This window comes from Passer montanus, unplaced genomic scaffold, assembly GCF_014805655.1.
Source record: "Passer montanus isolate IOZ18808 unplaced genomic scaffold, ASM1480565v1 scaffold5, whole genome shotgun sequence".
In the NCBI taxonomy this organism is placed as follows: domain Eukaryota; kingdom Metazoa; phylum Chordata; class Aves; order Passeriformes; family Passeridae; genus Passer; species Passer montanus.
This window is the reverse complement of record NW_024369929.1, coordinates 10,436,355-10,503,968: the sequence shown is the minus strand read 5'-3', so window position 1 is coordinate 10,503,968 and position 67,614 is coordinate 10,436,355. Positions and strand designations below refer to the sequence as shown.

General features: G+C 53.2%; 3 protein-coding genes, 1 long non-coding RNA gene and 1 other non-coding gene across 7 annotated transcripts in view; 3 read left to right on the top strand and 2 right to left on the bottom strand.

Moving 5' to 3' along the window:
* RLBP1 (retinaldehyde binding protein 1) overlaps positions 1-4,109 on the bottom strand; it is a 4,131-nt gene extending 22 nt beyond the window's left edge. The window contains exons 1-7 of the mRNA XM_039723019.1: positions 4,098-4,109; positions 3,666-3,872; positions 3,218-3,419; positions 1,948-2,126; positions 1,217-1,375; positions 492-602; positions 1-381 (exon numbers count right to left, since the gene is read on the bottom strand). The exon at positions 1-381 is cut by the window's left edge and continues 22 nt beyond it. Coding sequence (XP_039578953.1) covers positions 223-381; positions 492-602; positions 1,217-1,375; positions 1,948-2,126; positions 3,218-3,419; positions 3,666-3,872; positions 4,098-4,109 — 1,029 coding nt within the window. The 3' untranslated portion in view covers positions 1-222. The remainder of the gene's footprint in view (positions 382-491; positions 603-1,216; positions 1,376-1,947; positions 2,127-3,217; positions 3,420-3,665; positions 3,873-4,097) is intronic.
* A 3,005-nt stretch (positions 4,110-7,114) lies between these two features.
* Positions 7,115-30,516, top strand: FANCI (FA complementation group I). 2 transcript variants are annotated; one of them, XM_039723257.1, is made up of 37 exons: positions 7,115-7,244; positions 7,322-7,394; positions 7,904-8,034; positions 8,440-8,596; positions 8,676-8,733; positions 9,168-9,209; positions 9,460-9,583; positions 10,469-10,554; positions 10,731-10,863; positions 11,091-11,183; positions 11,679-11,815; positions 12,599-12,779; positions 13,366-13,453; positions 14,607-14,737; positions 15,387-15,457; positions 16,355-16,469; positions 16,857-16,979; positions 18,049-18,117; positions 19,168-19,269; positions 20,072-20,254; positions 20,349-20,470; positions 20,846-21,010; positions 21,263-21,442; positions 22,703-22,866; positions 23,278-23,354; positions 23,793-23,909; positions 24,600-24,651; positions 25,203-25,330; positions 25,455-25,523; positions 25,649-25,736; positions 26,018-26,199; positions 26,829-26,885; positions 26,969-27,028; positions 27,754-27,840; positions 28,878-28,973; positions 29,501-29,626; positions 30,382-30,516. In XM_039723257.1, exons 1-37 carry the CDS (start codon positions 7,161-7,163, stop codon positions 30,445-30,447), a joined length of 4,017 nt encoding a protein of 1,338 aa, XP_039579191.1. In that variant the 5' UTR covers positions 7,115-7,160; the 3' UTR covers positions 30,448-30,516. The 2 variants fall into 2 exon arrangements, with proteins under 2 accessions (XP_039579191.1, XP_039579190.1); XM_039723256.1 differs by having other exon boundaries at positions 26,015-26,199.
* On the bottom strand, positions 30,064-41,749 carry POLG (DNA polymerase gamma, catalytic subunit). 2 transcript variants are annotated; one of them, XM_039723258.1, is made up of 23 exons: positions 41,666-41,749; positions 40,585-41,207; positions 39,719-39,914; positions 39,177-39,344; positions 38,813-38,959; positions 38,534-38,613; positions 37,558-37,740; positions 37,283-37,443; positions 36,956-37,079; positions 36,662-36,886; positions 36,402-36,522; positions 36,141-36,212; positions 35,909-36,028; positions 35,574-35,734; positions 35,408-35,461; positions 35,204-35,321; positions 34,644-34,779; positions 34,319-34,565; positions 34,109-34,231; positions 33,651-33,822; positions 33,179-33,387; positions 31,964-32,121; positions 30,064-30,876 (listed from the first exon to the last, which is right to left on the bottom strand). In XM_039723258.1, the coding sequence occupies exons 2-23, from the start codon at positions 41,163-41,165 to the stop codon at positions 30,815-30,817; spliced, it is 3,618 nt and encodes a 1,205-aa protein (XP_039579192.1). In that variant the 5' UTR covers positions 41,166-41,207; positions 41,666-41,749; the 3' UTR covers positions 30,064-30,814. The 2 variants fall into 2 exon arrangements, with proteins under 2 accessions (XP_039579192.1, XP_039579193.1); XM_039723259.1 differs by having other exon boundaries at positions 36,147-36,212.
* Positions 41,750-41,837: 88 nt separating this feature from the next.
* Positions 41,838-41,910, top strand: TRNAR-UCG. The gene has a single exon. It is a non-coding gene; the product is annotated as a tRNA-Arg (tRNA).
* Positions 41,911-51,635: 9,725 nt separating this feature from the next.
* Positions 51,636-67,614, top strand: part of LOC120509051 — a 35,569-nt gene continuing 19,590 nt past the window's right edge. The window contains exons 1-3 of the long non-coding RNA XR_005629147.1: positions 51,636-51,696; positions 51,951-52,205; positions 61,875-61,944. This is a non-coding gene — a long non-coding RNA (uncharacterized LOC120509051). The remainder of the gene's footprint in view (positions 51,697-51,950; positions 52,206-61,874; positions 61,945-67,614) is intronic.

Here is a 67,614-nt window from a genome sequence, read left to right as displayed (position 1 = left end):
GGCTGCTGGCCCCCTTTCTCCATGGCTCCGGAGGGAAGGATGCTGTGCCTGGGAGGGACAGCCCTCTGCCTGGAGTGGGGACAGGAGGGACAGGCGTGGGGCAGCACCCCCAGGGTGCTTCAGCACGAGCAGTCACTCAACCAACGCTACAGGAGGGAGGTGGCTGGGGTTAGAGGGCCACCTCTGGTGCTGTGGCACAGGGGAGGGCAGCAGGCTGCTGCTTTAGAGAGCCGTGTCCTCAGACTCGATGCGAGGCCCAAAGAGCTTCTCTGCAGTGGCTTTGCCGTCGTACTTGGGCAGGTTGCCACCAAAGTCTGCTGGCAAGATGTCAGCGTCGATCTCCTGGTAGAAGGATTCCAGCTCCTCACCGTGCACAAACACCTGGGGGCAGATGGCAGTGACCCTCAGCAGAGAACCGGGACGGCTCTTCCCAACTGTTCTGTTTCACCCAAGGACGTGCCCTTGCCTGCAGGTCCCTTTCCCACACTCACCCTCTCCAGCAGTTTGCTCTTCAGGAACGGCTTGACCACGTTGTAGGTGGTGGTGAAGTACCAAGGCTGGTGGATGAAGTGGACGGCCTTGAACCGCGCTGGGAAGGAGTCCTAGGATCCCAAACCCAGACACAGATGGTTACAGATGGTTACAGATGGTGCTGTCCACCCAGTTCTGAGCAGGCAGCAATGGATACACCAGCACTGCCATGGCTCTCCTTGCTCCATGTCCCCTTCTCTGTTCTGACCCAGAGGATCAACCATCCCAGCCTCAGGAGTACCAGGGAGCTGAAGCACCTCCCAGACAGCTCACTGCTCCCACCCCATGAGAAGGACCTTTCCTGGGAAGAGCCAAGTGCCTTTGGCATTTGGTCCGAGGGCAGAAATCCCGGAGTGCCTGTGAGTCTCCATCCAGCATGGACCAGGCTGGGCTGAGGGGCTCATGAGGAAAGACCTCCAGGCCATGCTCTAGGATGCTGCAAGGAGTGGTAATACTGCTTCTGTCAGGCATTTGAGAAGGCAGGGAGATGGGGTGGGGAAAATTTCACAGGATTAAGCCAATTAGCTGGCAGGGCAGGGAGAGGGTGATGGGGAACAGCCTCTCATTATGCTTTCTCATTGTTCCAGCATGGTGACAATCCCAAACCCTGCTAGCCCTGCCTCTGAGCTCCCTGCTTGCCCAGGGTCCCCTCTGCCCCTGCTGGGTGCAGACTTTGCCACCTCACCTGCAGCATGTCCACCATCTTCTTGAGCTCGGAGGGTTTGATCCCTGACGCCTGCTGCATGGTGAAGCCCTTGAAGTTCTCAATGATGCAGAACCCATTGATCTGGGTCTCTTCATTCTCCAGCAGCTTCTCCAAGATAATGCAATAGGCACGAAGGATCTAAAGGAGAGGAGAGACCGCAGGGTCTTGTATGAGGTCTCACCTCCCATAGACCCTAGGGGGTACTCAGGAAGAGTCCCATGGAGTTATCCAGATCTGTTGGACTCCAGCCAGCTTGTCACAGCCAGCGCCTCCAGATTTCAGAGCAGGGAGGGGGTGACCATATTCTCTTTTCAAGTCGTGAGCATCAGATCTGGATCAGTGATACACTGAGCCCAGATTTAGAGCTGAGCAGAAAAGGAAACTGGGAGAAGATTTGAGTTACATGCCTGAAGAGCTCTTCGCCAAGAAGCCCTTCCTATGCCCTAGGCCTCAGTTTCCTCCTCTGCCCTTGATTTAATTGTGTGGTGTCTTTCTTCAGCCCATGTTACGTGGGCTGGGGGATGCACACCCTGAATTTGCCATCTTGCACTGCATCCTTTGGGGTGGACCATGCTTTCCCAGGCTCCCTCAAAGGATAAATGCAAAGGGTACAGATTTACTTCCCCCTGTGTGGCTGGATGGATGCACGTCTGTCAGGAGGCTGTGCTCAGATGTGCTGAGCGGGACAAGCCCAAAAGCTCCGGGCTCACCTCGTCGAAGGTGATCTCCTCGTAGTCCCAGTTCTCGATGTTGAACAGCATCACCACCCGGCCGTACTTGTCCCTGCTGGCCAGGATGCCGGGGTAGCCGGCCTCGATGGTGCTGCGCACGGCCTCGGGGCTCAGGTTGTCAAACAGCTCGGGGTACTGCTGGCGGAAGTTCACGTAGCCTGGAGAGAGGCAAAAACTGGCAAAACTGGCTGCTTGCCCAGCCTCAGGAAGCTGGGGGAGCTGCCAGAGATGGGATGGTGAGATGTCAGAGCCCCAGAGCTGTGGAAAGCTCTGCCTGTGGCCCACATGGGTCAGGTCTCCTCCAGCAAGGGGGGAAAGAGAAGCTCAGCAGCAGACCAGCCCCAGCATGCTCGCTGTTATCCCTCCCCTTGCCAGGAGCTTCCCACACCTGCTTTCTCTTCAACACCTTAAAAAGTAGATGAAGTAATTTCCCCCTTAATTTCCCTTCTCCCCTTCCTCCCTGTTTGGGTGAAAACCCCCATCTACCCTCTCTTGGCACCCTGCAGGCACAAAGTAAGGAATTTCATCCTGGGAAAATACAGGCAAACAAAACAGCTCGTCTGAGAGCCAACACTGATAATTACAACTCATTATCCCCCAAGCTGACACAAAGCAGAGCAGAGCTGGAGCCAGGCAGGTTCCAGTCAGCAGCCCCCCTCTGCGGTGCCCTTCTGCTCCCCCTCCATCCCCTATGGGTCACTCTCAGTGTGAGGAGAGGGTGCCACAAGCACCCCAACCTGTCCCCAGGCCTAGAGGGGCCCCAGGGGTGCAGAGCCCCCCAGGCACAGTGCACAGAAGGGTGGGGAGGTGCAGAACTGGCTCCTTACAGGGGTACAGAGCGGGGAGTGTAGGGCATGGGGGTCTCAAGGGGATGCAGCCCAAGCCATCTGGGTTGGCTGCATGAACCAAACCATCAACAAATGTGAGGGTTTTTTCCATTTTGGGGGGTAAACTTGTAAGGAATGGGACTGTCCTGGTGCTGCAGGATGCCTGGTGTCACCCTCATTTATTTCCTTCTGCATCCCAGCTCCTTCCAAGCCCCTCAACCCTGACTTTTTCTATTCACCCCCTCTCTTCAAACCCTGACTTTTTCTATTTACCCCCTCCCTTCAATCCCTTCCCATGTCAGGGTCCTGCTCTGCCAGCACAGCCCAGTCTGGGCTAGGGAGCACCAGCACAGGGCTAGGAGCTGCTGGGGGATGTGTACCCTCGTCCTCACCCAGCACCACAGCCCAGGAGCCCTCCCCACCTTTCAGCAGGTCGTAGGCTCTGTGGACATCGAACTTGCGAGCGCGGATGAAGCGGAGCAAGAAGGAGTCGTCCCTCTCCTGCACCTTCTCGGCCACCTTCTGGCACACGTCCTCGCCGCCCGCCCGCTCCTGCACCAGCTCCCGCAGCGCCTTCACCGCCACCTCCCTCTTCTCCTCCGTCTCGTTCAGCTCATCCTTTGCCTGGGGGGAGCAGAGAGGGGACCCAGTGATGGGCGTGCTAAAACACCCCGGGGGTCGTGGAGGCACCCAAAAACTGGGGAGGACAGTACAGCTGCTTGCAGCATCCCAGCATAGGGAGGGCAGGGTCACTCAATCCCCAGTTGTAGATATTTTGGTAAGCGCATCCCCCCCAGTGCAAGAGACAGTCGAGAGTCTCCCCTGAGGAGCAGGAGCCTCGGGCTGCTCCTTCCCCCACAGCTGCCTCACCTTCTGCAGGGTGTGTGGGGGGATCTTCTCGCACCTCCCAAAGACGGGGCCGTGGTCCTTGGTGGTGAGGCGCTCCAGCTTGGAGCGCAGCGCCTGCTCCTCCTCCGACACGATCCGGAACGTGCCCGTCTGCGGGGAGGACAGCGTGTGGGGGCTGCCCACACTGCCCCCCAGCTCCCTGCCCCACCGCAAGTCTCTTTGGGGGATCTGGGGAAGGGGAGAGGCTCCACACGTGCACCCAAGGGGGTGCAGCGGGATAGGGATGGGCTGTGTGCTGCTCGGACTAAGGTGCACGCTGTGCACCCCAGCCAGCACTGCAGGGAGGGCACTCAGGGCCCAGAGGAGCTCCATGAAGGGCAGTCAGGGCCCAGAGGAGCTCCATGGAGGGCACTCAGGGCCCAGAGGATGGGGCAGCGTGGGGACAGTACTCACAACTGCAGACATGCTGTCCTCTGTCTTCTGTCAGCAGCAGGACACTGGCAGAGGGAAGGAGGAATCAGCACAGATCCAAATGGTCTCCACGGCCCCCCTTATGCCCCATTTTCTGCACAGCTTGCACAGATGGGGGCAGAAGTGGGTGTCCAGAGGACATCCCCAATGCTCGTCAGCTCCATCACCTACTGCCTGCATCTCTGCCTGCCCGAGGAGGCTGAGCAGCCTGGAGAAACACCAGGGATGTTTGCAAAAGCAGCTTAAAAATCTGTGTATTGATCATCTGATACCTTCATATGTTATTCTCCCTCTGCCTTTCCTCTTTGGGCTGGGGCATCTCAGCCTGCCCTCACCAGGTGGTCTCAGACCACTGGCAGAGGCGAGCAATCCAACTTTGGCCAGGCAGCCAGCTCATCCTTTTATTTCTACTACCAAAATAAATAATATTACCAAAATAAATACTCATCCCCAAAATATTTCCCAAACTGTCAAGTCTCACTGCTCCACCAACTGCAAGGCTGGACTGTAAACCTCTCAGCATCTTTCCAAGGCAGTCTGGATGAAACACCTTGTTCCCATCCACGAGGAGGAGGGCTGCCTTCATCCTGCCTCCAGCATCTACCCCTGCCTGGCTGTAGCAGCAGCTCCAAGCCCAGGCTGTGTGAGGGATGCTTGGCTCCAGCTCACCCATTCCCCAGGGGCATCCTCTTTCCCTCCACCTCCTGGGAAAGTCATAGGCATCCCCTTGTTCCAGGCATCAAAACCAATTCAAGCCCTGGAGGTGCCAGATCGAGTGAGGTTGATGGTCTTCAACGCAGTTCTTCCAGCTGAAAAATGTCCTGGATACTCACCAGGAGGAGGAAGAGCTGAAGTGTCCTCAGCAGGCGAGTGCACGGAGCTGAGAGGGAAGCAGGGCTGGCGAGGCCGGAGTGGAGCAGCAAGGAAGCTGGGCAAAGCTTTGTAGAGTCACCGGGTTGGGATTAGACCGTCACAAGGCATCAACTCACTGCAGCTTTGTAATTAAGTCAGCCCAGCTCAGGAAAGAAACCCCATTAAAACATTACAAAAGGCAGCTGAGGAGAGGGAAGGAGGGAGCTGGGGCTCCACCAGCAGCCGGGGCGTGCGTGGAGAGGTGGGCTGGATGCCGGACCCGATTAACAAAGTATAAAAGCTCCTTGTTGTGTAACTCGCTCATTAGCACGGGGCAGGGGCAGAGGCAGGTGGTGGGCAGCCTGCCATCCCAGCAGGCTCCCTGGGGTGAGCAGGACAGGTCTCTTCCCCAGCTTCTGCCCCAAAAACCCTGCCAAGATGCTGCTGTGAATCCAGCCGTGTGGGCAGGGTCTGTGGCAGAGGATGCTCCTGGGGCTCTCCAGTTCCTCCCCTATGAGGCCTCCCAAACCAGCAAACATACAAGGCCCCTTTCAGCTTTTATAAAAAAAAAAGACACAAGCAAAATTTCTACAATGCCCTCAAGTGATGATTGACTGCTTGGAGCTCTGGGAACTGGAACCCATTCCAGCCCCAGGGAGATGCCCCAGGATGTGGCAGAAACAAAGTTCAGTCCACATGTGGGTGCAGCAGGATGGCAAAATGGGTTTTCTTTGATGCCCCAGCATGCTGAAGCTACATAGGGCAGGAGAGCCCTTGCAGCCTTAATTCTTTGGGTTAAGGGTTGTGGGAGCTGTGTGAAGATGTGGAGAGGATGGAGCTGTGCTCAAGCCCAGGAGAGGAGCTTGGCCAGGCTCTTACCATGATGAGGATTTTGGGGAGGTGGCAGGGCCGGGCTAAGCACCAGAGCAGGGCTGAAGGGGCTTACACAAGGCATGTTTTGTAATGCCTCTGGGATTTACGGATTTGGTTTCCACACAGGGCTGTCCTGCAAGTGCAGCTGAGACCCCGATGTGAGGGAGAGAGGAGAAAGGCACGAGACTCCAGATGAAAGGCTGGGGTGCTGCTGAGGGAAAACTCGGACTGTGCCAAAACCCTGAGCAATGCCAATGTGGCCTGAGGCAGTGCACTGCTCTTCAGAGGAGACCCCCAACCCTGCCATCCCCTTGCCACAGCCCTGGTGCAAGGCTCAGCTCCCTCCTACAGCACGTTGGACATTTGTGCACAGCTCAGCACAAAACAGTGCCTAACAGGGGTACATCATCAGCAAGGGGTTTTCCAGATAGGCCCAATCATGCTCTGTTGGGGTGCCAGAGAGAACCTGCGATCCCTGAGGCACCTGGGCATCCTGGCCAGCGTGGTCATCGCAGGTGACACAGCTTTGCAGACACATGTACCACGCCGGCATCACCAAGCAGTGTTTTGTCCGGGGTGAGCGGGTCTCAAGGGGACCCACCCCGATGTGCTGTGACAGATCCCTAGGCACAGCTCTGCTCCAGCTGTGGTTATCCCCCTGCCCACAGCCCATGTCCAACCCGCTCCCCTCGCCCAGCAGCTCCAGCTCCCGCTCCACGTGAGCGGGCGCTTGCGAAAGCTCCCACGCCGTGCTGGCACCGGACCCTTGGCCAAATCCCGCTGCTTAAAGGCGGGCTCCAGCTCCTGGTACGCCAAGGGCGCACCTCGTGTCCCCCGGAATTAAGGGGTTTACTCCAATGCCCCTGAACCCCACGTGGGCGGCACTCGCTGGCGATGCGGGCTGGCGCTGAATGGGCACTTTGTGCAGGATGCCCCGGCACCCCGGGCAGTGCACCCCACGTCCCTGCACCCCACCCCGGGAACATTTCCACCGCGCACCGCATCAGGCTGCCCAGAGAGGCCGCGGAGCGTCCCTCACTGGCGATATTCCAGCACCCTCGGGCTGCAGGGCTGTGCCAGGTGCTCGAGCAGGGAGGCCGGAGCAGGTGGCACACCGCGGTCCCTTCCAGCCTGACCCACTCCGTGACTCCGTGACACCGCCGCGCACGCTGCCTCCCCGCGCGGGACTCGAACCCGCGGCCCCGCGGGCAGCGCGCTGCGGGGGCGGGCGCTGTTCCCCGGGTGACGCGCGGGCACTTCCGGGCGGGAATTTCGGAGCTCGGAGCCGCGGCCCGGCGCTGCCGGGCGCTCCCCGGCCCCATGGCACAGCGCATCCTGTCGCTGGCGGCCGAGCAGGGCCCCGAGCGGCTGCAGGAGGCCCTGCAGAGCCTGACGGAGGGCGAGGTGCGCGGGGAGCGGGGCCGGGCGGGAGCGGCGGTGCCAAATGCTGCCAGACGGCAATGCCTGCCCTTCTCTTGCAGCTGGGCGACATGGTGACCAGGCAGGCCCTGAAGGGCAGGGAGACGGCGGCTCTGCTGAGGGGCATTTTCAAAGGTGGGTGATGTGTTCGCTGCGCTCGGGGGGCCCAGCCCGTGCTCGGCAGCACAGGGAAGTGTCACCTGTGGCCAGAAACTGCTCGTCAGGGCTGCCACAGGGAAACACGACAGCCTGAATACCTGCGGGGAGATGGCAAACTGGACTAGGATTGGGTACAGCCCGTGGTAAGTGTGATTTGCCCTTGAGAGCCCTTAGTGGCTTGCAGCAGCGCTGAGCTGGCCAGGTGAGAGCCAATTGCCAAGCTGGTTCTTCTCCCAGCTGTGACACTTCCTCATCTCTGGCTGCAGGCTGAGTGAACCACAGGATGTGTTAACAAGGTGCCCGACTGTTTTATCCAAGTATTTCCTTTCCTGTTCTCTGGGTTTTTTTATTTATTTTGTCAGATAGGTAAAATGGGAAGTTGCAGCCAGGTGACAGTTTGTCCCTCCTGATTTCCTGTTGTTTAGCAACATGTTGCTTGCATAACTTTTCTCCCCACCTGTGTCCCTCTGTTTGCTTGCTGCAAGGCTCCCCCTGTTCCCAGAGAAGCGGTGTTCTCAGGAGACTCCAGGTGTACAAGCACTGCGTCCCACTAGTGGAGTCAGGGGACCTGCATCTGGGCAAGGTGTCTGAAATCATAGGACTGCTGATGCTGGAGGTAAAGCTCCTTTGGGCTGGCTGTCCTGGGCTCTGCTGGGTATAATTTCACATGTAAATTGAGATACTTCACTGAGCCACTGAGGAAAATTAGTTGTATCCTTTCCATGGATCTTTCCTAGACTAAATTAGCTGGTATCGGAATTGGCTCTGTGTGTGAACTTGATTATCTTTAGATATTTAATCTTAGGCTCAAAACTCTAAACCTATAATCACATAATCTTGATTTATTGCTGTGTTCTGTAAAGAGCAGTGCAAAACAGAGATCTCAGGGCTGAATTTTTCCTTTAAGGGAGGGTTTCCCTGTAAGAAATTCTGTCTTCTGCCGGGTTTTGGTGACAGTTTGGATGTGCACGTGGAATTCTGTGCACTGCCTCAGGCACTCTCCTGTTGTATGTTCTCCCAGGCCCGCCAGCTGCCAGGCCACGCCTTGGCAGAGCTTGCCAGCCTGTTTGTGGATGTCATTAAAGGGGGCAGCCTGACCAACGGGAAATCCTTGGAGCTGTTTTCCACTGTTCTCACGGCCCTGGCCAGTTCAAAGGAAAACCTGGCTTATGGGAAAGGTAACCCCCTATCAGCTCCTTCTCTGCAGCTTGTCCTCCCTTCCTCTGGAATCAGCTCCTAAGACTTTTGCTTTTTCAGGTGAACTGAATGGGGAAGAGTTTAAGAAACAGCTGATAAATACCCTCTGCTCCAGCAAGTATGTATGTCTGGCAGGTCTTGGTTAGTGGCAAAACATTGTGTTTCACATTGTGCTTGGAAAAAGGCATCACTGTGGGCTGTGTGTCCTGTCATCCTTGAATCTGTGCCCCCTGTGGCAGTGTCTTCTCCAGCTGGGAAAGCAAGGGAGCAGCCTGCTCCCAGATCTTGTGAGACTGTTGCATGAACTGGTCTCAGGAAGTGCTTGTTTTTATTCATTTTCTGGCATCTATTATTAAAGGGGCCAGGCACTTCAGAAGTATGGAAATGTGGGTGGTTAGATTGGTGGTGATGGTTTCTGGTGGAAATCTGGCTTCTAATTTTAGTATCAGAATGTGACAGGGAAATGGTGACATTGAATAATTGTGTAGGAGGGAAGAGCTCAATGATAATCCAGCTTGCTCTCAAGCTTCCAACATATCTTTTTTTTACCAGGTGGGATCCTCGGTGTGTAATACATCTTGCCAACATGTTCAGGTAATTATTTTTCTCTTCAACATCCACTTGTGCCATGGTTCTGTCTGTGTCCTATTTCATAACCAGTCTGGGGCAAATACAAATAGGAGGTCTGACTATACCAGGCAAAGCACCATGGGTAGTTGGTCAGTGAGCATCCACACCAGATTTGGATGCAAAACACATCTGGCCATGGTGGTGTTGTTTTTATTCCATGTGTGAGTGAGCTGTGGCAGATAAATTTATGAAAAAAAACTCTTTGATTCGACAGGGATATTCCACTATCAGGAGAGGAGCTGCAGTTTGTGGTGGAAAAGGTCCTTAGGATGTTTTCCAAATTAGACCTGCAGGAAATCCCCCCTTTGGTCTATCAGCTGCTGCTGCTTTCTGCAAAGGTAAAAGCTCATGGGAGCTGGATTTCTCCCAGGTTTAGTCCAACAGAAAGAAAATGTCCAGAGTGATCTGTAGTCTGGATTTTGGCAGGGATTCTGATTGCTCCCAAACCACGCTGTAGGGGCACAACAGAACATCACTTTCTCTAACTCCCTCTAGCCTGAACAAGCTGATTGCTCAGAGAAAGATGGGAACTTGGTTTTCCTTGTGGGAAGAGAAGCAAACCTTTGGGAAATAAGGGATGAGCACAGAGCTAGCAGACAGCAGAGAGGATTGGGGTTTTTTTCAGTGTGGTTTTGCTCACTCTCTGTGATCTGCATGCTACAATAATAGCTCATGCACTGTGATTGTCTACTGGGGCTGTAGTCTGACTTGTACTGGGGATGTGTCATCTCCTGTGCTCTTCTCCAGAGCAGAGACTGCCAGGAACGGCTCTGCCCTTTGACAGGATGATCTGGCTCTTTTCCTTGCTTCATCTGTGACCAAGTCAATGCCAAAATGATCCAAAGACAAATTATATGTGTGTTATAGAGGGTCGTTTGGGTCCACTGGCCAAAATGTATTGTTGGATTTAAGGTTAGAAATTTGAAAGCCTTCCCAATTGATTAAAACATAAAGGATCCTTTCTAATTAATAACAACTAAAAAAAAAAAGACAATCAGAACACTTGAGAGCTTGAGTTTCTTCCAGTTATTCTATAATGCAGTCAAAAGAAATATGAAAACTGGAAATCTGGAAATGGGCCATAGAGGAGTGCTCACCTGCCTTAGCAATTTATGGAGGGAAATGAAGGATACCCTGAGATTTGTGATAGGTGTGGGAATTGAGTATTGTTGTCTGGGACACTGCAGGCCTGCAATGGCTTAATATAATGTCCTGCCTTGCAGGGCAGTAAGAAGACTGTTCTGGAAGGAATCATCAGTTTTTTCAATCAGCTGGATAAGAGACAGAAGGAAGAACAGAGGGTTCCAGAGTAAGTTCTTGCTCTCTCACCCCTCTCTTTACCACCTGGGTATTTATAGTCACAGTGCTCCTGCCCAGGGCTCCTTGGATTAGAACAGCTAAACTTTGTACAAGAACATCCTTCTTGATCCATAAGGAATGATTTCTGGCTCGGGATGGCTTTTTATTTCCTGGTAAAACTTACAGGTCAGTGGACCTTGAGGTGGCCACAATGCCCCTGGACCAGCTCCGCCACGTGGAAGGCACCGTTATCCTCCACATTGTGTCTGTCATCAACCTGGACCAGGACCTGGGCGAGGAGCTCATTAGACATCTGAAGGTATGGCAGAGATGGAGCAGCCACTGCTCTTGAAATACTGAAGTAAAGTTTAAAAACTTAATTTATTATCTGGCCAAGGGATTTAATAATTTTTATGATTGCAGTCATGTTCTCTTAAGCGAGTGCTGTGATATGCTTGAAGAGACATGTGCTTGATGGCTGCCTGAATTTCCAGGGTGTTTCAGTAAAGATAACAAGTTTTCTCACTGCTCCTTGCTGTTTCCTAGACTGAGCAACAGAAGGACCCTGGTAGAGCCCTGTGTCCCTTCAGTGTGGCTCTTCTGCTGTCAGTTGCTGTAAAACACAGACTGCAAGAGCAGGTATGTGCTTGATAAGCTTGCTGAAAGCTTCCATGGGGATGCACTCTGCACTCCCTGTAAAGGAAAGGAAGCAGGGTTAGGTCAGAGTCCCATCAGAATTAGGCTCAAAATGGTTTCAGGATGCTCATGGGTAGGCAGTTAGATCATTGGTATGCTGTACTTTACTGAACACTGTAAAAGACCCCAGAGCAATATCACAATTTTCCAGAGCAGTGATTCCTGTGGGTTGGTATTGTAGGATGAGAAGAAAAGCAGTCTATTTTTCTAATGTTTTGGCTCTGTGGTGGCCACATGAAGAGCATCTGGCAGCAAGTCACCCTCCTTGAGGCACTTAATGAGACTGGTGTATTTGTCCTGACAAAGAAGTGAGTTAAGATTTTTGGCAGGCTGTAGTGGAACTTGTGTCTGGCTGGTGCTCCTACTGGAACGTACCCAAGATTATACAGGTCCCATTTCAAAGATCATTTCCTCACACGTAATGATTTTATGTTCCAGATATTTGATTTCTTGAAAACATCAATCACAAGAAGCTGCAAGGACCTGCAGTTCCTCCAGGCCTCCAAGTTTCTGCAGGATTTGTTTCCTCAACAATATGATATAACCGCTGTCATTCTGGAAGTGGTGAAAAATAGGTGAGTTGCAGCCACGTGCTGCAGAACATTCAATGGGCTTTAGAAATGGGGAGAGTTTCAGCTTTGTTAAAACACTCTGGGATGCTAAATACTTCTGACCATGTGCTGGCAGGGATCAGTGTCAAAATCCAAAGGTTTTATCCTAGTTTTATATTAGCGAATTAAAAAAAAACAACAACGTGGCTGTATAAATCTGCTCCTTCTACCTCAAATCTCAGGCTCTGGTGGTACAAAGGACTAAACTGATCAGGGCCTAATCTGCAATGTGAGTCATGCTGCTGGCTGTAGTTTGTGTTCTGATCAAGGGATGAGGAGTAGGTTCACTGTTTAATCTGGTTCACTGGTTAGTCCTTTAAACATCCTGTGGGATAGCTCTGGTCTGTCACCAGCTGTCCTTTAGTTTGATGGGAGGCATTCCTCTTCTCTTTTTCTCCAACCTGAAGATCTTGCCATCAGTAGGGTACCTGTGCATCCCAGCTGTAGCCTGCTGTTATGCTGAGGTCAGACCTGAGGGAATGTCATTCCCAATGGAGAGAAAACCTTTGGGCTGGAAGGGAATTCTGATGGAGAACTGGGACTGCAGAGATGTGCTGAGCATCTGTCCCTGAGCCTAAGGACAGTCACAGGCTTGTGAGGGCTGTCATCTTCCCTGCTGTCATCAAGTGTCTCTCTCACTGCTGCTTTGGACCCTGGAATGACTGCAGAAGATTGTACCTCAGCTCTAATCCAAACTTTCCTATGACTAAGTTGTTTCTTTCCTCATATATTTAATGTTTTCCCCAGTGCATTTGGTTGGGACCATGTTACTCAGGGCCTGGTGGATCTTGGCTTCAGCCTAATGGAATCCTATGAACCAAAAAAGCCCTTTGGAGGAAAAGCTGCTGATAACAGTTATGGCCTTTCAAAAATGCCAGCCCAGCAGGCTTGCAGACTGGGAGCAAGTATCCTGCTGGAAACGTTCAAGGTAATGTAGGTTTTGGAGAAGTTTTTTTTTGGTGGGGGGAGAACAATTCTGTTCTTATTCTATCCTGGTAAACGGTGTCAAAACCTTGCCTGCTATATCCATTGTGAGTGTTCAGCAAACAATACTTGATTTTGTCTCCTATTTGACCCTTTCCAGCTGGAAGAGGCCATCCTCATGAAGATCTAATTTTAATCTGTTACAGCTGTCATGATACTTGTGTAATCCCTATTATTATAAACTGTATTACAGTTTCCAAGAAACTGCAGAGGTAGAGAAATTCAGAGGTACAAATAAAATCTGACAAGGTGGGATTGAAACCCATTCAACTTCACCAAACTGGTAAATTTTGATCCCACAGATGATTGGAACCATTATGTTCTGAGTGTATTCTGTGTGCCTTGATGGGCTGGTTCTGATTTTGCTGGGATGAAATTTGAATCACTCTGTGTGGATTTAGCTGAAAGGGGACTTCTGGTGACCATCCTTGCTTATGTGTCAGATCTGGATTTGCTTTGTACAATGCCTGTGCTGTGAAGTACAGGAATATCTTAAAGGTTTTGATTTTTATTTATTCTTCCTCATTCAGGTTCATGAGCCCATCAGAAGTGATATTCTTGAGCAGGTCCTGAACAGAGTCCTCACAAAAGCAGCATCTCCTGTCAGCCACTTCATAGGTAACAGAAAAGAGAGAGAAATGTGCTCTGCTCTGTGGACAGTCACAACACAGCTCCTCAAAACTCATTTAGAATCACAGAATTTGGTTTGGGTTGGATGGGACCTTTGAAGGTCATCTAGTCCACTGCCTTGGAATGAGCATGGAGATCTTCCACTAGACCAGGTTGCTCAGAGCCTCATCCAACCTGACCTTGAATGTTTCCAGGGATGGGGCATCCACCACCTCTCTGGGCAACCTGTGCCAACGTTTCACCACCCTCACTGTAAAAAATTTCTTCTTTATATCCACTTTGAATCTACCTTATTTTAGTTTAAAACTATTAGCCCTACTCTTATCACAACAACTACTGATAAAAAGTCTGTCCCCATGTTATAAACCCCATTTGAGTACCAAAAAGCTACAACAAGGTCTCCCCAAAGTTGGCTTCTCCAGGCTGACCAGCCCCAACTGTGTCAGGCCATCTCCATAGCAGAGGAGCTCCAGCCCTCTGAGCATTTTTATGCCCCTCTGGACCTGCTCCAAAGGTCTCTGTCCTGCTTGTGCTGAGGGCCCCAGAGCTGGACACAGTACGCCAAGGGGGCTCTCACCAAAGTGGAGTAGAGGGGGAGAATTCCCTCCCTCAACCTGCTGGCCAAGCTGCTTTTGATGCAGCCCAGGAGGGGATTTGGTTTCTGAAGTGCCTGCTGAAGTGACCTGAAGCCAAGAAAATCAGTTGTTCCTTCTCCTCTGACTGAGGTATCAGCTGCATCAGATTGTCTTGTATTCATCACAGGTGAAAAATATGTTTGCAGGCAGTTGCCATGGAACAGCTGACGCACAGAAAATCAGAATCATCAGTCAGTTGCCTTTTCCACATTCCCAGCCTTGCCTTCTCCTCGTCCTTGGGCTTGGGAGCCACTGGGGCTGCTGGGATGTCAGTGCTGCAGCCTCTTCCCTTGCATCTCAGTGCCCTCTGGTGGGGTGAGGCCCTTCAGCTGGGCTGGGAGCATTTTTAGTGCTTGGTGTCTGCAGCAGACTCAGTTTGTCAATGACCTCTCTGTGTCATGGAAGGTGTTTGATTAGTCTGTAATTGTTAGCTCTACAGACATCTTCTGCTGAGGCTTTTCTGGCCCCTTGGCATCAGCTGTTCTTTTTGTCCTTTTATTTTTCAGACTTGCTGTCCAATATTGTTGTGTCTGCTCCTCTTGTGCTTCAGACTTCATCCTCCAAAGTCACAGAGACCTTTGACAATTTGTCCTTTCTGCCCATTGACACAGTGCAAGGGCTTCTCCGGGCAGTACAGGTAAAGCTTTGCATTTCTCCATGGATCTTGCTACTTTTGTTGCAGTGACAGCTCTGGGCCACAATTATATGCATGATCTGATAACCCTCCTCATGAAATAAGCCTTCATCCTCTGCTGTGGGTTGTTTGGTGTAGCATGGAACTGTTCTTCAAGCATGGATTTGCATGTGCCCTCTAGGAAAAAGCATATGGTGTGGTGTGGCACAGGACCAAAACTGCTCTGTGCTGACCTTTCATCTGGAAGATCCCCAGATGCTGCACCCTGTAGAAAATTAAATCTACAGTGTTTAGCTGAACAGCTGTAGCTGTCACGTTGATTTTTCTCCTTCCAAGCTCCATGTCAGTATTCCTCTTTGCCTGGGCTGAGATACTGCCCTGGTGTTTTAGCTTTCACCTGCTTTGTCCAACCTGGGGATAACAGTTATTTTCCTAAGCCCTTACACTGTGTCCTCAGTAACCTTCTGAGGTGTCTCACTGCCACAGCTCTATGGGTTTTCTTGTCTATTTTAAAATGTTTTGGTCTTCCTACTGTACTGATGACAGTACTGGAAATGCAGGGCCAGATGGGCCTGAGGAAGATGAGCTCATATGCCCCAAGGGCTTGGCATGCCTTAGTGCTTTTCTCTCCAAAGGTTATTTTCCTTTCCAGCCTCTGCTAAAAGTCAGCATGTCAGTGAGGGACTCCCTGATACTTGTTCTCCAAAAAGCTATCTTTTCCAGGTAAGGTGGGGAGAGGATTCTTTGAAAAAATTTCTACAACTCATTTATGGTTTTGGAGCAGAAGTATTTTTTATTTTGGGCTAAATGTCTTCTTACAGTGTTCTTCCCATAACTGGATAGTGACATCTCCTGTCCCTTTAGCCTGGAATTGTGGTACAGTCACAGCTCCACTGAACTGAGACACAAATTCCAACTCCATCTGAATGAATGGGCTTTGCAAGTTCAGAAAGCTGTTGGAAACTCCAAATACATAGGCAAAATTAAAACCAATTCCAACATGTGTCTAGCACAGCTGAATATATCCAGGGAGGGTCTGGGAGGAACCACTGATCAGAATGTTGAGCTGCCACATTCCTTCTGATCCCTTACAAGGTGTTGTCTTGGTCATGCTTTGAGCAAACCAGCAAATCCTGCTGTGATTGTAGACTGGATTTTGTTGGCCAGTGGCTGCCTGGTTATGAATATAGAATTCCAAATTTAAGATTATTTTTCAAAGCAAGGGACTTGGTCTTGGGAAAGACTTGTCGTTTCTATGAGTAAAGCAAAACACCAGGTTTTTATTAGGAATTTTCCAATTCTGAGGTCTGTGACACTCTCCTAGCTTTCAAGGGATATTTAATACTTGGGACTTGGCCTGGGCTCTTTCTGAGTGCAAGCATTGTAGGACAGAAAGGAGATGGAATATTGTGAGTGTGTAGAGCAGGGGAGTTTCCAGCAAACTGCCCAGCTCGTGACTGCTTGGGACTGTACTGCCCTTTTGGGAAATACAGTTGTACAGGGCCCAGTCACTCTGTATTTGTGGCCCTTTTTTCATTTCTGAGTTGATATTTGATGTGCTTCTGAGCTTCTTGCTTCCACGTTTCCTTACATAACCCTCTTTCCTGTCCCAATTCCCAGGCAGCTCGATGCTCGTAAAGCTGCAGTCGCTGGCTTTTTGCTCCTGTTAAGAAATTTTAAGGTTCTGGGCAGCTTGTCCTCTTCCCAGTGCAGCCAGGCCATTGGTGCCACTCAGGTGAGTGCTGTTCTGTGGCCATGTGAGACAGTCTGGTGTCTAAAACTCACTGTTTGAAACAACTCAAAAGGGAAGTGTTCCCCCAGAATGGAAATACAGCTTTAGTAAGGATTAGTGCTGGAAATCCAGCGAGGATTTCCTTCATGTAAGGAGAGCTTTAGGAAGTGCAATGTGCAAAAAGAAGCTGGCCTAGAGATGTTGCTTCTCAGAGCCATTCTCTCTCACAGCACCAGTGCTCTGGGGAGCATTCCCACTGCTCCATGACAATGATGAGGATCCTGGCAGCACCGGGACTACCTCAGTGATTGTTCAGGGGCCAGACCCTTACCACCTTGCTCCTGTGTTGTGACATTGTAACCAGTATAACTGACTAATGTTCCTTCTCAGGTCCAGGCAGATGTTCATGCCTGCTATAATTCTGCAGCTAATGAGGCCTTCTGCCTGGAAATCCTGGGCAGCCTGAGGCGGTGTTTGAGCCAGCAAGCAGACGTTCGGCTCATGTTATATGAGGTAAACATGGTTTCTTCTGTCTCTTAAACAGCCACAAGCTCTTCTGTGGTCTGATTCTTCTCTAGCCTCAGGTAAATAACAGTCATGTTATTGTGAAAAACAGCCTTTCAGCTCAGTTTTGTTCTTCATGGGACATGTGTAACACGTTTTCACTCCTTCTGTTGCTGTTTTTTTTAACCCTTATACACCCAAAGACACGTTGATGTATCTTCTTCAGCTCATGCATTGTTTAAGAGCAAAAATGTGTCAAAGTCTGTCTTGCTGTGGTAGGGCCTAGGGAATGGGAAGGATGTTTGATGCCCTGTGAGGAGGAGTGGTATAACAGGCATTGGGTAGATGTGGAGCTGTTGAAAGTTAATTATGGGCTCCAAAGAAAACCCTGTCTGGGGAGTATGGAGAAACTTCTTTTCTGTCTTTTCTCATTTTCCTTTCCAAGTTTCTGTAAAACTTGGCTGTCCTTAGGTCTGTTGTGATAGGTCTGTTATAAAGGGCCATTTTTGGGTGCATATCTTAGATTGTGTTATAACCATGGGGTACCACCTGGAGAAAAAACAAACCTGTACCAGTCAGAGAGGTTTTGTTTCCTTATCTTGGGTTAGATTGACCTTTGATGAGCTGTAAGTTCTGGGTGTATTCGTCACTGTTGCTAGAAAACTTGTGTTGCTTTATCCATCCTCTGAGTTTTCTCAGTCTGCAGGATCTGTTGCCTCCTACAGTTTCCCCACTGGCTTGTTTTGCCTTTGAAGCAGGGTTTCACAGTTTGAAGTTGGATTTGTGATTGTGTTAAATAGCAGTGAAAGTCACTCTGGGCTTGCTGCCACCGCTGCTAGGGAGATACAGCTTGTGAGAGGGCCCCTGTGAGGAAATTCATACTTTTTCTGATTCATACCTTCTTTCTGTGGTGCCTTTGCTTTGCCAGGTATGGAGTTTTACACTGAGTACATTGTTACTTCCTCATGGTTCCTTGTGGTGCCAAAGTGTCTTTGCAATCTTATGACGCCAACTTCTTATGCCTGTGGTTCATTTTCTCTGCTGTGTCAGCCAACTTGTCCTTCCTTCCTGTCTCCAGGGTTTTTATGATGTCCTTCGCAGGAACTCCCAGCTGGCCAGCTCCATCATGGAAACACTGCTATCCCAGGTAAAGTCCTGCTCCATGGGGCTGCAGAATTCTGCACTTCAACCAGTATGGCAAACAATTCAGGTTAAATATTGGGGAAATCATTTTCCCTCACACTGGAAACATGTTTGGGTGCTGTGACATTTCCCTAAGCAGGCATTCAAACCCCTGCTATGCTGAGAGAGCAGACTGGGTAAATGTCTGGAGATGGGTTCATTTCTGCCACAGGGTGGAAGAGGAAGGATCTCTTGGAGCTCTTTCCAGCCCTTCAGTTCTTAGGTGCTGTGGAAAGTGTGAGCCCAGAGAAGTTCTTTGTGCTCTCCCTGTTCCTTAGCAGTGCACAGCAGTTACCCTCCCATAGTTCCCCAAGGATATGTGCTGACACAGTAATTATTGTTGCTGTCTTCCCATCGGGAGAATACCCAAGTCCATGTGGGATCTGGGAGGATTAACTCATCCCCCAGCAGTGTTGCTCATGGCAACAAGACAATCACATTTCCTCAATCCATTGGACAGGCTGTGCTTTCTTTGAGACAAGTAATTTTCTTCCCTTTAATCATCCAAAGAGTTCATGCTGACTAATTCCAGCTTTCCCATGACAGTATAGGGTCTGAGAAAGGAACATGAACAGAGCCAAGACAGCTTTTGGGTAACAGAGGGCACTTAATAGTAAGTTGGTGTAAAGGTGTAAAATTTTATAGCATCATTATGTATCTATAACTTTCTATAGCAGCAGCAGCTATTGATCCTCACTGTTTAAAGGAGGGGTAACACTGCAGGTGGGGTACAAGTGATGTGACTTGTTGAGGCAACACAACAGCAAGTGGTCAGCTAATCTTATTTTAGGGCACTGACGTGTCCTGGCTGAGGTACAGGAGCAACTCAAGAAGGGATTTTAATCACCAGTAGAGCAAATGACGTGCCTCATGTACTTGTACAGTCCCCTTATCACAGTGCCAGGTTTTGCTCTCTAGAATGGGGTACAAAGATGATTGTACGCTGTTTTCAAACATCCTAAGAGGCTCAGTTACCAAGTAACTGGTTATTTTTGTTTCTTGTTTTCTGTGACAGATAAAGCAATATTACCTGCCCCAGCCAGACCTCCTGCCTCCACTCAAACTGGAGGGATGTATTATGGCTCAGGGAGATCAAATCTTTCTGCAAGAACCACTGGTAAGAGCTATTGGTTGGCCACAGCTGCAAACTCATCTGTTACTAGCATTTTAGTTGTCCTACATGAGCTGAATACCATGTGCTTCTTCAGCCTCTTCTAGCCTGGAGAAATTCTTTTAATAGCAACCGAGCTGGGCAGCTCACCCCTGCCTCAGGCTATTTATTTGAGCTCCCCAAGCATAGTGGTTGTGGGGACCTGTGTGAAAAATGCTCTAGGAATAGTGTTCTTCTGTTATCCTCTATTGAGTTCACCCTATGGGGTTTTTTCCCCTCCTTTAACTTCATTCCACATAAAATAGCTGTGCTCTGTGTGTGTGTAGCAGGGGGAAGAATTTGTCCTTTGGTTTTTCTCCTTTGAAATTGCTTGAGATGAGACCTCAATGATTTGTTGGAATTCCAAGGGAACAAATTCAAATTAATCATTTTGTTTTCCCCTAAGGAAGCTTGTGTGCAGCAGCACACCCAGGAAGGGTGCAGACACTTGAGCTAGAATGAGGTTCCCTTTGGAAATTCCCTTTCCATCTCCTTCAGTACCTGAGGTGGCTGGGTGGAGGGAGCAGTGGGAGTTAAGTCATCTAGAAAAGCTCAGGCACAGAGCACTGTCTGAAGCTGGAACTGAGTAGCTTTGTGTGAGATTTCTGATCCCCTCAATTTGGGAATGAGGCATATCCTCAAGACTGAAGGCAGTTCCAAAGGCAGCCACAGCTCTTTACATCCCACCAGAACAGTCTGGCCCGTGTCCACTGCTGCCAGTGACCTCCAGCTCAGAGGCTGAGTGTGACTGTGTGGCTGCTTCCTCCAGGCCCACCTGCTCTGCTGCATCCAGCACTGCCTTGCCTGGTACAGGAGCACTGTGCGTCTGTGCCAAGGAGCTGAAGATGACGAGGAGGAGGAGGAGGGTGTGGGATTTGAGCAGAACTTTGAAGAGATGTTAGAATCTGTCACACGACGAATGATCAAGAGCGAGTTGGAAGACTTTGAACTGGTAAATCAGATTTTCAGTTTGACTCAGTGGGAGAAGATGCCGAGTTCTTGTCAGTTTTTGAAAAGATTTTTCACTTGTTTTCTTTACCTCTCAGGATAAATCAGCAGATTTTTCACTGTCTTCTGGTGTCGGTGTGAAAAACAACATCTATGCCATTCAGGTGATGGGAATTTGTGAGGTTCTGATTGAATACAATTTCAACACTGGGAATTTCAGGTAAAATATTAAATCTTACCCTCTAGCACTAACTGTACTATTATTTGCCCAGCTCTTTGGAGTACAGCCTCATTGCAGGCACAGGATGGTAGTGCCAACACACAGTCAGTGATCTGAGCGTTGCACAGCCACTCACAGAGCCTTGGGGAGTGTTTTCCTTTGGAATGTCATGTGTTGTGGGAGAGGGGATCTGACATTTTGTAGAAGAGCAGGTTGAGGAGGATTGGATGAGGTATACACTGTTAGGGAGGCAGGGAGATGTAACAGGTTTCATCATTTAGGCAGCATCATTGTGTAATTTGGCAGCTGAAGCTTCAAATGGGAAACTCCAAGAATGTATTTTCTCTATTAATGCTTTCTACTATTTTATTGCAGTAAGAACAAATTTGAGGATGTCCTAGGCCTGTTTACATGTTACAACAAACTCTCTGAAATCCTGAAGGAGAAAGCTGGAAAGAACAAATCTGCCTTGAGCAACAAAACTGCACGGAGCTTCCTGTCCATGGGTTTTGTATCTACTCTGCTCACAGCTCTGTTCAGGTGAGAAGGTGTCCAATCCTCTGTGGAGCAGAGCCAGACATCAATTCAAAGCGTGTGTTAGTGTGCTTGGAAAGGCTGGTGCAGCTCTAATTCTCTGAGTGTTCACTACAAGCTACCAAAACAACAGGTCTTTTCCACCCTCAGTTCAACCAGAGATTTTATTTGCAAATGCATATTAAATTTTGGATCTCACAGTCCATGTCTGAGCTTCCTCTGTGCGTCCCCAGTTCTCTGACAGTTCTGATCCTGCAGGGACAATGCCCAGAGCCACGAGGAGAGCCTGGCAGTGCTGCGCTCCAGCACGGAGTTCCTGCGCTACGCTGTCAGCGTCGCTCTGCAGAAGGTGCAGCAGCTGGAGGAGACGGGACAGACGGACGGGCCAGACGGACAAAATCCTGAGAAGATGTTCCAGAACCTCTGCAAAATCACGCAGTGAGTCCGTGTGGCATGTGGAGACATCAGCAATGCATTTGGGGGATTTTTTGATCTCAGGTAGGGTTTTGAAAGAAGAATGCACTGTTCAAACTGTTGTTGCTGGGCTGAGGGCAGTGCCTTTCTGTGCTCCTGAGAAATCAAGTGGAGGCACTACAGTTTCTGTGCCACAGTGAGTGATGCAGCTTTAATAACTCGGCCTGGAAGAACCAAATGCCATCAAACATTTTCAGCTTCTTTCTGACTTCTTGTTCATCACTCATTGTCACAGAGAAGGTAAGATGATTACAGGCTGGATTCTTGAGGCCTCTGGAATGCAGCAAAGTTAAAATTCACTTGGGGCTACAGAACAAAACAGATATATGAGGGACACAAGCTTTAGAAATCATTTGTTTAGGACTTCTGCAAGATGCTTGAAGACATTCATGCATCTAATCCTTTGGAAATCCAAGAATGTGAACCATGTAAATGTCTTTTGGAATCTAGGTCATATCTGCATGGGGTCTTTTCAGAGCCCAGTCAGCAGAGAGCACAAAATGCAAATTACCCCTGCCATGCATAATGCCGGTTTTGTGTCTCACCCCAAATAATAGAGGCTATTTTTGTTGTAGTCATTAGGACTACATGTGAGCTACATGTTTTGCGTGATTGGACATTGAAACAGAATAAGATCATCTGTGCAGGCAACAGAACTAATGAGAAGAAAGGAGAGGGAACAAAAAGGGGAAGAAGTGGGGTTAGGGAAGCAGGAAAAAAATGTTTGCCTACAAACAGAAGTCTTCTTTGGTCCAAACAATTTTGCTTTCTTCACAGCTTTTTACTTTGTTTTGCCTGCCTTTACCTTTCTGATTTTATTTATAGAGAGCCCTGTAGTGAATTCTGACATTTCACAGAATCAAACTGCCACAAGTAAAGCTCTTTCTGTCACTGGTAGATTTGACACCAGTGGTCAGGGTAGCCTGAGAAAGAGGGAAAAACAGGGTGGAAGAAATGAGTGTAAAAAGATGGACTTGAAATGGGATTGGAAGGTCCCTTGGCACCTGGAAAGAATTAAATTATTTAGCTGTGCAGGAAGAATGCAGTAGCTGTTTTGCTGACTTTGAAATAAAATCTTCTTAAAAAAGATCTGTTCCCCACCATTTTCTGTAGGTAAAAGACCTTCCAGTTTAGTTATATTAAAAATGGGATCCTAAGAGTGGATCTAGTTCTTGCCCTGTGCAGCCTGCTTTACTGGAGTTAATCTCATCTCCCATCCCACAGGGTTCTGCTTTGGAGGTACACTTCCATTCCCACCGTTGTTGAAGAATCAGGGAAGAAGAAAGGCAAAAGCATTTCACTTCTGTGCTTGGAAGGTTTGCTGCGGATCTTCAACACGGTGCAGCAGCTGTACCCTGCCAAGATCCCCCAGTTTCTGCAAGCCCTGGGTAGGCACATGGTACCATTCTGCCCTGGTTTCTACCCTCCAGGTTCCAGCCCATGTGTGGGCAGGTAGGGACCCAGCACCCTTTATCCATAACTAGGGAGAGATGGGTCTGGATCTTGTTTCTCAGCAACAAGGTGGGCTTAGTAGCATAGATTTTCACACCAGAGACAGGTTCTAGAGATATATTTTACCTGCCTTTATAGAGCTCTCAGCCTGTCAGCAGAGGATAGCTGGGGTCTGACACAGCATTCATCTATTTGAAGTTTGCCTTTAACATGTTTTTCGGCTCACCGTGGTTCTGCAGTCTGTATTCCTCCTCTAGCTGTGAGCAGTCTTTCCCACTTTTGGAAATAAATCCTGTATTCTGCTCTTGGCATTTAGCTTTTTTTCTGCACCTTTCTGTCTCTGCCAGATATTACTGATGGTGACGCAGAAGAAGCGGATATTAATGTCACAGAGAAAGCTGCCTTCCAGATCCGACAGTTTCAGGTGAGTACCACTGTGTGCTGCAAGTGTTCCAAAGCATTTGGGATTCTGGCAGCAAACACTGCTAGCTCTCTGTTGCTTGACCACGGGGTTGAGTATGTGATAGCAACTGTGGCACTGATTCACTAGCAGTTCAGAAAAGTTTCTGATCCCTGAGGAAAGCTTCTTTGGGGTGGGTGGATGTGCATGTGTGTTTACAGAACTCTGGGTTCTTCAGTGCAGCATAAACTTACCTGAGTACTCTAAAAGTCACACTGACCATATGCAGGATGTATGTAAGCACTCCTATCAAAAATCAGCACTTGTTCTTGAGAAGAGTCCTGTTTTTGTACTCTTTGTCATTCTCCTTGCTGCTGATCCCTTTATCTGCTTGCAGCTTCTGGTTATTTGCTTATGCAACACATATTCACACTCAGGGAGTGTTTTCCTTCCCCTCACCAGAGGTCCCTGGTGAACCAGCTCAGCAGTGCTGAAGATGACTTCAATGCCAAGGAAATGCAGTCACTTATCACTGTTCTCTCCACATTGTCCAAGCTCCTGGACCCAGGCTCACAGCAGGTACTCCTCAGCCTTCACCTGGTGGCTGGGTGTCATAGCCATGGCTGTGGGAAGGAGATTGTCAGATGGGGTTGGCATCTGTGGGCTCTGGCATGTTTGTCCTGCCTCCTCCCACAGACCAGGTCAAAGGAACTGTTCTGTTGCACTGTGAAGGGCTCTCCTGTCACACACCTGCAAGGACACTTCAGAGAAAGTTGTCTTGCTGTCCCACTCCTGCCTTTGGGCACCTGAATGATTTGTTTGCCTGAGCAAGGACTCCTAACATAGCCTAGCTGTGGTGTGGCCTCCAGCTGGGAGTAGAGGCAAAAAAGGCCAGCAGACTTGTGTCCAGTCCAAACTGGCTGAGTGCCTAATCCCTTCCATGCAAGGAGTCATTTTCTAAAGTGCCCCAATTTTACAAGCTAGGAACTGCACTAACTGTGCCAGAAGTCTGGAGTCATCATTTACCTTAAATTAAATGGAGCTGTTACTCTGTCCAAGGGGATGTATAGCCATTACCCTGGGTCCTGGGTCTCAGTTTTTTACTTGTTAGTAGGCTAAGTGTCCCTTGTGAAACTTGACAGAGCACAGCTGGGTTCCCTACTCCTCTTCCTCTGCTATGATTCATTGTCTTGGATTTGTATTACTAGTAGTAGTTTTGTGGTTTGAATTCTGTTTCAAAGTCATGGTACCTTTTCTCCTCTTAAATAGTTCCTTCAGTTCCTGACTTGGACAGTCAAAGTTTGCAAAGAAAATGCTCTTGGTAAGTAAGCTTTGAGGAGCATGTTTAGATGTGATGTGTCAGGTCTGACATTAGACCCTTACAAGGTCTGTCCTGGTTTTACCTCTTTGTCGAGATACATTCAGGTCCCATTCTGTGGCAGATTGCCACAACATTATGATATAAGTACAGTATTAGAGAGGGAGCTCCATCCCTAAAACTATTAGCATTTCTGAAGGAAAAGAAGCCACTCACATACTTGACTTTTCTCCCTTGTTATATAGGCTCAAATCAGGATTTATACTCTGGAAAGACAGTACTCTTGCCAGGGTTTGTATTGCACTTCCTCGGTGCTTTTTGTCACCATTTTCCTATGACCCAACAGCTCCAGTGGGCCATAGCTCCCCTTGCACTAATTCAAAAGTTGCCTGATGTTTTAAACCCTGCTTTTGTAGCTGGAGCATTTTGATAGGATTTTCACCCACTGCTGAATCCATACTGAATCTGAGACTTCAGCTCACTGGATGTCTGATGTTCCTAAGTAGCTAGGCAAGCTCTGCACCTGGCACTGTGTCACTTTCTCTTCCCCACAGAGGATATTTCTTGCTGCAAGGGTTTGCTGTCTCTGCTCTTCAGTGTCCACGTTCTCTACAAGAGCCCTGTTGGTCTCCTGCGGGAGCTTGCACAAGACATCCACGCCTGCCTGGGAGATATAGATCAGGTATGGTGCAGGAGCAGCTGAGCTCTTCCTCTCATAGTGCTGTCAGAATTGAGTGCATCTCTAGTGCAAACTATGTGACAGCAGTTCAAGTCTTACCAGAATTATTTTTCTCTCCTCTGGCCAGGACATAGAAGTGGAGGGTCGGTGCCATTTTGCCGTGGTGAATGCCAAGACTGCAGCCCCCACTGTCTGTGTGAGTCAGAGCAGCGTGTGTGTGACACCTGCAGTGTCCAGGGCTACTGTGCTTGGAGCAGCTTGCAGGTTCCCGTTGTGCCAAACTCCTCCAAAAACCTGTTTTGTTATTGGTTTCTGTCTCAGCTGCTGGTTCTGGGTCAGGTGGAGAAGGTCCTTGAAGAGGTGGATTGGCTTATCAAGAAACTCACCAGTCTGGGGTCAGACACATCAGGTAATGAAAGTGGTCCAGTTCTTACTGTTACAGCTTTGTCAAAAACAGGTAAAGACAGAGAGCAAAAAGATATTTGAGGATTTTGAGACAGCATCATCTGAGGTCAGGTTAAACTCTCCCTTGAGCTGGTTCCACATGAGCAAAGTAAGATAGGGGTGTTTCCCCTTACCCCACTGGGGCTTTATGCATCAGACACAAGGATGGTCTTTTGTGCCTCCCACCTGCACAACTGGATTCATTGTATATATATTCACCAGATATTAATCTCTTTCTTCTAGAAGACCTCTCTCAGGCATCAAACCAAACTCAGGCTCTGGAGAAAGGTGTAATTCTGCAGCTGGGAACTCTTGTGACAGTCTATCATGAGCTGGTGCAGACTGCACTCCCAGCAGGGAGCTGTGTGGACACACTGCTGAGAAGCCTCAGCAAGACATACACAATTCTCACCTCCCTCATCAAACACGTGAGTGTGCTCTGCTGACAGTGGGCTGCCTCTGAGCTAAAAACCTTCTCCCCATCTGCTGCAGCAAGCTCACAGTGACCCCTGGCAGCAGCTATGCTCAGGACTGGGCTGTTGATCTTTTGAAGGAGTTGAGCCCTTGTTCTGCTGGCTTTCATGCCCTCAATTTTGTGAGTTTTCTGAGCAGTGATAGTTGTACCAGTGGAGATAAAAGGAAAGCTTCTCTCCAGCTGAATTTGGCTTTGCATGGCTTGGAGTTGCTGTTTCCAGTGTGTGCTGTGTGTTCCTCTACACAACTGTGTGCACATTGGAGGGCACTCACAGTGTTCTCACAGTGCTCACCAGCCCTGCCCTTGCCACTCATTCCCATTCCCTGAAGCAGGACCTGGGGGAACTGGGCCATGAAGCTCCACAGGCCTGTGGAGCTCCTTTGAACAAGGTGGTGACTGCCCCAGAGCTCTCCTCACAGCTCTGGAATGTAGACATGGCATTTGGGATATAACAAGCCACTGGGGATGATATGTGTGCAAATCCTGCCCTCCCCACTGTGCCATTGTGTGAGCTGCTTTGAGCTCCAGCTGGACACAGGATGGGAGCAGCACACCTAGAAGAAACTCCTGTTTTCCTTGCAGTATATCCAGGCTTGCCGCAGCAGCTCAAATGCCATCCCAGGAAGGCTGGAAAAGCTGGTGAGTGTGAGCAAATTTCTGGGGAAATGGCTCATTGCCTTGAGTTAGGAGTAACACCAGCCTCTCTGTCTGCTCCTTTCCAGGTGAAGCTCTCAGGCTCCCATCTGACCCCACAGTGTTACTCATTCATTACTTACGTGCAGGTAAGGCCTAAATTAACTGGCAGAATCACAGCCAGTCTATCTGATGCTGAGTGGTGTATCAGCTTCAGTACACAGGCACCCTTGGGGATTATTAATCTTCTTGACATGACCTGAGTTTCTCACAGTTCAAGCTTTACTTTGTCAAATATAGCATAAGACATTTCAGCACCATTGGGACTGAACATGCTGATTTCTGCTTGAGCAGGGAAGGAGCTGGGTTTTAGCTGGGTTTTTTTCCCCTCTGTTCATGTGGGGTTTTTAGGATGAGATTAATACTGCTGTTAACCACAATGGCAAATAAAGGTCAACAACACTGCAGTCATCACAGTGTGGAGTAATGTGGGTGCCAAAGACTGCGGTGCTGGGGCTGGGATTTATCTGCCTGGAGAGGAGCTGGGTACTTGTGTGGGGACCACAGGAATCTTACAACATATTGGGGAAGGTGTCGTGGTGTGCAGAGCTATCACTGCTGGAGATTTCAGACATGCATATTTCTGAATGTATAAATTACGAAATTAGTTTCTTTCGAGGGTTTTTTGGTTTTGGTTTTGTTTTTGTTTTTTTTTTTGAGATCACACCTAATTCTACCCTTATATTGCTACCTTTCTGTTATCTAGCTGGTAATGCTGTTAGCTGGCTAGAGCAAGGACTTCTCTGGCCTTTCTTGGCTGGCCTTTCTTCCCTGCTTACCCTCTAATGACACATCTTTTGGCATTCTCCTTCAGAACATCCACAGTGAGAGCTTAAGCTTTGTAGAAGAGAAGAAAAAGAAGAAGAAAGAGGACGAAGCTGCAGCAGTCTCCACAGTAATGGTAAGACTGACTCACTCCATGAGAACATGGGCTGTAGTTGCAGGATCATGTACCTCAAGGTTTGTGGTACCCGGTGGCTTCTTACAGATCACCAGACAATTTGTCATTTGGGCCTTTAAGTAAAAATGAAATTTAATATACTGTAATTTCAGAGAAAAGTCTAAAAAAGCAAAACCAAACAAAACACAACCAAAAAAAGAAAACACAACAAAAAACCTATATTCACTAAATGCAGCTTAAAATCTCACGGACATGAAACCAAGGTCAATCTGGATAATCTGCCTTGTCTGGTATTTTCACCATTTGGGGTAAGCTGTGAAATTAGAGATATGGGCTAATTTGTTGGAACTGATGTTGCATCCTCTTTAAGCGTTTCTTAATTTTATCAGTACATTTAAAGATGAAGGAAGGCATGGATTCCACCAAAGTAAAGCAGTTGAAAATGACTGGATTATTTGTTTGGGAGCAAGTGAAGAGGCTGGCAGGTTCCTGGTCCTTGATGTCCTTTGTTTGTGCTCCCAGACAGCATTTCTTCCGTCTCGTCAGCTGTCCCAGACATTCCTGTGATGTTAAGAGTTTAAAAAAGCCACAAGTATGATCTTGCTAGCTTTTCCCTGAGTGTATGGAAATGGGCTGAAATGCTGCATGTCCTTCACCACTCTGTCACCATGGGGAACAAACACCAGTGGTGGTGAATAAGCAGGACAACAATGTGGTGAAACGTCAGGGTGCTCCTTGCTCGGATGGCTCGTGCTTGTGATGCCTTGGGAGAGCTGGAGAGAGGAGCTGCTGACAGGGATGTTGGCTGCAGGCAGAGCACAAAACAATGCACAGGAGAGCCTCACTGCAGAACCATCCTGGGAGTCAATTTCAAGCTAGTGACAAAGCTGGCAAGGCTTGCTGGGTGGGGCAGGACTGGTACAGAGCAAGGCTTGCTGGAGACTTTTTTAAACTGGGAATGTTGTGGTCTTCATGTCATGCTACAGTGCCATTGTGCCCTTCCAAATCTGACCCATCTCACTCCTCTCACATTTCAGGCCAAGGTGCTTCGGGACACCAAGCCAATCCCAAACCTGATTTTTGCAATTGAGCAATATGAGAAGTTCCTTATCCATCTCTCCAAGAAGTCCAAGGTAATGTAAAGCAGAGAGATCCTCTGTGACCTGAACCTGGTGAACAGTGGGATCGGTGGCATGGTGGAGGGCTGTTGTTAAAGTCTCTATTAATGCTCAATTTAGGATGGTGTAGGGACTTTTCAGCTCTTGCCCATGCTCCTGGCCCAAAACTGCTGAACTGTTGCCACATTGACACCAGCCTGTGCCAACATCCTGTCTGTGGTTCCTGGTGGAGCAGAATTAAGCACACCTTGTGCCAGCTTTCCTCACTCTCCCCCAGTCTGTGTCATGAAATGTACCACAACGAGGTCCTACATCAGAGTGAGAGTAATTGCCAATCATTTGGCTTTTAGGAGAATGTAAATGTGCCCCTGGACTGCAGGGGGGCAGGTGCTTTTTCACCCTCTTTGTGCTTCAATCCTGCATTATTACTGCAATGGACTCTGTCCCAGCGCCGTGCAAAGGACTAGGCAGGGCAGGAAACTAAACTTAAGATGCTCATGGCTGAATGTGTGCCCTGCCTGGCTTCCCCCTGGGTGCTGCAGGTGAACCTGATGCAGTACATGAAGCTGAGCACCTCCCGGGATTTCCGCATCAACGCCTCCGTGCTGGACAGCGCCCTGCAGGAGCACAACTCCGAGGATGCCCAGAACGAGCCACACAACGACCAGGTCAGAATGCATTTGGCTGCTTTTACTGACAGATTTCCTCATCTTTAGAAGCCAGCTGTATTTGTGAGTTGTGCAGGAATGTGTGAGGTTAGAACAGCTTGTCTTCCCCGGGTTAGCTCTCACTTTAATACTAAGCTGATAGAAGGAGTGAACAGCTTCTCTCAGAACACCCCCAGTACCCCAGCCCTCTGCCTCGAGCAGCCTTTATTTTCATGCACCAGCTCTGTGTCTCTGGTCCTGGGGAAGTGAAACTGTTGGCCAGGATCAGACCTTTGCAGCACCTTTGATGCAAAGTGGTTTTGTATGGAAGATTTTGTAGATAGACCTGGCAGGGCAAACTCTGCAAGGCATCATTCTCCTCAGACCCACCTCTGCTACAAAGTGTTGGTGAAGGCAGTGTAACATGTTGGCTAAGAAAAACAAACAGTTTACTCTGCTGATTGTCCAGGTTTTTATTGGTGCTTCTGTACATATTTTCCTGAGTGTTTCAACAAGCCAAAACCCAGGACAGAGTCCCTGTCCTGGGCCACTGGTAGCCTGTGGTCTGAGTTCCAGCATGAACTGGGGAGGGGGTGGCCCATGGGGAAAGTCTCAGTGGCTGACAGGAATCCCATATTCAGGTCATTTTGTCAGTGAGAAAAAAAAGAGCTAAATTCTGTTCTGCACAGCTGGCTTCTTGCTCTAGGTAAACTTTCCTCAGACTACTCACACAAAAACAATCACACTCTCTGCTGCTCTCTCCCTCCCCTCTCCAGAGCAACACAGCAGAGCAGACAGATGAGAACCAGGAACCCAAAAAGAAGAGACAGAGAAAAAAATAAACTGGGGTTGCTGCCACTGCCTCCTCTCACAGTGCCTGTTCCACGGTGGACTCGCCTTGGTCTCGGAGGCTGCAGATATGGAGATGATGGTTTATTGCTTCTCTTGTCAGATACTGCAGTACAACACTTCTGCCTTCTTCCTTTGTGTCCAGGGGAGCGACTCTGGCCCCTGTCTCAGGCTTTACAGCTGGCTGCTGCCATCAGAAGTGCCTCTGCTATTTGAATCTTCCCCAGGAATATCCCTTCTTACAGCAAAATGGAAAGGGAGCAGCTGGGATCAGTCAGTCCCTGCCAAAAGATCTGCTTCTGAAAGGAGAGGGAGGCTTTGGCACGTGGTCTGGACAATTGTCCTGGCACTCTGGTGTCATCATTGCTTCTCCAGCGAACCTTTGGTTATTTCAATTATCTGATATATGTCCAGTGCTTCCCCTGGAAGACAAGGGGACAGTCAGTTCCCTGAAGTACACTCAGACTGTGCAATACAAGAGAGTGATGGTTGGGATCTGCTTTAGTTCAGAGCATCTAGCACACCCTAAATTAATTCAAACTTGTTTTGGGTGGTGGTGAGAATGCAGAAACCAGCACCAGTAGGGAGCTGGGAACATGAGCTGTTCTGCCTTGGAGTTGAAGCTGCTGTGTGCATCTCCTGAGCAGCGAGAGGCCACAGCTTCCTCTGCCCAGGCTGGTTTTGCTGTTATGTTTTTGCTGACCCTGACTGTGATGCACTGGTTTAATTTGCCTTGTTCTTGGTGAAAAGTTCCCTTTTTGCCTACAGAGCACAAATCCTGTTTCTGTAAGCACCCTTTGCCTGTAAATCCTAATAAAGGTTACTTAAGGGCAGAGCATCTGATGTGTGCAGTGACTGAGAGAACAGATCTGAGGGCAAGTTCTTATCTGGGGAAGAGCTGCTGCACAGTGAGGAGGAGCTGCTTTCCCAGCCATGAGTTAAACGTTTGCTTGCAGCAACTGGAGTGCAGATAGGGATGACTTGAGGCCTTGGGACTGCTGAGAAAGCACCCAGCAACACCAGAGCAGTTCTTTGAATAGAGCTCTGCTTGGCTAAGGGAGAGCAGAGAATGAGGGAAAGGAATGAAACATGGAAAATTTGGGTCTGCAAGGCAAAACTGACAAAGCAAGGTTGCTGGGGTGCTTCCTTTCAGAGAAGAAATTAAATTTGGTTTGTGTTAAAAGTGCACAGGAGGGCTCCTCCAAGGGCCACAATGCAAACAAAGCGTGGGAGAACAGAGCCAGGCCTGGCTCATCACTCACAAATATTTGGAAAGCAGCAGCATGAACACTTGAGGACTGAGGAGGGAGGGGCAGGCTGCAGCACTGTGGCTGCCCTGTAGGTCAGATGATGTGTCAGGAACCAAGGGGCTCATGAGCCTCAGCTGAACAGAGCCCTCAGGGCATGACTACTTAGGCCAAGTGCTCTGCTTAAGCTGGGAAGTTCATGCAGAGGAGATTGCAGGGGCAGCTTGCAGGTGGAGAGGAGGTTCCAGGGGACACTGCTCACCTTGAGGGATGCCATACTTCTCCATCCCCATGGGATTTGATGGAGTCACACAGTTCATGGTCACCTCTTTCCTTAAGCACTGGTCAATATCCACTGCACTGAAGAAAGCCACTGACTGTGGCAGATCCTGGAGGCCCAGTTTGTAGGCAAACATGCACCTGGAGAGCAAGAAAGCAGGTGGGACAGTGCTGGGCATCCCCCTTGGCCTTGTCACACCCAGTTCCAATCAGCCACGTTTACCAAACACTGGCCAGCCACCCCTCACAGGGTACTATGCACCCACATCACTCAGCAGGTGGGGGACGAGGGGCTTTCCAAGTCCTGGATAGCAGGAGGGTGAAGAATTGCTCAAGTGGGCATGGAAGGAACAGTCATGGTGCCTCCTTGGAGGCAGTGTAGCCTCCTCGAGAAAAGGGAAGAATCTAGCCCCTCACTGCTGGCTAATCCTCCCTGGCAGGCAGAGCAGATGCAGGATTTTCCCAGCAGGAAGCCCTGTGCTTGCAGGAGCCAGCACAAAGGCAGGAACGTCAGGGTGCCTGCCCCGCTGTGGCTGCAGAAAGGCTGTTTGTGTCATTCCTGCCTCCACACAGGAGAAACAGCTCACCTGGGCCAGCTCCTGTGTAACCAAACACCCCACGGTGCTGGGAGGGGGATTTGGCAAAGCTGGCTGGGACAGAGCTGGACCAACAGGGGCCCTTGCAGGTCAGGAGCTTTCTAGGCTGAGCTTAGTTCTGTGTGGGGCAGGGAAGCAGCAGGAACACCCCATGCCATGGGAGGGGGACAGTGCTAGTGCTCACAGCAGAGATGAGCCATGCCCCTTGCAGCCTGAGGCAGCAGGGGATGAGGGAGGGGACAGTTTCAGGCTCCCAGCTCCTCAACCAAGCCCAAAGGCTGCTGCCATGTGACAGCTGCAGACCTGAAGGGAGCATGAAGCGATGCATTTGCATCCCAGCAGAGCCAGTGACTGTTCCCATCCCTGCAGAGCCGAAAGCTGATGATAAGGAAAAGCTTTTGCCAGCACATTATCCCTGGAAATCAAAGCTGAGGTCCATTTATAGCACGAAGGAACTGCAGCCTCCAGTGCTGCTAACGCCCTGAGCAGAAGAAAACTGCTCTGCACCAGCTTGCTGCAGGCAAAACCAACCCCAGCCCCTGGGGCATGCCTGTCCCACTCTGGAGTCACAGCTGTCCCCCCCAGGAGCCACCAGAGCTCACCTTGTGAGGAGGTTGGTGATCTGCAGGGCCAGGGCTGCCCGGTAGCGGTCCTGGTGCTGGACCAGGTAGCGCACCTCGTCGTGGATGCTGATGCAGAAGCGCCCGTTGATGTCAAACTCCTCAAACAGCCACTTCATGGCAACCAGCATGAGGTGCAGGTAGTCAACAGCCGAGCTCTGCACCACCCAGTTCACTCTGCTGGTCACAAACTGGTGAAAGGAAAGAGAGGGACAGTAATGGAGCACTGCAGGCAAGGGCATGGTACCACACAGGACAGCTCCTGGGAGAAATCTCTTAAACTCAGAGAGGTTGGGTTTTCTTGGTGGCATGGAGATAAAGCATAGTGGGTTTCCTGAATGGCTACAAGAGCCTAGCAGGCCTCCAGCAATCTAAGAGGGGCTGAACATCAGGTACTCATTTCAGAACAGATAAGCAAAGCCAAAATCTCAGCATCCCAGAGCTGCATCCTTACCTCCCCCTTGACCATGGCAGGCTCCAGGGCCCTGCTGATGTGACAGCCCAGCACTGGGGTCTGTGGGGAGGGGGATAAGGCAATGCTTTCCAGCTTGTTGAACATCTCGGACTCGGTGCCTCCAGCCCACACTCTTTGCTCCACCACATTCCACTTCTTCTCCCTCCGGGACCTGTGGGGCAGAGGGGAGGTTTGCTGGAAGAGTGGGAGGGGGCCGTTTGAGACCCTCAAATACTCACTCCCTCCTGGTTTTGGGCAGCAGGATGAGACCCTGCTAACTGTTGACTGGGAAAGTGGGTGAGGCTGACAGCCCCAAAATCAAATCTCCTTGGCCCTGGAGGAGCAGGAAGGGTAGACCAAGACTACCCAGCCCCATCTCTCCTTTCTGCCCACTGCCCATCAGGCTGCAGCCCTCTCCCCCTCACATCCTGAAGCCATGCAGGGTCAGACCATCTCACCCTTTCATGGCTTCTCTCTGGAGCCGCTGGACATCCTGCGCCGACACCGACCCATCCTCTGCCCTGTCCACATCCAGGTCCAGCTTCGTCACCAGCCACTCCCCCTCCTCAGAGAGATGAAACCTGCAGGGGACAGCCAGTAACCCATCTCCTCTGGAACACCAGCCATCACCAGCCTCCAGCAGCCACGCCACCCCGGGCAGCACGCACCTGCGGATGCCCTTGGTGACGGCGTACATCTGCTGGGCCTTCTCCCGCGCCTGCTGCTGCGTCAGCCGGTGGTTGAACTGCATCAGCAGCCGCTCGGCGAAGGGCAGCCCTGCCCCGTAGATGCGCCCGTAGTTGAAGACCTTGGCGTGCTCCCGGCTGATGCCCACCGTGGCGGCCGTCCTGCTGTGCAGGTCGGTGGCGTTGCTCTTCTTGCCCTGCAGAGTCATCCAGCCGAAGGCCGTGCAGCCTGCGGGAGGGGGGCAGAGGTTGGACCCCCGGCGGGATCGGGATGAGGATCAGGATCAGCCCCTGTGCCCCGGCTCACCGTGCATGCCGGCGAACTGCGCCTCGCCCAGCACCGCGGCGATCCACAGCTCCTGGGAATCCACGTCTGCTCCCACCAGGGAGTAGCCAGGTGGCACCTGCACCATGGCCTTCAGCTCGCTGCCCACCCGGTCGGCCTGCAGGACAGGATGGCCAGGTCAGCACATCCCTCTCCTGCTCCATGGCACAGGAGCAGCCTTCCTCCCACAGCCAGAGTGCTGGCACAGCACTCCCTGTGCCCCTAAGTTTTGTTCTCAATGTCAAAACCGGGTTTAACTCATGTGGAGCATCACCCACTTGGATACTCCAGCAAAGAAGAGGAGCTTAAGAAGAGACAAAAATTGGTATGTTGGTGTTTTCTTCCCCTTTCACCACATCCTGAAGCTCCAGAGCCCCTGGCAACTCCTTCCTTTCTCCCACATGAAAGCACATCAGCAAGAGGACCCCAGCTCTGGCCCTGCTACCCCAAATCCCAGCATCCATATCCAGCCCCTATCCCATCAGTCCAAAGCACAGAGGGAGCCCCAAAGCACCCCTGCAAGGATCCAAGCATGGCCATACCCGGGCGTTGCTGGCTGTCAGCCAGGTGGGCTCCACCGCCCGGCGGGTGACAGTGCCTGCGGTCACCACCTGCGGCAGGATGGCCCCGTAATTGTCCTCCTCGTTATAGTCAGGATGCCTGGGACAGAGGCAAGGATGAGCATCACCCTGCAAGAGCCCTCCTGGCGCGGGGTAAAGGGAACAGCCTGGGTTGGGGTGCTGTACCTGGTCACCACACGAGGCAGCTCCCCCTTCTTCAGCCACACCACCATCTGGGAGCTGGGGGGACACATGGCAGGTGAGATGCTGAGCCCCCGTGCATCCACACAAACGCCCCTGTCTCAACACAGCCTCCAGCCACAGAGGTGCCACCATGAAAGCAGCTGCTCACCTGATCCGCTTGTGAGCATTCCTCCAAAATGAGATCATTTTGTTGATCTCCAGGGCTCTTGTCCCGTGGGTGCGGCCCACAGCAGCCCGCAGGGTGCCGTCCTCCATCTGGGGCAGGAAATCCTTGGCAAAAGGGCTCCCCACGTTGTTATCATTCCCATCCTTTAGCAGCAAAAGAGGTGTCAGGGCTCAGCAATCCACCACTCCACATCAGCAAAGCTCTGTGAATGCTCCTGTCCCAGCTAGAGAGATGGATTTCCCCCACCCCATCCCACAGATCCCATGGGTCCCAGCAGCACTGTGGAGACAGGAAGAGCCCCAGGAGCCCCAGCTTGCCTTGTGAGGCAGCTTGAAGAACCAGCACCCAGGGATGTTGACATCATTGTAGGGACCATTGCCATGGTGGAACGAGGGCTTGCTCTTCTTCTCTGCCCACTTCAGCTCTTCCATTTCCTCCTGCAACAGCAAAGTGAGGCAATGCCAGGAACATTTTCAAGCATGGCAGGAGGGGGAAATCAAGGAAAGAGTGACTAATCCACCACCCCATTCCACAGGAAACCCCCCTCACCAGTACCAGGCTCTGGTCTGCTTTGTTCATTTTCTCCTCTGGATCCACCTCAATCCGGCTCAGCTCCTCCATCTGCAGCAGAGAGGGACCATGGGGGAGCGGGAGCCAGATCAAACACCAATCCTCCAGTAACCCTTATTAAAGGGAATTTCTCACTTCCAGCCCCTGGAGCTGCACACAGGGCTGGTTACTGCTTGCACACAGGAGCAAGCACAGCCCCACACCTCCCTCCCACCAGAGAACCCTCCATCCCTTCCTCACCTTCTGCCATATCGTGCTGCTGTCCATCACCAGCAGCTCGTCCTCTACAGCTGCCTCCAGCCCGGGGGGCTGCTCCTTGCCCTTCTCCAGGCAGTGCTGCCTGTACAGGCTCTCAATCACCCTGGCAGAGGAGAGGGCAGAGCTGATGCACCCACAACAGGGCCCAAGGCTCTGGGGCAGCACCTGGGCAGAGTGCCAGGGAGCTCCCAAATGCGCCTGTGGGGCAGCTCCCAGCCCTATTACTCATTACACCCTCTCACCTGTGTGGGCAGGAGGGGCCATCGGTCTCTGCAGGGGCTGCTGACAAATTGTCCTGCCGTCCTGGCACCAGGTATCCCCAGCCATGTTTTTCTGAGTAATGGAGGGGGAAGCCGTCCCAGGCCAGGCGCATCAGCTTCGGGGTCACCCTCATCTGCAGGCTGATGAGGCTGGGGCCAGGCACCCAGCCCTCCTCCTCCAGCCGCGGGCACAGCTTGCGGTACCAGCTGGGGAGCAGCAGGGCGGGTCAGAAGGTGCAGGGAACGCCCTGGGCACACACAGGGTGCCCAACTCACCCCGGGTGGCCCGGCAGGTGCTGGAGTCTCTTGGGTTGCAGCGCGACCGTCTCCTTCAGGCGCTGCAGGCAGAGCTGGCTCGCAGAGACTTTCTGCTCCTCTTCCTCACTGGGGGGACCAGGGTCTGGTGGGACAAGGAGAACTGGCTTGCAAAGGGCCCTCTGTGCCATCCTTCTCGGGACAGGGACATCAAAGCAGTCCCCCACCACATGCAGCAGCATGGGACATAGGCAGCAATGATTCACCCTGCAGCACCAACAAACCTTGTCCACCCCTGGGAAGGCAGCCCTGGAGCATCCCTCATCCCCAGGGATCACCTGTGCTCACCCTCCTGCCACTCCTGGGCTGACTCTTCTGCATCCATTGCTGCTGGGGAGAGTTGGCTTTTCCCATCCTGACCTTTCTTCTTCTTCTTCCCTGGATTCTTCTTTTGCTTAAACTCCTGTATGTCCCATTCCAGATCCCAGAGCCAAGGGTCATCCTTGTACCTGATGACACACCGTTGTCACACCACAGCTTTGCTCCTGTCCCTCACATCCACCCACAGCCCCCCCCGGACCACCTGGTGCCTGAGCTCCCTCCTGCAGACCCAGCCCTGGTACCTGTGCTCGTGCAGCAGCTGGCAGGCATCGTTGGCCAGGTTCATCAGGGACTTCTTCATCTCCTTCTGCAGCTCCTCGTAAATACCCTGAGCATCGTCCAGGTACTTGTTCCAATTCCCATTGACTGGCAGGTAGGACACTCCCATCTCCAGCATCCCTGCAAATGTGACAGGGTGGGGGCACCTGGACCCAAAGCAGCAAGGAATTAGATATCTGCCAGAGGGGACAGGCCCTGGAAGCACCAGACTACAACAGACATGAATGTGTCTTCATCTAGAGCTTCCCAGCCTCACACAGCCCTCGATGCTCTTCTCCTAACCCATAAGGATTCCTGGATCTTCTGCCTGCCCTGTGCAACAGCCCCAAAACTGTATCACTCCAGACTGCCTCAGGAAGCCTGCTTGTGGTGGGTACCCCACGTGTGGAGACATGAATCCTAAGTCCATGTTTCAGAAGACTGGTTTATTATATTATGATATATATTATATTAAAATTATATACTAAAACTATGCTAAAAGAATAGAGAGAAAAGCATTCATCAGAAGGCTAGAAAGAACAGGAATGGAATGCAATAACAAAGACTCCTGACTCCCAGAGAGTCCAAGCCAGCTGATTGTGATTGGCCATTAATTAGAAACAACCAGCATCCACCAATACAGGTGCACCTGTTGCATTCCACAGCAGCAGATAGTTAATGTTTACATTTCTTTCCTGAGGCTCCTCAGCTTCTCGGGAAGAAAAATCCTAGCAAAGTATTTTTCATAAAATACCTGCTCACCTCCCTCACCCACTGTGCTGCTGTTTATTCCTGCTCACCTACATGGGAGGGGTCTGAAGTCCCTCCTGAAAAGAGGCTCAGGACACCCTAAGGACAAGAGGAGCTACACCTCATGCCCAGAGGCACCATGACCCTCCCCACTGCCCACCAAGCCCGCAGCCCCTTGGCCAACACCAGCCAGAACCTGGCAGCTCTCACCTCTCCATAAACAGTGGCAGCTGCTCTTGAAACACCTCATGGGTGGCCTGGACATCACGGGCACAGTATGACACCAGGTCCTGGGGACAGCAGCAGGTGAGAGCAGGCAAAGCAGCAGCCACCCCTCTGCCAGCACAGGGCAAGGCATCGTGGCTGCAGGAGCACAGAGCAGGTCACAGCCCCACGCATGCCCACTGCTGCAAGAAAGGGCAAACTACCCCACCCTGCTCCCCTCCCCAGCTCCTGCTGCCTGTGGGGTGGTGGGATGGCCTCCTGCACCTGGAAGTTAGTCCTGATGTCAGCCATGGTGCCCTTGACAAAGATCTCGCGTGCGTCCTTCTCCAGCGGCTCGCCGCCGACGTAGAGCGCGTGCACATCCGCCAGGTTGTTGATGCTGCTGACGTGCACCCAGTCCCACGAGGTGACCTGTGACAACAGGGGGGCACACAGTGTGGGAGGACAGCCAGGATCAGGAGCAGTAAAGGATGCTGCTGCTCCGGCTTCAGCCAAGCCCACCTTATCTGAAAAGCTCGCTCAGTGGAGCTGCTCCAAGAGCTCCCACCGTGCCAGTACAGCAGCAGCCCTGTCACAGCACTGTCCCTGCCACCCACAGCACTGCCAGCAGCCCAGCTCCCGCACTCACCGCCGGCCCCTCCGCCTTGCTGCGTGTTTTCTTCATGTGCTCCCTGACCTGCTGCAGCCCCCTCCTCTTGCCGTGCTTGGCAGCCATCCAGAGGCTGCGCTGGAAGCCCGTCAGCCCCGAGATGGCCATGTGCATGCTCATGGTGTCCAGGAAACGCATCTTGGAGCCCTGGGACACATCACAGGGGGGGAAAAGAGAGGGTTAGGGATGTGCTGGAGGAGCTGCAAGTCCTCTGCTTAAGCTGCTTTTGCTAAGGGAAACTTTGCCTCCCAAACTCCTCTTTTGAGAGCAAAAAGCATCCCCAGTGCAGACTGCTCAAAGGCTCCTGCCACATCCCCAGCTGGCACCTTGCACCCTCCAGCATCCCTATAGGGTGCAATATCTTCCTCTAAAGGGATCCAGCCTCAACCTGTTCTGCAGGGCAAAGTGAGCACAAACCTGGGGTACCTCTGCAGAACAGCATCTGCCAAAATAACCCTCAAGAGCCAACGCACATGGTTATCTGGATAAGAAATTGCAGCTGCAAAGGCTCAGTGGATTACCTGGATAAGATACTGCTCCTTGATGAAGGCCCGGTCGAAGGCCACGTTGTGTCCCACCACCACTCTCTCCGTCCAGTCCTGCTTGCTGGCACAGCTGGCACCCGCTGGGCTCTCCATGGGAATGAGGTCGGCCAGGGTGAGGTGGCTGGACCAGGAGTAACGCTGCTCCAGCAGCCGCCTGCTGCACCACGAGTACCTGCGGGGGACACCGGCCCCTGCGGCTGTCACAGAGCAGCCACGGTGCCAAGGGGTGCTGAGCAGGGCCCCACCTGTGTGAGGGAGGTGCCAACCCCCGGGAATGCTGTGCTTGCTAAGCAGGACACACACCCCACATCCCAGAGCCACCCTCGGGGGTGTGGTGGGTACCCCACGTGTGGAGATGTGAGTCTTGACACCATGTTTCAGAAGGCTGGTTTACTATATTATGATATATATTATATTAAAATTATACATTAAAACTGTACTAAAAGAATAGAGAGAAAAGGATTCATCAGAAGGCTAGAAAGAACAGGAATGGAATGCAGTAACAAAAGCTCATGACTCTCAGAGTCCGATGCAGCTGCATCTGTGATTGGCCATTCATTAGAAACAACCAGTCACAGATGTACCTGTTGCATTCCACAGCAGCAGACAGTTATTGTTTACATTTCTTTCCTGAGGTTCCTCAGCTCCTCAGGAGGGAAAAAATCCTAGGAGAGAACTTTTCATAAAATATCATGGCTACACTGGGGCTTTGCTGTGTCTTCCCTGCAAGCCAGTGGTGGAACCCAGGAAGAAGCTCCGCTCAGCACCATCCCCATCCCCTCAAAACTCATCCCCTCCAGCCCTGCTGCCACCCCAGCACTGCTGCTGTCCCCCCATCTCACCAGGCGTGCGGGGACACCGCCACGGCCAGCGTCGGGCAGTGCCCATCGGCCACGCACACCTCCACATCCAGCACCAGCGCCCGCTCCTCGGGGAACTCCACGGGCTCCGCCTGCCCCTGGGGGCCGTAGCGGGTCCAGCCCGGCTGCCAGGCCCACTGGCCGGGCCGCGGGGGCAGCCGGCAGCGCAGCAGCCCCTCGGCCGCCTCCAGGTAGGGCAGGCTCTGCTTCTGCGCCAGCAGGCGGAAATGCTCGTCCAGGTTGTCGCCGTACATGCGGGGCAGCTGCAGGTGCACGTCGGGCAGCGTGGAGGTCTCCTGGCCCCACAGCTCGTGGCGCTGCAGGTGCTGCACGCTGCGCCGCACCTCCTCGGCCGAGTAGCGCACCCGGGCGCCGCGGAAGATCTGCTCGTGGAGGCTCCTGGAGAGCATCTGGATGTTGAGGGGGTTCAGGCGCCGCTGGCCGGCGGCCGGCTCCCGGCTGGGCTCCTCCGGCAGCGGGCGGCTGGCCGAGGAGCTGGAGGGGCCCCGGCGGGGCTGGGGGCTGCAGCCCCTCGCCGAGCGCAGCCAGGGCACGCGCCGCATCCTGCCCGGTGCTCCGGGATGTGCCCCGCACGGGAGATGGGGCTGCGGGGGGAAAGGTGAGGGTGAGCTCAGCGCTGGCCACCGCCACGCATGGTCCTGTACAGCCACGCACTCCTCTGCTCAGCTGTGCCCCACACAGCCATGTCCCCATACAGCCTTCCCCCATATAGCTGTGCCCCATACAGCCATGTACCCCATATAGCTGTGCCCCATAAATCTTCCCCCATATAGCTGTGCCCCACACAAGTGTTTTCCCCCATAAAGCCGTGCCCACGACACAGCCGTGCCCCCATACAGCTGTTTTCCCCATACAGCCGTGCTCCCCTTACAGCCGTGTCCCCATACAGATGTTCCCCCATACAGACGTTTTCCCCCATACAGCCGTGCCCGCCATACAAATGTTGGCGCATACAGATATTTCCCCCCCCCACAGCCGTGCCCCCACACAGCTGTTTCCCCCCGCACAGATGTTTTTCCCCCCAATTTCCCGCTGTTCCCACCTGGCTCCCGCAGGCGCCGCCGGGGCCTGGCCCGCCGGGCAGATCCAAACCGCGGCGCCCGGGGGAGCTTCCGGCCGCCGTGACGTCCCGTCCCGTCCCGCCCCCCTCCGGCGCGTGGTACGGCCCGCTGGGATTCCCTGAGTAAGGCACGCGGGGAGGCGGGAATGGAGGTGGCCGCGTGGCCTAATGGATAAGGCGTCTGACTTCGGATCAGAAGATTGCAGGTTCGAGTCCTGCCGCGGTCGTGCCGTGCACACTATACGTGTGTTCTCTATTTTGCGCCTCCAGCCCGTGCCGGGGCTCTGCGGTGTCGGTACCGGGCTCACCGCGCTCCCGGTGCCCCTTTTGCCCGTGGGTTTAACCGGCCCGAGGAAAGAGGCGGGGCGCGGGAAGCGGGCTGGGACGCTCCGGGTGGCGGGGCCAGCCCGCACCGTGCTTGGCACCCGCAAACCCCAGAGACAGGCTGGGCATGGAGCCGAACATGAGCACAGGGCGTGGGATAATGGGCTGCAGGGTGCAAGGAATGGGATGCAGAGTGCAAGGAATGGGTGTAGGGTGACAGGAATGGGATATGGGGTGTAGGGAATGTGGTGCAGAGAATGAGGTGCAGGATGCATGGAAAAGGCCACAGGTGCAAGGAGCAGGATGTAGGGTGCTGGGAATGGCTGTTGGGCGGGAGGAATAGGATGCAGGCTGCAGGCAGGGAAGAGGCCATAGATGCAGGGGTGGAAGGCAGGGCACACAGGGTGCAAGGAATGGGATGTGGGGTGCAGGACGAAATGTAGGGAGCGAAGAATGGACTGTGGGGTGCCGAGTGTGGATGCGGGGTGCAGGGAAGGACATGTAGGATGCAGGGGAAAGGCCACAGGTGCAGGGAATGGGATGTACGGTGCAGGGCAGGGGATGCAGGTGCTGGGAATGAGGGTGTTAGGATGTAAAGTGCAAGGTATGGATGTGGGGCACCAGGAATGGGGTGCAGGGTGCAGGGAGGGGTCACAGGTGCAGCTGCAGGGCAGGGGGTGCGGGGTGCTGGGAATTAGGGCGCGAGGAACGGGATGCAGGTTGGCAAGGGAGGGAAATAGGAGGTGCCAAGGTGCGGACAGGTGGGTGCAGGCTCCGTGCGTGCCGCAGGAGCTGTTGTGGCCGGGCCGGTGGCTGACATTGCCGAGCCGTGCCGGGCCGGGCCGGGCCGTGCCGAGCCGCCAGGTGGCTGCCGCCGCCCGAGTCAGCGCCGCAGGCCGGGCCGGGCCGGGCCGGGCCGGGCCGGGACCCCGGGGCCGTCGGGGCGCGGACACCGCTCGGGTCCCGTCCCGCTCCCCGCTCCACCTGCGGCACCGGGCAGGGGCAACACCGAGACCCGCCTCGGCCCCAGCGGAGCTCCACACGCCCGGTGCCTCCTCTGGAATACCCCAGCTCCTCACCAGCCTGCCCTTGGGGGTGCAGGGCCGGGGGTGGAGGTGAGGCTGCTGCTGCTCTCCGAAAGGGCAGAGCCAGCGTGGGAGCGGTGTGGGATGCGAGGAACCGCACACGGGGCGCCACGCGGGGCTCTGCGGCTTGGAATGCGTTCCACAGCCCCTCGGTGCCCCCCAAAGTCCCTGCTGCCCCCCAGCCTGAGCTTCGGTGTGGGGGCTGAGCTTCAGCCGGTTTCAGCCGGGAGCCCGGGGGTCGCCTGTCCTCGGCCACCTCGGCAGCGGGGACTGCAGGCTGCCGGGGCTTTCTGCGGGGCGCGGAGCCCGCGGGGAGAGATGCTCCAGACTGGCCGTGCTCTGGCCGGGGTGGAAGAGCCGTGAGCTGCCCTGGAGTGAAGGGGAGAACGCTTTAGGCACCCCCCGCTCCCGGGCGGCTCTAGGAAAGGACCTGGGTGCGCTTGTTCTCCCCTGCGATGCATTGTGTTAACGCCGATTTCTCTTATTTGGCGTCTTTTATCTCCTTATTTTCATCGTGTTCGCAAAAAATTCAATTCTAAAAAATCCAAACCCTCCCCATCAAAAAAAAAAAAAAATTATCTCCTCTCTCCAAAGCGTAAATAGCGAAAATAAATTCTCCTCTAAATGTTTCTCGCGGCAGCGCTCTGGGGAGGGTGGATGACAGCGAGCTCCGCTGCCTTCTGTGCAGGCAGGACCGGGCCGGGGCTACCGGTGCCTCACCTGAGTGCGGGCACGGAGGTTCGGCAAGGCACGGCACCACTGGAAAAAAAAAAAAAAAAGAAAAAGAAAAAAAAAAATCAGCACTGTGAGCAACCCGAAATAACCTCAAAAATCCGCCGCTTCAGCAGAGCTGGCTGCAATGCATAAGTCGGAATGGAGTGTGTAGCGTCTTTTTTTTTTTTTTTTTTTTTTTTTCACTCCCTAGGTTTTTTGGTTTTATGTCTGTCTGTCGTGCAGAGAAGCATCCCCATCCAGGTGCGCCCCGTCGGGGTCCGGTACCGGCGGTGGGAGCTGCGACTCCTCGCCAGCTTCTTGGAGACCCCGCTCCCCGCCGGGAGCTCAGTGCTGTCTGTCGGATAATGGGGCGGTGGGACTTTGTTTAACCCCGTTGCCCCTGGGGCCAGGGGTCAAGGGCTTCCTCTTCCCCCGGGACACGGCGGAGACGCCGATGGTCACAAGAGGAGGACGGGGCGAAGAGGGAAGCGATGGCCGCAGTGCACCCCTGTCCCCGCCGCGGCCCTCCCCGTGCCATCCGCCTGGAATGCCGAGAAGCCCCTTCTCTCCCCGGCATCCAGAGGCTGAGCAAGGCTCCAGATGGGTGTTTTGGGCGAGCAGGGGGAGGCCAAACATCACCACGGGGCAGCGGGCGATGATGCAGAGAGGCAGCTCCTGCTTTCCAGCATCCCCCGGTTCTGCTCTCCCCTGCCAGCTGGAGCAGGAGGTTTTTAACGGGGTGCCGGCTTGAACGGTGATTCACCCCCTCCCTCCACAGGTAGAGATGTCTCAGCTGCCCCCCCGGAGCCAAGAAAGGGGAGAAACGGGCAATTTTTATAGGTGACGTACGGGCTTACGTGGGAATCCGTGCCCAGCACTGCTCTTTCAACTTCTTTTTCTCCTGAAATAACCCTCCCGTGAAGCTCGTACCCCCCTATTCCAGCTCGCAACCCCCTTTTCAGGCCGGGGAGGAGTCGGGAGAGAGGGAAGGAAAAGAGAGAAGCAAAGCACCCCAGCATCCCGCTCTTTCCCCGCTCGGGAAGCGAGCCCCGGAGCTCCCAAAGTGAGCGCTGAAGAGGGCGACAGGAGACAGGCGGGAGCCGGCTCCGAGCTGGAGGGGTCGGGGGTGGGATGACAGCAGAGGAGGACCCTCCTTTTCGGGATTACGGGAGAACCAGCGCAGGAGGGAAGCTGGCGGCACCGCGGGCATCCGAGGTAAGCCCCTCTCCTGCCCGCAGCCGTGGTACCTGAGCCGGGGCGCTGCTGCGGGGATGCTTTGAGGGTTCCGGGGAGCCCGATCCCGGGGGGAGCCCATTCCCGGGGCTGCCCCATCACACCCAGCGGGCTCTGCGGGGCTGCTCTGTGGAATCGGTGCCGCTTATCCCGGCCCGGCGCTGCCGGCAGCCCCTGCCCCGCTCCGTGCCCGCTCCCTCGGGGCCGGCTCGGGGTCCCCCCGGGCCCGAGCAGCCCACGGATCCCGCTCCCAGCCCCCGGGGCTCCTCCCGTGCGTGTCTCAATTCGCTCAGGCTTGACTTGGCAATAAGCTCTCTCAATAGGGTGACAATAGAGCCCCGGTGGGACCCGAACAAAGAATTTGAAAGTAGTTAAATTGCAGGACACGTCCATCGCCTGGGTGCTTGAATTAAAAAAAGAAAAAAAATCAGAAAAGAAAAAGGAGAGAGACTTTTCTTTGGGCTGGTGAGAAAATGCTCAGGGTAAAAGTTGGTTTGGCGTCTTCATTTCAGCGACAATGGAGCAGAGCTAATTCAATAGGAAACGCGGGGATTTTTTAATGAAAAGACCGCCGGGGTTACACCGAAGTTAAGCTCTTGTGAATTAATTATTAGGGCAAATAAACTGGGAGGGGGGGAGCGCTCGGGAGGGAGTGTTGCAATTTCTTAATATTCTCCTTTTCGTGTTTAACGACAATGCCATTAGGTTTTCGACTCTGGGTGAGCAAAAGGATTTCTTACACTCCCCGGGAAGAGGAGAAGACACGCTTTCTTTTTTTTTTCCTTCTTTTTTTTTTTTTAATGGTGTTAATTGCTTTTAAAATAAAATACTACGGAATTTGGCAACGAGCTCCGATTTCTGCTGGCGGTGGCATTTGGGGTTGTAATTCCTTTCGTGGCAACTCGCAGATGCAAAAAAGGAAAATAACGGGGGAATTTAAAAACACGAATGTAAAGGCGAGGCGGCGTGTTCGGCTGTTGCAGATCTCTCGGGCTCGATCGGTTTATTTTTTCCTACATAGAAAACCTGTCTGGGGATCCCTGTGTATTCATCGGGGCGGCGAGAGACTCCCCAGAGCCGCTCCGGGGCATCGGTGGAGTGAATCGGAGATAAAAATTAGGAGCCAGGTTAAACGCAGGAAGGAAGAGGAGAGGTCGGAAGCGGAGTAAAGGTGTGCCAGGAGGGATTGGGGTGTGGGGGGGTTGTGGGTTTTTGGGGAGGGCTTTTGGAGCCTTACAGCAGAGGCTGCAGGCGGTGTGTGGCTCTGTAAAGAGGGGAAGGAGGCAGAGGCGGAGGGGAGAGGAGAGGGACGCGCCGGCCGTGCCCGCGCCCCCGCTCCAGCTCGCTGTGCCACCGAGCTGCGGCTGTCGGGGCGAGCCGGGCTCGGCCTGGCCGTCGGGGAAGATTTGGCACGGCACGGCACGGCCCGGCACGGCTACAGGAGGGACCCCTTGTCCAGGGCCGGGGGCTCGGCCCGGGAGCAGCCTGTGCCCCGCAGGCGGGCCGTGCCGTGCCGTGCCGTGCCGTGCCGTGCCGGGCCGTGCCGTGCCGTGCCGGGCCGAGCCGGGCCGGGCAGTGGCGGGTCCTTTCAGCATTTGGACAGCGGTGCGGGGCCGGGAAGGCGCCCGGGGGGCGGTGGGAGCTGCCCGGGCCGGGGGAGGTTTGGGGGCGGCCTCAGCCCTTTCCCTGCCCGCTCCTCAAGGAATGGGGGGCACCGCCGAGAGGGGAGTCGGGTGGCGGGGTGTGGGGGGAGCTGGCCCCGCTCTCCCCCCCCGGAGAAGCGCTTCCCGGGGCCGGGGAAAGAGTGGGGTGCCCGGTGGGGCGGCCAGGTGAGCGACGGCGGCCCCGGGGCAGCGGGAGGCAGAGGGGCTCTCCGGGGGGAAAGGGGGGTACACGGCCCCCCTCCCCCGCGCAGCCCCATCCTCGGGGGGTAATTAAGGGGTGAGGCGCAGGGGCTGCGCTTTCTGCTCGGCGGAGCCTGCCAGCCACCAGCCCCCGCCGCCACCGCCGCCTTCCTCCCGTCCTCCTCCTCTCCCCCTCCCTCCCACCGCCTCCTCCCCTCCCCCTCTCCCTCCTCCTCCTCCTCTCCGCCATGGTTGGAGTGAATAGGCGGCTGCCGGGCTGACGTCAGTGCGGGCAGAGCCTGCCGGCGGCGGCAGCTCCCGGCCAGCGACCAGAGCCGGCACCGGCAGCAGCCGGGAAGACGCACGGAGCCGGGGCAGCGCCGCCTCCGCCGCCCCCGCCGGCCCGCGCCCGGGGCTGGGGGCTGCGGGGACCGCCGCTCGGCCGGGGGCAGCCCAGCCCGCCCCTCCGCCCGCCCCGGGGAGGGGAATGGCCCCGCCGCCCGCTTCTCCCGGGACCGTGTCCTGCCCTCCGCACGGCAGCAGAGTGAGTGTCGCGGCCGGGCATCGCCGCCTCGGCGGGGCGGCCCCGGGGAGGCGGGAGCGTGCGGGGGGACAGTCTCCTCCGGGGGGGACACACCGGCTGTGTGGAGGGAGGAGGGAGGCAGGGACAGAGGAAGGGGGGATGCGAAGTTGGGCCGGTCCCCGCCGGGAAGTTGGGCTCCTCCAGGTGCCGGCACCGCGCGGGACCGGGACCGCCCCGCGGCGCCGCCCGGCCCCGGTCACCCTTGGCGGGGCACGGGGGGAACACCCGGCACCTTCCGCACCTTCTGCTGCCGGGAGCGTCTGCTCCGGCAGCTTCTCCCCGGATGCCCGGACGGTGCAGCTCGGGAGAGGGGCCCGGGGCGGGCTGAGCCCCGACGGGACGGCGGGAGCTGGGGCCGAGCGCTGCCGGGGGGTGCCGGGTTTCCCCCAAACCTCCGCTCTCGCCGGTCGGAGAAGCGGCACCGGCCAAAACGCCCGGATGAGGCCGAGCCTCCCGGGACACCCAGGCTTTAGGCCGCGGGAGAAATCTCTGGCTCCCGAGGAAGTTCGTCCTCCCGGTGCAGCGGGTGCTGCTGCAGGGCCTGTTTTTAGGGATGGGGGGAGGACATCGGGGCGTCCCGCTCCCCTGATCGGGTTTACCCCTGAGGACAAGCAACGAGGCTACCGCTGCTTGTGCCCTGGTCTGCCACCGGCTTCTGCTGCTGGTGGATTTTTTCATTTTTCATTTGCTGTATGCACATCCTTTGCTAAAAAAAAAAAAAAAAAAAAAAAAAAAAAAAAAAAAAGGGGGGAAAAAGCATTTTTATTTTATGTCATCCTTGTTTATTATAATTTTATTTTTCTTTCTGTTTTCATTCTCATTTTTAAAATTTCCTATTTTCCCCCCATTCTTTCTTCCTTTTTGATCCCTGCCTCCCCACGACTGTTTATTTCCTCAGGGATTGCTGTTTGGCTTTTGTGTTTTGTTTTGTTTTGTTTTTTTTTTCCCCTGTATCACCCTGGAAGTGAAACGCATTTTAGGCCTCAGCCTTAAGGAAACCCGAATCATAGCAGTGCAGGTGGCTTGAGAGTCTGCACCTGGCCGGATCCCTTCGACGTGCCTCCACCCCCGGCCCCGGGACGGGCAGCGCCTGTCCCCGCCGGGCGAGGAGGGTCCGGGGCGGTCCCCACCGGGGTCCCGGCCCCGACGGCCGGAGAGAACAGAGGAGCCGGGGGTGAGACGCAGCCGCTTTCCCTTTTCGGCGCCGGGGCTTGCTCAGAGGCGGCTTTTAATTACTAAACAAAGCGACGCGTTTCCTTCACGCCCGTCGGGAGCTGCCGCTTCTTTGCCAAGCCCCGATGGTGAGGGGAAAAGCACCCCTCCCAAAAAAAAAAAAAAAAAAAGGAAAAAAAAGAAAAGAAAAACCAACCCCAAAAAAACAATTAGGAGAAGATGCAGCTCGAGGCTGCGAGGCGTGGGGGGTTACTCCAGGTTGGCTAAAAATAACTTCTCCTAATTAAAGAAAAGTGACGTCAGACGTGCAGGACGTAGAAGAGGGGAAGGCAGCGGACTCGTTCCTGGGCGATCACGTTAAATAATTCAGGGGCGGCCTGGTGACCGGGCTCTTCCGAGGTGCGGCCAGCGGGGCCGCCCGCCTCGCCTGGCGCCGGGGTCACCGAGGAGCGAGCGGCAGCGGGGCCGGGGCCGGTGCAGCACCATGGCCAGAGCCCCGCCGGCAGCCGTGCCTCCCGTGCCTCCCCGTGCCTCCCCGTCCCGTCGGGCCGCCCGCCGCCCTGGGGGCTGCTCTCCCGTGCCGATGGAGCCGAGTCCCGCGGCTCCTCGGGCGGCCCGAGGCAGGAGGAGCGAGCTGGCCGCGGGTGATGCCATCGGAGCTGCGGGGCCAGGGCAGCCCCGCCGATCCCTCTCTCCAGGCTTCTCGGTGGTGCTTTGCGCTGTGCCAAGGAGCCATTTTGTAGGCATCCTGCTAAAATTGAGCCAAAAAGAAAGCCCACAAAAAAAAAACAAAACCAAAACAAAAAATTCCCCGGGCGCATGGTATTCTCTCCCGCATACTGGGGCTCTGCCTGCACGGAGAGAGAGGGTCAAGGCGAGAGCTCCGAGCAGAGCAAAACATTGCCGAAAAGGCGCAGGGAAGAACAATATAATCATATCTATTTCTGCCAAGAAAATCACCTCCTTTGGCCGGCAGAGAGAGGGGATCTGGTCTCCAGCCCGAGAAGCCTGGCGAGGTGCGGTGGCTCACCCGCAGCATCCTCTCCTGAGCGGCACGGCGGCCCGGGGGCTCGGCACGGCGGGCGGGGGACCTCGCACGGCGGCAGCCGGGCAGAGCTGCGCCTTGGCGGGGCTGGCTCTGCCCGGCTGGGCCCGCTGGCCGCCGCCGCAGGGACTGCGGGGCTGGAGCGGGGCCGCATCGCCGCCGAAACGGCCCCGGCAGCGGGGAAAGCTCTCGGCGGCTCCCCTGGCTTCTCCCCGCCACCGGGGCCCCGCGGTGAGTAACGGGGCCTCCCCGTGCGGGTAAAGCCAGGCCGGTCCCCGGGCCAGGCCAGCCCCCGTGCCCGCCCGGTGCCACCGTGCCCGCAGCCCCGCGCTGCCCTCCGAGGCAGCGGGGAGCACGGGCGACTTCCCCCGCCCCAGCCGCCAGCATTCCAGCGGCGACCACCCTAACAGCGAAACCGATAAATTAGGAGAAAATCCAAGGCCGTAAAATTAAGGAGATCCCATTCATGGCAATTTTTTCCCCCCGCTCTCTCCAGGATGGATTAAAATAAACCCCGGCCAAGTCCCCTCCCGAGCGGCTCCGGGCCGCGGGGATGGCACCGAGGGGCTGGGGACGGAGAAAATATTTCTCCCCACCTTCCCCAGCCCCGTCGGGGCGGGCAGAGCACACCCGGGCCCGTTTCTCGTTAGGCAGGAGGCGGGAGGGAGCGGGCAGCTCCCGGGAGCCGAGCGGCGGTGGCCGGGCTCGCCTGGGCGCCGGGAGCAGCGCCGGCTCGCAAAGGGCTGGCAGCCCTCGTCCTTTAGCTTTTAGCCTGATTGAGCTGGTAGATTTTATTTATTTAATTTTTTTTTTTAAGGGGATGGCGGGGAGGGGGAGGGCGAAGAGAGGGAGAAATAAATAATCCGAGCGGAGCTCGCCGGGAGCCGGAGGCGGCGGGACCGGCAGGCAGCGCTCTGCCGCGGCTGCTCCCGCCGAGATCGCTCCGTTTTGTAGCAGGTCACATTTTACCCTCGTCTGGGATTTAAAGAAAGGCGATGTTCAGAAGCGGCGAGGGATTACAATTTTTATATTTTATTTGTATTTTTTTTTTTAGTTAGGAATAGGTCAGTTAAGCGCCCCAGATAATCATATTTACCTCCTGGCATTTTAGTCTGATTATTGTTGCTGTTATTATTTGTACGTGCCGGATTCGCCGCTACACGCACATCGCGCTAAGAATCTGCGCAGGAAATAGCAGAACCTGCAGGGGAAATAATTAAAAGTGCGGGGGAATGGGGAGCAGAGGGGATCTGTGGGGGATCGCGGGTGCGTTCCCGGGGCACGTTTCGGAGGAAGGGTCTGCGGGGCTGCCCCCGGGTGCGGAGGCCGGACGGGAAGGGCATTGCTGGGCGAGGAGAAGGTGTGAGAGAGGCACGGGGGGCGCATGGCAAACTGAGGAGAGGGAGAAATGGGAGAAGGAGTCGGCAATACGACAAGCAAATGGATGGAAAGGGAAAAGGTGGGGAGAAAGGAAAGGCCAGGGAAAGGGAGAGAGTGAAGGGGAGAGGGGATGGGGAGAGAGAAAAGGAAGAGAGGGGAAAGGGAAAGAGGATAAAAGGAGAGAGGGGAGTGCCGAGGAGCGGGAAAGGGAGTTTAGGTGCAGATGATGCAGGGCTATGCTCGCCTCTCCCCCAGCCCAGCGGAGCTGCCGCGGGGGCACGTCGGGGCGGGAGGAAGCGGCGAGGGGGTCGGGGAGGTGAGCGACCCGCGGCACAGGCCGGGCAGGGCGGCAGGAGGCGGCCGGTGCCGCCGGTGCCGAGCCCGCCCCGTCCCGTCCCGGCCCGCCGCAAAGCCCATCCCGGGCTGGAAAGCGCGGGAAAGGGGGCGCTGATTTAAATGAGGGGTCGGGGATTGGCTGGGCGCGGCGTGACGTCACTTCCCAAAGGGGGCGATTACCATGCGAGGGGAGTAGAAGTTGGGCAGCGGGGCGGGAGCGCGAGTGCCGCTCGCCGGGCCGGGCCGGCCCGGCCCGGCTCGGCTCGGCTCAGCTCGGCACAGCCCGACCTGTCTCGGTACGGCGCGGTTCGGCTCCGAGCCCCCGCGGCAGCCCGCCGTGCGTCCGTGGCTCTGCCTCGGCTCATCTTCTCTGCTTCGTATTTATCTTTTTTTTCTCTCTCTCTCTCTTTTTTTTTTTTTTTTTTTTTTTTTTTTTTTTTTTTTTTTTTTTTTTTTTTTTTTTTTTTTTTCTTTTTTTTTTTCTTTTTTTTTTTCTTTTTTTTTTCTTTTTAATTTTTTTTTGTAATGTGTGTGTGGTTCCCGGTGGCAGCTCCTGGCCGCCCTGCCCCGGCCGTGCCCGCACCTTGGAGCGGACGGACGGACGGATGGACGGACGGATGGCCGGCATCCCCGACGGAGGGATGTTTCTGTCTTTGGTTATCTAGCTGTATGAGTGTTGTGGAGCCATCATAAAGCTAGATAACCGAAAGTAGAAATGACTTCCAGACCTGCTCGCCCAGGGGAAGCGGCCGCACCAGGACCGGCAGTGCAGAGACGGCCCGACTCGCCGCCCTGGGGGCTCCAGGTAAGGGCTGCGGCTCCGCGACCTCCCCGTCGGGCCGCTCCGGGCAGCCCGGGGCTCCGCGGCAGCCGGCGGGAGGGACGGGGACAGGGGGGCGAGCCCTGTGCCAATTCTTCCTTTGCCAAATAAATCCGGGGTTAAATTATCGGCTAAACGCACGTCGAAATTCACTCCTAGGCTGCGGAGTGTTGCGGCTCTGGGAGGATGGAGAGAGCGAGCACCCTCCCCAAATAAACCTTCCCCCCGTCCCAGCCTACCGGTCAGACCACGAAACCCCCCAGCTTTCGGATATCTTTCCTTCTCTGTCTCTCTCTCTCTGTCTCTCTCTCTCTCTCCTGCTCTATTTTTTCGGCTTTGGATTTGATCCTGGCCTCCCTTTGGAAGGTCAAGTTGGTGAGAATGTGATCACTTTCCTTGCGTGGTGGCTGTTGCTTTTGTTCGTAGCTGCGGGGGGATGCCTGGGGAAGGGGTCCCGCTGCTGGTGCACCCCTCCGGCGTGCAGCCGCCCGGCCCCGAGGCTTCTCTGGGAGCCGAGCGCTTGGCAAGGCACAAAGCCTCCCTCACCTCCGCTGCAAGCCCCAGAAGTTGAAACATAATATGTATTACAATGTCAGGCAAATAAAAAAAAAAAAAAAAAAAAGGGGGAAAAAAAAAAAAAAAAAAAAAAAAAAAGGAGGAAAAAGAAAGAAAGAAAAGAAAAGAAAAGCAATTGGCACATCTGCATTCCGTTCCCATGGCGACACAAAGCACCGTGCTCTCCGCCGAGCCTCCCCGGCACGTTTTCCCAGCTGGCGTGGGGCGAGCGCCCCTGGCCGGGAGCGGGGTGCCCCGGGCCCCCCGGCACCCCGGGGCAGGCTGGCAGCATCGCCACCAGCCCCTGGCCCGGCGCTGCCCGCAGCGACCGTCCCCGCGCTGCCGCCAACCCGCGACAGCTCCGGGAGGGCTGCGGGAGAAACCTGCCCGTGGCAGCGGTTGCGAGTGGGCTCTCCGCTGGCTCTGTGCCCCCCGGGAGGTGCCGCGGGAGATGGGGAGGGCTGGGAAAGCCGCTGCCGCCCTCGCCCTGCTCGGCGAGGTGGAGCGCGGGTGCCCTGCCCCATCCTCCGCGGCGGGCATCCCTTGCCGAGGGACCGGGGAGCACCGCAGGGCCGAGCCGCCCGTGGCCAGCGGGGTGGTGAGAGGTGGGAGCCCCCCGCACCTCGCAGGCAGGTTTTCCACCTTCCCTTGCACGGGGTAATGGCGTCAGATGCCACGTAGGCCCGCAAAGCTAAATCTGCCTGTGCACCCTTCCAGGGCCAGCAAAGCACCGCCATAACCACAGTAAGGAAAAAGGATCTCAGCCTGAATTTGGCTATACCGGGAGAAAGAAAAGTTCTGAGGAGCTGTTATTATGTATTCTAATGAGAAGTCATTGGAGAAATTAAAAAGGGCAGAGAAAGACGAAGACGCCAGCACTAATTCCGCAGGAAGCCTCCCAGGGAAAAGGCTGTGTGAGTGTGAACGCTGAAAAGCATGAAGGCCTGGAATTAGACTATCATTTAGAAAGCGTTACTAATCCGAAGTTACAGCAGTAATTCCGTGATTTGCTGGGTCCCACACGCAGCGCCAGAATTAAAGATACGGATTTTCTAGAAATGTAACTCAACTGTGGCACCGAGTCTCGGCAAGATCCGAATGAATCATTCATTCCAAAGGCAGCGAAAGACGTGTCATTAAGAACCAACCTCCTTCTCTCCAGCCCATCTGGAATATGTATACTCGATGCAATCCCAGAAATTGTGGAAGAGATCGGAGGTGGGGAGGAAGGAATGTAGTCCTTTCCCTCCTTTATTATGTTGGCTATTTTTAAGAAATAATTTTCCAATTATTTTCACAATATTGTGAGTGGCGCTCAATTCTTCTCCCATTTATTTTTTCCCCCCTTTCGTGCGTTAGCATCGAGTCAGGTGCAAACGGTTTCAGTGGAGATGCTTTAAAACTAGACTGAACAAAGCAGGAGGGAACTGAGCAAGGTGGTTGATGAATGCATTTATTCCGGAGTAATGATTTGATGGGGGATGGAGGAAAGAAACATTCAAATTCCTAATGAATGTAATTCAGGAGGAATCATTCAACCAGCATGTTAGAGAAAATCTGTTTGGTGGGAGTGTTCTGCACTGGCAGAACCCAGGAGGTATTTCTGTCCCTGGCCTTTGTAATTGCAAAAGGTGAAAATATAAAAAGAGGATCTGAGGAAAAAAAATATACACACATATAATAAATGTCTTTGTGTGTGTATATATAAATACATATATATATATAATTTTGTGCAATAAAATGGAAGTGTGGAAATCCGTGTCTACATGAGAACTCTTACAAAGGGTTGATGCAAGCTTTTTCACCTTGCTATTCAATTAGCTGGTCAGAAACCACTCTTGACTTTTACTATTTTTTTTTCTCCGCAAAATCACCTCTCCTGAGCTGATTTTTCAGTTATTTTTTCAGGCCATGCACTTGGTACACTTACCCCAGAGCAGTTCCCCCGAAGGGGACTGAGACAGGGACTGAGCGATTTGGCCTTTAATGTCCAGGAGGGAGAAATTACCGCTGAATTTTTTCTGCTGCTTTAACGCTTCATTCTTGCCCCCATTGTTGGCATGAACCCATGGGTGTCTGGAGGAGGTGTGAAGGCAGCACCCTCTCAATGAACAAGGGAGGTGGCAGTGAGTGATGGGGGGCAGCGGGATGAGAATCCCCAGCTCATGCGTGTGTGGGTCGGGGGTGAGGCAGCGGATGAAGCCCCCCAGCAAATCTCTGCTTGTGGCATACCCGCTGCATCTAGAGAGTCCCTGGCAGCCCACCGACAGGTCTCTGCTTTCTGTCTCCTTTTTTTTAAGTGCCATATTGGAAGGGAGGTCCCCAAGGCTCTGTCCTTGGGCCAGGGATGGATTTTGGCTAGACACAGGTCCCTTTGTGGCTTTGCTTTTTGCCCTGTTAGCATAGCTGTTGGTTTGGATGGGTCTTTGCCCCTGGATAGGCAAAACCCAGAAGGGAAGGCATCTTTTTGGGCGTGCTGAGATGAGGCATGTCCTGGCATTCCTGGCTCTTTCTCTTCTCAGTGGGACTCTCCTGGTGGAGCAATAGGATGCAGCGTAGGCCAAATATGGGTGAGGCTCCTGGAGCTGGGTTGTGATGTCTTTGTTCTTCAGGCAGAGCTGGGGATGGGCAGAGGGAGACAGAAAGACAAGAATCAGCATGTGCCATTGGTGGATGAATGGAAAATGTAGTTTGCGGGTTTCACCCCAAGGAAATGATGCTCTGGGAGATCGCATGCTCCAGCTCAGCATTTCCCACCTTTTCCTAAAACTTCTCCACCATGCAGTGGCTTTGGCTTGGTGCATGAGATGAAGGGGCTTTATACCAAATACCCGGGGAAGCCAAACACACCAGGGCTTGGGGTCAGGTGGAGAAGGGGCTGTTCAGGCCCTGCTGTCTGAAGGAGCTCCCCTGGAAGCCAGGCTGTGTGAGCGTGCACGCTTGGTTATGGATGAAGTCCCATCAATGGGCATTTTTGTGGAACCGCCTGGCAATGGCGAGTTCCACTCTTGAGGCTGGGCTTAGCCATTTCTTTTGTCTCTCTTGGCTCCCATGCCCTCCCTGCACCCTTGATGCAAATGGACAGAGCCTCCCTTTACCTGCTGCTCTGCCCTGGCTTTGTCTGTGCCGCCGGAGAAAGGGCAGAGCCGAGGAGCTTGGAGGGTCCATCCAGCCTGTGGCCATGGATGGGTGCTGCTTGTCCACCAGGGAGGGATCACGGCTGCCTGCTGGAAACACTCCTGTGTCTGGCTGGAGGGAAGGTGCTGATCTGGCACCAGCACTGAGGCGCCTGGCACGTGGCCGTGCACACACACCGTTCATGGTGCAGGTGCCACGTGTCACCATGGCACTGCTGCTGCCACATTGCAGCCCCTCGGTCGCCCTGAGTCTCTGGGTGTCACCAGGGGCCACCAGCCTGAGATGGACACGAGGCTGCCCACCCTGGCTTCCCCAACACGCAGTACAGGGAGTCGCCCTGTCCAGGTCGGGGATTTTGGTGTTTCGTGCCCACAAGCCTGGTCGCCTTGGAAAGGTGTTTGCCAGGATTCAAACTGGAAAAACATCATCTCAGGCTTCTCACCATCCTTCTGTCCCTCTGAGTGCACGTTTGTGACCAGAGCTTGTGCACGAGGCTGGCCCATCACACTTCCCACAGGCGGGCTCCCGCAAAGAGTCAGGACGAGGTTCTGGCTTTCGTGTTTTCTAATATTTATTCAGGGGCTCAGGTTTGGTTAGGAGCGTTTGCCTCGAAAGCTGAGGAGTGGGGGTAAAAAAAGAAAATGGGGGGAGCAAAAGAACACAATCTCCGGCAGTTAGCTGTCTCTTGGAAACTCAGCTTGCTGTTCCTATAGAGGCTTTCTCTTTTCCTTCACCCTGGTCTGGCCTTAAGTACCACTTTAAGCGGGCTTTGCTCATTCACATCCAGGCTCCTTAGAGCAATTGAGCCCGCGGGGGTTTGAAAAGAAGGGACAGTCCTTCAATGGCAGGACCTTGGGCCAGGCTAATTGGTTTTGGTTCAAGGGGATACTGGATTTGTGAAAAGCCCAAAGACATCTTTCCCACGCCAAATCCCGGCTCTTCAGAGGGGGAAGTGAGGGGTGCTAGGTGGAGAAGGGAGCTGAAAGAAAGATGGTTTAGTTGAGGAACCTCGTAATGCCCAGCATGGACCCGGATGCCCAGCAGCCTCTGCAGGGGTGGGTGCAGCCGGGGGCAGTGCCCAGGGTGGCACAGCAGTGGGGGCACGGTGCCCTTCCTCCTCCTCAGGGTAGGTGGACAGTGGTGGCTGGCTCCTGGTGGCATGCTGGCAGCAGTAGCCTGGTTTCATTAAAACCAGGCTTTTTCAGTGCATGCCAGACTCCCATGGAGATGCCACGAATGCAGGAAGGATGGGGCATGGGTCCAGAAACCAAATTGTGTCTGTGTACTCACCTATGCAGCTGTGGGGGGAATTTGTTGAGGTCTCTTGTATCTCATTTTGATTTAGGAATTTATTTATTTTTAAACATTTACTCTCTCTGGCGCCATTCCAGCAGTCCCACGACCTTTACTCTCCCCAATCCATAAAAATCACTTAATTATTGGGCTGAAAATCAAGGCTTGGAAACAAAGCCAGCTTATGGGACCATCAGTTCTTGATATATTTCCTGAGAGGACATATTTCTGGGCACCTTCAGAGCAGAGCACGCAGCTTGTTGGATATGAGATATCAAGGCATTATTTATTGAGGAAGTCTTCACACTCCCTCATCTGTTATAATTAACTGATGACATTTTTTCTTAGGTTCAAAATATGGTGAAAAAGTATAATTAGCACGAAGCTGAGGCACTGCATTAAAATGTCTCCTATAGTTAATGTAGGGTAGTCGTGCTATTTATTATAGGAGGAGCCGGCTCTGACCTCTGTGTTGCCTAACACTTTTTATTGTAAAGATTCTTGAACTTTTTTTTCTTTTTGAGAACCTCTGACACTCCCATTGTTTGCTGTGGGCCCTTGAAATTCGTCTGGGGGAAGCTCTTCGAGTCGAGAAATGCCTGTTCTTTGTCCCTTAAATTCCTTTCAGGTTTAGCTGAATTATGAATTGTTCAGAATCACGATTTCCCTTCGCTTGCCTCTTGGTGGGGGGGGGAAATTAAAATTTATTGTTTCCCTGGAATAATAATAACAGATTAGGAGCAGGGTGAAACCATGGACTCCCACCACTTTATTGCAGAGCTCTGGACCAGCCAGGGAAGGTGGGAGGGTGTTCACAGCCAGCTCCATCACCCCTTTCCACCTTTAGGTCATATTCTTCCAGCACAGACCCTTCTCCTGGGAGAAAACTCCTCCGTGTTCTGGTGCCAGGAGGAAAAAGTGAAGGGTATGTGGGTGCATTGGCCTGGGCACTGCCAGCCCCAGCAGCCCCCTTCTCCCGGCCCCGGGAGAGCAGCCTTCTGCCGCTGCCAGATAACATTAGTCCTGTATTTCATAGTGGCAGAAATCTGTGCCGAGGCTTGGGGCTTGAAATCTCTCTGCCCGCACAGGATGAAGCAGGGATGGGTGCGGGGTGGAGGAAGGGGAATTTGTTACACTTGCCTACAATTGTTTTTCTTTTTTGCTTATATAAACAATCTATTATTTATTAGCTATAAATAATGCATTTTTCTGTATGTTTAGAATGCACGTGATTTCTGTATATTAAAAATGTACATGGTTGAAGGCACCAAAGCAAGCGCTGGCAAGTCGGGGGGTACCTGATTTCATTCTGACCATGAGACGTTAATTCAGCCTCTCCCTGCCCATGCCCTTACGAGGCTGACGACACGGTCACAGCCTATTTTTAGCTCACTCCCTCTTTTCCTGTCCAGAGTGGCTGCACAGCGAGGTGGAATTAAGGTTGCATGGACAGCCATAAATTGGACACTTCCTAACTTTGAAGTGCTTGACCACGCAATCTAAGCGAGGGCTCTTCAGGGCGGTATTTCTGCATGTGGCATTAACTGCATTGGCTGGGGACGTCAAACGCAGGAGCAGAGAAGCTGTAGAGCAGAAAAGACCTATCAGACTATTGAAAGTGTTCGTTTGAATAGGTGGGGGAGTCAACAGAGCCTACACTTGATCTGAGCTAAATGGCCAAGAAGATGTCTCCAAGCTGAAAGGGGGGAAGCCTTTGTTCCTTCAGTCCCTGCCTTGATGTTTTCTTTGCCTTTGGTTTTCCCTCATTCCCTCCTAAGGAGGTTTGGGCGCCTGCTCTAGAGGAACCTTTGGCTTGCGTAGTGAATTTCTGTGGTGGTGGAAGCGAGGGTGTCCCTAGGAATGTGCACACACATGCACGCTCCCGCCGTCACACCAGCAGACGTGTGCTACCAGCTCTCAGGTACTTGCTGATTGGCGTCCTTGCCTTGTCTTGCCTTGCCTTGCACACTCCCTCTTTCCCATGTCACTGTCAGGAGCCATTCCACATGTTGGAGGGAAAGGAGAGGCCTTTGTGTTTTACATAGGAAGGATAATCTCTTTTTTAGCTGCTGGAAGAACTACTCCAAAGGTGATTATATGCAAAGCACGTTTATCTTTGCCTGAAATAGCACTTTTTTGTTTTCTTTTTTTCCTTTGTTTACTGGTGGGTATCTCCATTCTGGCTCTCAGTAAGATGCTTGGCTGGCTGTTTTTGAGTGAGTGGACACCTTGAGCAAATCAGTCTGGAAAGAAAGCAGCCCTTTGTTTTACTTTCCCAGGTATAATGCAGTCACAGCCCCTTGCACATACCTTGTGCCAATACCAGAGCACTCTCCCCCCAGCTGGCAGTGTATTTGCCCTGGGTTATAATTATTTGACTGAGCAGTTTTGTGTTTCCAGAATTCCTGGAACCTGATACCTGCCTGGGGCCGTTTCTGGATCGGCACAGGTATCCAAGTGTCCTGTGTTTGGGTTTCCATTGTTTGGGTTTGGCTTGTGTTTCATGAGCATCTCTTTCATAACTTTCCCCCTCTCTCCTGCCTCTCAGTTCAGCAAAGGGCCTGTCTATCTGAATGCAGGCAATAAACATCTGTTCTCACCCTCACTTCTGTTAATGAGATAGAGACAGGTAAGCATCACACATACCAACTTCCCTGCTCTCAGCAACATCAAGGAAACGGTGACAAGCTATTAATGGAAAGTGATGGTCTGGGTGCTAATTAGTGCTTCCTTTTCAACTTTTACCTACATGTCTGCTGAGATGCCCATCCCAGCCTCTCCTCACTCCTTGCATCCCTTTGTTTCCAGCATGTTGTGTTCACTGTGCACATTCCATGTCAAAGAGTCTTTATTTTTTTCCCCTACTGATCACTTTCTGCATCCCTTCATTCCCTTTTTTTCCCCTTTTCCATGGCACCCTCATTCTTCTGTGGTTGTTCCAGCCAAAGAATAAACACAATATTATAGTAGGATCTGAAAGCTTGGGGATGGGATATATGAAGTTGGTCAGGAATTGCTCATCTTCATCACTGGGTAGTAATATTTGCTTGTGGCACTAGTGCACGGGGTCAAATTACCCTGGGGATGTGAGGTCAGAGATCTATCCCCTCTTCCCACAGGTAATGCTGTAGGGAGCCTCCCAGCAGCTCACAGGTCTTGATCATGGAGCAATTAGTATTTAAAGTAGATCTTCTGGTAATGCCCAGAGACCAAGCAGGACAGGCCTCCATGGTGTGAGCCTGCAGGAGATGACAGGTCCTGCCCCAGAGAGTTTGTGATCTAAACCCTAAGAGGTTTTGCTGTCCACCAGCCCCTGGTTTTTTAATGGCTGGTTTTTGAGATCCACCCCAATTTATGCTGCTGCAGCAACATGATTCCTGGTCTCAGCTTGGTGCCCGGTCTCTCCCCTTTCTCTTTCTTCTGGTCCCTGGGCTCTGCCCTTTCCCCAAGGACACTAATCATCCCCTCCTCACCTTTTCTGCACGGGCTGTGGGTTTCTTGCTGCCAGGCTTGTGTCCCAAGGAGCTGCCTAATCTGCCCCTGTCATTCCCAGTCACAGGCTCTGCACACACCATAGCTTTATGGGGAATGCTTGCAGGGCAGTAGGAAGAGGCAGCCATGGTTTGCACATCAGCTAATTAATTTTCATGACTGAACGATGCTGCCTGGTCTCTTGTTTATACTCCTCGCCTCTCCCCTTCTCCCCCTCCTCGCTGACACACACACAAGACGACACATCTCGTAGGAACGTCAGCATCCTTCCACAGCCTTGAGACGCGAGCGGTTATTCTGTTGGCTTGTCAAACGTGGGTTTCCCTGCTTCATGGTACACAGGGGCCCCCTGTTTCACATTTGCTGATTCTTATTAGACCCAGCGCGCCAGGGCCCTGTCTCTCCCTGCAAAGCAACGCGCCGCATCCCATCCATAAATCCAACCCTGGAACAAAGCCTCTTCTACCCTGCCCCATATTTCTACCCAGCCTGCCCGCTTTCCCCTCTCTCTCTCTCTCTCCCCCTCTCCCGTGCTGAAGGTTTCCTAGTGCCAGGGAGATATGATAATTCTTGTGAAGAGAGCATGAAATGCCTCTGCTCTTTGTGTCTGTTTAATTCAATGAGAATCCCAGCCCCAGATGTCATGAATGGTGGGCTTTGTGCTGGCCCTTCCTAAGCCCTAACCGCCAGCCCAGCTCTCTGTCTTTCTTGTTTCCCACCACTGGATACTGATTAACAAACTAAATTATTTTTCCTCCCTAATGATGTTTTCCCACTTTGCCCACCAGGCTGGAAGAAGCCACGGGGAGGAAAGAGTTTGTGCAAAGGATGAGATAGCCAGGGAGAAAATTAAAGAGACAGTGTTGCTGTCTGGGGTCTGGCAATGCAGGTCCACTCGGCTTTATTTCCTTATTAGAGAACGGGGTCGTGTCTGGCTGTATTTTACGTGGCTGGGTGTATTTCAGCTGAGGGATGGGCTTGAAAGCATCCACACAACGTATGCTCTGGAGCATGCCAAGGTCTGTAACTCACTTGCAATTGTGTGTGCAAGTTTGCAGGGCCCCAAATTTAAGGTCTCTTTTCCAAACGTGAGTGACATGCAGTAATTACTTGACATCCGTCCATGCATATGGGAACCTCTTTCTAATTGAGACAAATTCTCTTTTCCTTAATCAGACATGACTGAAAGTTCGTGGAGTGGGATGCCTTGGGAAGGGCTGGGACGTCTCCACCTGAGCAAGGAGAGGTGAGTCCCTGGAAGTCTTGCTGAAGGATTGAGTCCAACTCATGCATGGGAGACCAGCTCTTTTACCTGATCCCTCCCTCTCTCCAACAGCCAAATTCCCAGCCAGGCTTTTGAAACAGGGCCAGTTGTTAGCTGCTGCTAGAGAAGACCAGCAGCGATAATCCAGGGAGCCTGGATGGAGCTGGAGGCAGGTGGCCAAGGCAGGATTGTGCAGAGCCACCTGCTTCTTGGAGCCCAGCAGTGCCTCCTTTCTGGACACCAGCAAAGCTGTGTCCAGCAAACACCTTCTTGTAGCAGTAAAAGAGGGTGGGTGTCAACCTTGTGAGCAGAAGAGATGGTAGGGAGGGAGAGAACCTTTTAACAACAGTCTGGGGCTCTGAGTTGTGCCGTTGGGAGTCATTGAGAGGGGGTTGGTTTGGCATTTTGATTTAAAAAAACCCCAAACAAACGAAAAAGCAGAGGAGCCTCTGTGTTGGTGGTGTGGACTCCTCTCAGCTGGGACATGGGCAGGGACAGGTGTGATGGACAGGGCACAACGGAGAGCTGGGTGTGCTTAGGAAGCTCTACAGTGGTGCAGTGTTCAGCCCTGCATTTATCAGACAATACAATATAGATATTTATCTCTCACAACTGAGAGCTTGAGTCAGAGAAGGGCAGAGCCTTGCCTTTCCCTGTGCAGATCTGGGAGGCTTGTGCAGGCTCAGCTTGGCAGTAGCTGCTCCTGTGAGAGCCACACCAGTGCTGCGGTACCCAGCCATGGTTCCTCTTTTCCCCAGCTTCGACTCAAAGGGGGAATAACAGGGAAAAGGGAGTTGGTTGCCTGCACCCACCAGGCCTCTGCATGCACACCCACTGCATCCCACAAAGCACTGCCTCACGTACGGCCTTTGCTTCCCACTGCAGTCACATCTGACCCTTATTACTCCTGCAAGTTAGAACAAGGCAGGAAAAATGGCTGTGCAGTGAGTTTCTTCATGCGCCAGGATTTATTAAGAACAATAGGGGAAATCAATCCATCTATGTAGAATACATCACAGGCTGCAATGGGATAAAGCATTTATTCCGCTCTTGAAGGGTAGAGCTATAACTCATGGGAGGCAAAACCCTTAGTGCTCTGGAGTCCCTTCCCTTCATGTGTGCAAAGAAATGCTTTAGCCCATGGCAACCTACCAGCTATTGAATTTGTGTGGAGAATCTGCTGTCCTTCCCCTTTGCCGGCCCCTTTTTGGAAGGCGAGTCACTCATTAAAACACACCTCTGGAAAAATGAAGGGGCTGTCGGTTCGAAGGCATCTCTGCATCTCGGTTTTACTTTAAACAGAAAGGGAATAGAAATGTCTCAGTGATTTAAAAGCAACCCCCCACCAATTCTGAATGGACAGATTGTGCTTTAACCAATGTAGGATTTGCTGCAACTTTCTGCTGATGCCCAAGGACCAGGCGCTGCAATTACAGCAGAGAGGGATGGGTTGGGGTGTTGTGACAAGGCAAGATGCTGTGCAGGGAGATGTGTGTTGTGCAGCTGAACACCTCCAGTGCTGACTAGATAGATGTGTGTGTATATATATAAGTACTCCCTGTGCCCAGCTCTCTACTCGTGGCAGAAGGCATGCGGTGCAAAGACTGGAGCAGTAGTTAGCAGGGGCAAAAGGTGACCAGGATTTGTTATAATCTTTCTGGTGAGAGAGTGTGAAGCTGGGGGGGGTTGTGGAGGGGTGGCATTAATAGTGAAATGGTCTTTTCACTAAGCCTATTTTCACTGGGTCTAATCTATGTTGTGGGAAGAGGATGTCTTCCATAGGGCAGACCCAGCGAGCTGTTTGGAGGGGTCTGGGCTGCCAAGGAGTGCAGGCAGTGGGAAGCCAGGCAATTGAGCAGACACGTCAGACAGCCTTCCTCAGCAGAGATGACTTGGTAGGTAGCGTGCTGTTGGGCAGATGGGGTTAATTCTTACACCCAAATCAAAAGGCAACCGAGGGGGGAATGTTTTATTAATGAAAGCAGCCCTTTGTGAGTATTCCTCCCGAGGCACGTTCCCTCCACCCGCTGCCTTCCCCCCTGGCTGCTGTCTGGCCCCATGTCTTGCTCAGTACCTGCTCAGCTGCCACTCACCCACTGATAGGTTTCATCAAGAAATGTCTCCATATGTGTCTGAGTCCTGAACCTGGGTATGTGGGATGGGAGGAGGAGGACGAGAGATGAGTCCTTGGCCATGCTGGAGACAGAGGTTTGCCACAGGCAGGCAGAGCTTGGGCTGTCACAGGTGGCACGTCAGCCCATTGATTGCTGCAATGGTGCTGCAGGAGTCGCCTCTTGCTGGCACTGAAGAGCAAGAGGAGCAGAGTGCAAGGTAAAATGCAGGTTGAAAGTGGGTACTCCAGTGGGTAGGGGATGAAGGGAACAGCTGGAGATTGGGTTGGAGAGGTTGGAAGTGCCTTGCCCACCATCCAGTCCCCTTCCCATCCCACCACCTCTCTGCCTGCCAAACAATGGGCTCAAGAGAGGAGATTTCTGTTCACCCAGAAAGCAGCTTCTCCTGGTCTTTCTTACCCTGCTGTCTCCCTGTGCCCATGTCCTCAGGGGCCCTGGACACCTCGTTCTGTTAAAGGATAGGGCCGTGGGAGTGTCAAGGGCTGTGTGTGGAGATTATTTCTGTCGCTTTGTTAAAAATAAAACAAAAGCTGGTTTATGACAATTGATTCGGGAGAAAGAGGAAGTGGAGCTCAATTCCCAGAGCGCCTTTTAGCAAGGCTCTGCATGCGCGCGCGCGTGTCGTACGCGTGTCAGAACTGAGCACCCACGGAAGGCCGGGTCGGGAAACCTCACATGGAAGCGGGGAAAAGACCCCAGTGCATGGCTGCTTCCCTGAGGGAACCCCCGCAGGGCTAATGTTTGATCTGAGGCTCCGTTGTACTCCTCTGAAACCTTGGGATGTCAGGAGCTCGAAGGGAGCCTGGGATGGAAGAGGATGCTATTTGCATTTTCCTATGAATGCATCTATTTGTATAAATCTGGTGTCTCTGTGCATGCGCACACTCCCCTACGCATGCATTTGTTTGAAGAGCAACACGCTGTCCCTGTAGTGTTCTCTGCTCAGGGCCAGAACTGGTTAGTCTGAAATTCAGACTCTTCCTGGAGGAGCTGCAACTCCCCTCCCCGCTTCAAATCTAGCAATGGCTATGGACATAGGAGTCCCGAGATGGTTCACCATGCGATAGCAGAGTTTCATTGTGGGGGATGAAGGCTCCCCCTTTCAAATTTGCACAGACATCAAAAGAATCTGGAAGGTTCAAACAGATCACAACGTAATCAAAATGCCAAGCCACCGTCTGCTTCTGCCTTTGGGTTGACAAGCAGGATTAGCACCCAAGGGAAGCAGGGTGTAATAGTGTTTCACGGGCACTGTGAACAGCCCAGGAGTGTGTGGAGTACAGAAAGGTTAGCCGAAGGGCAGGTCTAGCTACAGACGTACGGTTGGGGGGCGGATTTTAAAGCAAGGAGCTGTACTCGTACAACCTCCGTGGGTATTTACTTTAGCAGAAGGCAGGACTCTCCTGTATACCAGTGATGTCACGCTGGAAGCAGTTTAAGCTAAACTGAAGAGAGCCAGTTTAAGAGTGAAGATGTGCACCAGCGTGGCGAGGAGCAGCAGCAGTTGACCTATAGTGCTGTCATTATAATGGTGTGGTTTTCCGTGTAGACAACCCTGGAGCGGAGCAGCTAGCCTGCCATCCCTTATGTTTCACTGTCTAGCTGAGATGTATAACATGGCCCTGCCTGCATGCAGTTGCAATCACCCTCTGGTTCTCCACAGAGTACTGGAGCAGAAGCCGAATTTTCAGCGTGCATTGTGTGTCTATTGCACCGTCTGAAGTAGTCCCATCATAGCTAAAGACACATGAAATGCTTCCCAAATACTGCTTTAGTGTCAGTAATTGCTGGTCTTGTCCTGAGGGCAGCCCGAGACCAGAGATGAGGATTCCTTGGTTGGTATTTGGTGTTGCTCATTTGGAGAACTGAGCAGCATTGATGTATCCACTGTAAAGCTCCCATCGAGTGAGAAATGTATCTGTAGCTTTGTCTGTGTCGTGTGTGTAACCATGCATTTTATAACTGACCTTGTTTTAAATTTGTGTTAAATTAAGGTTTAGGAAGCTCATGTCTTCTTTACTGATATCGCCGCAGTTTTGGTTTGGGATTTATTTTGTTTTTGCCAGGAGAAAGGCATAATTTGCCTATAACTCACTCTCTGATGGGTGGACAGGTGACATCTTGCCTTGTAGCTCTTGGAATGCTCTATCTGTCCAGTCCAGGGCCACTCCAGTGCCTGGCAGCCTTCAGAACTCCCTGGGACACAGTGAGGCAGGCGCTTGCCTGTGTGGGATAAGCCCGCCCGTGTCCAACGGTAAAGCCATGGCAAAGGCACAGCCGCCTCTGTGGCCAAGACAGGGCCCAGGCAACGTGTGCTGCCTGCTGAAGGAGAAGTGTACCAAGATTGTTCCAGCCAGGAGGGCTGGGGAAAGAGCTGTGGGAGTGCCGCGTGCCCAGCGCCTTGGCACCGTGAGCAGGGCCCGGGCTAAGATGGCCGCTCGCCAGCGCACTCTGGTCCACCATGGCAACTCCTTTTCTCCTGGGACCCCCTTTTACTGGCTGCCACTGCTCCCGGGTGCCCACTGCCTCGGGGCTGGCAGAAGGGAGCCCGCTGGGATGGGCCAGCTGCGGGCCTGAGGCAGTGTGGGCCCCGGCGGCCATTTTGCGGGAGGCGAGCGCCGCCTGTAAGATGGCCGCATGGGCATGAGGTGGGGTGCAGCGCTGCCTTGTCCTCGCCACGCTGCCTCCCTCACGCCGTCCCCTCCTTATCTTGCTAATTACCGATGAAGGCAGAACAATAACGGGAGCTGGCATGCCCCAGTTCTTTCTCTGCCACCTCCTTCCTCGGGCGGAAAATCTGCGCACACACCTCCCCCCCCACCGCCCGCCAGCCCCTCTGTGATATTAACTGAATTAACATACTTCCTAATTTGCCCTGTGTTTTTTCTGCGCCGGCTCCCAGCCGCCTCGTCATGGCTTCTCCAACTGGTAGGGAAGAAGCGAGTGCGTTCATCCCCTCCGCTCGTTTGGTTGTATGCGAAAAATCCTTAATGACATCTAAAAGGGGTGGCGGGACAATAGCCCACGCGGGGTTTGGCAGGAGACGTGCGATATTTACCCCGCCAGACCATCCTCGCTGCCTCTTTGCCGAGGGATTACGACGGCCGCCGTCCCTGCGTTCCTCCATTTATTTATTTTGCTGGTGGCGGGGGGGACGCATTGGCACGCGGCTGCTTTGTGTGCCTTGCTTCACCTATGAAAAGGACATATTAAGGTGTTGCCATAAACCCCCGGATGACAAAGGAAGCGCCTTTCTCTTCTGCTTGTGGGCAACAATGACAGAAGCCTTTAAAACCAAGAAATTTTTTCCCCCCAATTGCAGAAGGCTTCATCTAAAAGGAACTTAAATACATACCATTAATTCTAAAGAGCTGAGCTCCTGCTAACTATGCCATGCTTTTTGTTTCTGATAGTATTTGTCCATTGCAGAGAGCAAGCCAAGGATGCGGAGCCTCCCCCGCCCTCCTCTCTTTGTTTAAGTGACAAAATGTTTCCATGTTCTTGTTTAGAAAATAAATCT

Excerpts from the sequence above, each read along its gene's own strand:
- POLG (XM_039723258.1), bottom strand. The coding sequence starts at position 41,165 with ATGCGGCGCGTGCCCTGGCTGCGCTCGGCGAGGGGCTGCAGCCCCCAG. Across the intron at positions 37,741-38,533 it reads CTGCCACTGTTTATGGAGAG|GTGCCCCCACCCTGTCACAT; the intron begins GTGAGAGCTGCC and ends CTTTGGGTCCAG. Across the intron at positions 33,388-33,650 it reads CTGCCATGGTCAAGGGGGAG|TTTGTGACCAGCAGAGTGAA; the intron begins GTAAGGATGCAG and ends TCCTTTCACCAG.
- FANCI (XM_039723256.1), top strand. The coding sequence starts at position 7,161 with ATGGCACAGCGCATCCTGTCGCTGGCGGCCGAGCAGGGCCCCGAGCGG. Across the intron at positions 14,738-15,386 it reads GGCTTCTCCGGGCAGTACAG|CCTCTGCTAAAAGTCAGCAT; the intron begins GTAAAGCTTTGC and ends TTTCCTTTCCAG. Across the intron at positions 24,652-25,202 it reads TTGCAAAGAAAATGCTCTTG|AGGATATTTCTTGCTGCAAG; the intron begins GTAAGTAAGCTT and ends TCTTCCCCACAG.